Below are 72,089 nucleotides of genomic sequence, written 5' to 3' on the forward strand. Positions count from 1 at the left end.
GGTACTATTCGCCAATGGCTAATATTTGCCAATTGGATATTGTTTATATTTGCCAATTTATGACTTACATGTTGTAACTAATTTTAACCCTAAAGCAAAAAAAATACTTGTATAAAAGGGCTTAGTGTTAGGGATTGTTTCATAAGGTGTGATGCAAAAATTGGTTCTTATGGCAGTATTCAATTGTAAGGGATTATGAATTTTAATAAAATTGTAATCACTAGATCGTAATAATATTGGACTTTCTATTTGGTGGACATAGCCCAAGGATTGGGTGAACCACATTAAATCTTGGTGTCTTGTGTTCTTTTCTGTGTGATCTATTATTTTTTTGATATTGTTTATATTTGCATGTAATAGTTATTTTTGTCTATAGTTAAATCCTAACAAAAGTCTTTGGCACTATTGTCAAAGAGGGAGAGTTTACTACAAGTATGAGAGAGTTAGTACCAAAAAAGAGAATGAGACTAGAAAGAGGAAGCGTTACACTGAATATTTGAAGATGAAGAGAGATTGTAGCCTATATGGAAGAAGGAAAAATACTGATAGAGGGGGAGATTTCAATACAAGGTATTAAGTTTCTTTTTGGTATTTTTTGCCATCAATGCCAAAGAGGGATATTGTTCAATAATATTGTTGAAGTATAGAAATGAGCAAGATTGATGAAACCTATCATGGAACAATCATTACTTTGTCACTGATGTCAAACCTACTACTTGCTAGTGAGACAATTGCTAATTTGGTATGAATGCTATTATTTTATTGATTGATGAAGAGGATTTGAAAAGAAAGGATAACAAGAGTACCTAGAGAAAAGTTGAGTTATATGGTGTATACAAGAAGCACTAAGACTAAGTAAGACTTTGATGATATAGTTTATTATTTATCTACTTAAGGCTATAATAAAAGAATACTTAAGCTAAGATTAGAAGAAGACGAAGAAAAGAAATGTGTCTACCAAGCTTGATCAAGTAAATAGTGGAAGCTGAGAAAGTCAATGCAAGTCTAGCAAAAAGTTAGTTGAAGCTAAGTAAAGAGAAATCTAGTAGATGTCGAGTGAAGAAAGTCTAGTGTGTGTCAAGCACTAGTAAAGACTTAGTGTATTCTAAGAAACCTAGTGTTGACTGAGCATCAGAAGATAGTGATTGTTGAGCAAACAATATATTATTGCCGAGTGCTAGTCAAATGAGTTTGATCAAAGATTTGATGAATTTGAGCTGACAATGTTGATTTCTTGAATTGTGTGAAACATGTGGAAGATAAGTATGGTAAGTTGGTGGTACAGAATTCAAGATAAACTATTTTGAGATGAATTTGGATAGGATTATAGAGGAAGTTTCTATAAGGGAACTAAAATAGAAAAGAGGGTAGATTCAATGAATCTGGCCTAACCCTAAGATGAATAATTGTGGTTAAGTGGAAAAAGATCTAAATTCTCTATTTAAAGAGATAGTAGACCAGAAGCAAAGTGTCATAGTGTAAACCAAAGAGAGGCAAGGTGTCTTATGGTGTTGCTTCATTTGGTGGCCGAAGGGATAAATTTGCAGATGGCATACTAAGAAAGAAGGCTTAAGGAGGTGAATGCTTCAAGGGTAAACAATATATCAGAGACAAAGGAGATTGAATGACAAGAAGAATGGAGGATTGAATAAGTGATCTGTAATCTGCAAGTGAGTTGTTTTTTTATCAGATCAAGTCCTACTGTTACTTTCTAACAACTATACTAGTCTGGGTAAATCCTTTGGACTAAGTTTGACCTAACAGTCATGAGTAAATCCTTTAATAGGGTGACATTCTAATGGAATGTTCTAAAATCCTCTAACAAGGCTCACTCTTAATAGGTTGATTGAAATCCTTTAATCAAGGTCACATTTAATAGTGTGCATTGTAACCTTTAATAGGGTTGCCTCCTCACAAAGCTCACTTTAGAAGTGTGAAAATTGGTAGCATGTTACTGGTGGTTTTTCCCAAATTGGGTTTCCAAGTAAAATCCTTGTGTCAAATTGAGTGAACTATTTTGTGGTATTTCATGTTTACATTTCTACAAAGTTCATTTGACCTAGGATAGTAATATACTATGGTTTGAGATATTTAATGATCAATGCATGCACAAGTATTTGTTAAGCACTAAAATGTTTTTTTTGTACATTTGGACCTTGGATAACTAATTCAATCCCTCTTAGTTATTCTAAAGCATTCCAACACTTAGCACATATTTTTCTAAGTTGGATTCCTCTTTTCACCCCCTTAGCTTGACTTGTCATTCTTACTTCTATGATCACACCTATGAAGAGGAGTCACACTTATGTGCTCATAATGCTTAATTGATCATGACTCCATATTGGTCAATGTTCTATTTACACCTTGAAATCAATGACAACTTAGTCATAACTAGTCACACCAGTACCACCATCGGTCTATTCCCTTTAACTTTTGATAGTTATACCAATAGATACTAAATTAAATTATATCTACAAAGGTAATTATATTTCTCATTTTTAGATTTAGTTCTCCTACTTGCTAGAATTTCCTTTATCTTTATTTGCATTTGAATTTGAATTTGAATTCCTAATCTAGGGCTTGACTAGGGAAATTCGTCCCCTAAAATACAAATACAATTTTTTTTATGTGCAAGAACATGCTATCAGAACTATGAATTCTGTCCCATGAACTTACTATTAGATGTCATCCAAATTGACATGTACCTAGATATCTAATACATTTAGGGTTTTCTATTTTGACTACAGATCCATAGTCAGATTTCATATAGAAGTTATATAAATCCATAATTTTTTGAGTAGAAAAGAACTTTTTCTTTCACATTTTGAGGTCATATTTCTCTCTTATTTTCATCTCATAATATATATATATTTTCATACTTCAATTTTATTGATTGCATATGTATAGCCTATAGATATATTTCATCTTTATCATTTAATCAATTAGATTAATTTATATTCACATTGCACATCTACGGTTAATGAATATTGCATGACAATTTGGGTCTACTATTGTCACCCCTTCATACTATTTGGGTTTTCTAATATAACTTGAGATATATTGAGAGTTGTGTTTGGAACCCCCTCTTTGTCTTGTATTGAATGGATTAGGGTGAATATGTTTAACTAATGAATTCATCTAATCTAGTTTACATTGTTAAATTTATTGATGCCATTTTCCCCATAAATAATATTAATGATATAATAGATAGAATAATTAATAGGAGAAGGAAGGTTATAAATATTATTGTTTTGTGAAATGGAAGGAAATATAGAAGAATCTTGAATAATGTTAATAGGATTGGATGAACGAAGATTGGAATAGGAAAGAGGAACATTTTTGTAAGAAGATATAGTTGAAGGAAATGACGCATAAGGACCACTTGTGGGAAGAGATGGAATAATAGGGTCACATGTTTGGGGTGGGAAGAATGAATGTAATTAGTGTTGATGAAAGGTGTAGCATCGATGGAAATGATAGGAATAGAAGTAGAAAAAGGTAAGGAAGTCTCAACACTTATAGAAGGAGGAAATTACCTATCCCTATGGAACATTATATTATAGGCTTAACATTAGAATAGATAAGATGATAAATTCTTTGACGTACCTTTTTCATCATTATGAATTAGTTTTTTTAAGCCTTCTATAGTGGAAAGAGTAGTAGGATTATGATGTTCTTGAGCTAACCATATTTCAAACATTTCAAATTCATGAGTGCAATTTTACATTTGAGAAGGAGAAAATCTTAATATTTTGTCTTTGTATAGGAATCTAAATGAAAAGAGTTATTCTCCATGATGGGAATAAGATCATGAGGAAGGATTTTAGTCTCATCAATATTCCCAGGAAATAAGGAGGGTTAGCGATTAGAAGAATCCATGAGTCTATGATTTCCTATAACTGGAATATTATAGTTTAGAATCAGAGTAATAAAGATCATACACAAGAAGGAAATATAAAGAAGATGCAATATTATTATTGGAAAGAAGGTATCTAAATCCAAATAATGTAACCAAAATAAAGTGGGTAGAATACAGATCTAGATATCAAGATGTGAACACTAATACATTAGGGGTCAATTTGTGACGGCAAGAAAAGATAATGTGGTTTTGGCTTTTTTTTTTTCAATTTTAGCCCGATGGCATCGCAATTGCGACGCCAGCGGGATATAAGAGAAAAAAAAAGCCAAAAACCCTCATTTGAATGAAATTGCGCGACACAGGGTTCTTTTGAAAGGCACGCGCGGGAGAATATCAGAACTCATTTGCATCAGGCTTCCTTAAAACTAGTTCCATGGAGTTCATTTTTTGAATGCAATGACCCATTCTATTCTCTATGTTTGGGTGGCAACTTGAATGAGTAGATTGTTTACATATTTCCAATGCGTGAGATCTCCATTCACAGGTGAGTCCTGTAGACACCTAAAAACCTTTAGAAAATAAAGTATTTTTATTTTTTGAAAAATTCCTGATGACATCATCATTAATTAATTAATTATTTAATTAATTAATTTATTTTTATGCCATTAAATCCCTTTATCTTAATTAAAAATATTTAATTAAGGAATCCCTCCCAAAAATGTTTAAATCTTATTTAAACATTATTTCCTTATTTATTAATTATTTAATTAATAAATTGACCAAAAAACCCAAAATAAATAAAAAATTTATTTTTTGCCCAAAACTTGGCCAATTTCCTTAAGACCACTAACCTCTTCCAAAATCTTCTAATCCTTCTTTAATTTTAATTAAAGGCTAATCCTATCATTTGCTACCCCTAATCCCAACTCAAAATATTTAATTAAGATTAAATATTAATCCTCATGTTTATTAAAATTTTTTTAATAAATATCTCCTCAACCCAAACCCTTGAAATAAATAAAACTTTATTTATTTCCTAAAAACCTAATTTATCCTCATCCTAAGAAGTTCTAGACTCTTCTAGAAAGTCTTCATCCTCATCCTAAGAAATTCTAGACTATTCTAGAAAGTCTTTATCCTCATCCAAAGTCTAGACTCTTCTAGAAGATGTCTTTAAACCTAATCCTAATCCCCTCCCAACCTTGTCACATTCCCTAAACATGGGTTAAAACTTACTAACCCAAGCCAAAGTTAACAAATATCTCCTCCTTCACCCACCCTCATTAAATGCCATCCACTTGCCTATCCCTAAGCTAATCCTAATCCATCCTCTAATCATTTGCACAATCCTAAGCAAGCTTAAAACCTTCCTAATCAATTCCAAGTCGAAATTGCTCTCATCACCCTCAAAATATCTCAACCATAAAACTTTATGAAGTCCACTAGGCCATAAATGACTCTTCCAAGCCCTTTTATTGCTCTTACAAGCCATTATGAGGGTCTTTATGAAGATTTTATCCCTTGAGCCTCCTTTTTTGACTCATCCTTCCCCTTTCCTCCATCCTCTCACCATGTGACATGTGTCACTCCTTGATTGGCTGTAAGGAAGCACAACCCATGTGCTCTCCTCTCATGCAATCTAAGCCCTCCATAAGCTTTTTCCCATCCTTGCATCTTAGCCCTCAATCCCTCAAGCCTCTTGCTTATAAATTGGATCCTTTCCCTTTGCAAAAGAACACAATCCATGAAGTAAAGTCATAATGCCATTTTAAGAAGCCATTTTACATCAAAACCATACACTCACACCCAAATTCCAACTCCATTTGAAGCCATTTTTGAAGCATAAGCTTGAGCATACATCCTATCTATTTAGACAAAGCCACTCAAAAAGAGAGCTTCTTATTGAGAGAGCCCATTAATGGCTCATATTCTCAATTAAGAGCTCATCTTAGTCTATCTTGAAGTTTATGAATTTTTTTTAGTTTGTAGAAGCTTTATTTAAATTTGGTTTCTATTAGCATACTAACATTCCTCATATACATTTTGGTACACCCGGTGGGACCCCGCATGGGTCATCTTCATTAGCTTTTTTAGTCAAGTTTTGTATGTCATTTGCTAATTTTGGCTAATTTTTCTTGTTTTTGTGATTGGTAGGATTTTATAAATTGGTTTTGTAGGTCCACATGAGCATGAAAAAGACAAAGAAACTCATAATCTATCTCGTAGTGTTTGCAAATTTTTCAAGCTTATAGGTGGACAAAGAACTTGGAATTCTTCTTCCTCTTCTTGTCTATATTCTTCTTATTCCATCTACTTCTTCTTCTTCTTCTTGTGGGAGATCTTGGCCATTTTTTTTTTAAGGAAGCAAAATCATACACACTTCTTTTTAGTGCTTAAAATGAACCCCCAAATCATACTTAAATTCATTAAAAAATTAAAAATTTGCAAAAAAGAAAAAATCTTTTAACATGTGAAACTAAACCAATCCAATCATTTGCATCCTTGCAACATCAAGGTTTTAGATGCATTCATGCAAAGTTAGGAACACTTCATTTTTGGGAATTTAAAAAGAACTTCAAGTTTCCATTTCAAAAGGTTCAAAATCAACACTAAGTGCACACTAAAATCTAAATCAAACTCAAAGCATCAATCAAGGATAAAATGAACCTCATTTGCAAATATTTTAAAGTTCTTTTAAAAATCTCATGAAAACTAAGAGTCCTAAATGGTTGCCAAAAATTGTCCTAAAAGCTTTGTTATTTGTTCCAAACAAATGTCTTGTTGCAAAATCTTGAATGTTTCTTAGGTTTTTCATGCATCAAAACAATCTAGGAATATCATTTTTGGGCTTAAAATATGCAAACTAGAACACAAAATCTTGAATGAAAACCAAAGTCCAAAGAGTCATTTTCACTTTTGAGTCCAAAACAATCTTGAATGATCTAAGGTTAAAAAAAAACACTTCAAAGTTATTAAAACAACACACAAAATCTCAATCTTGAATGCTCAAAGGAAAAAAACTTGAATGTTTAATCACTTGTCTTTGAATGCATGTTGCTAAAATCACTCTTGAGTGCCATGGATTAAAATCAAGTTTGTTTTTTTTATGAATGCATGATTAAAACAAAAAATCCAATCTTGAATGCCATAGATCAAATAATCATCTTTTGGGGCATAAAAAAGAATCCACATTTTTGAAATCTTCTAAGTTATAAAAACTAATAAAGACACTTTAAGTGAGTTTGTAGTTGGACTCACCCTCTTTAATCACCCATCAATTTAACCATTGGTTGCAATCTCAATGCCATCTATGGGGATGGGTCTACCTAAGAGGGTGTTAAGTGCTCCACAAAGATCAAACTCCACTCACTTGGGTCTTTAGTGGTTTTTCTAAGTTAGAAATTTTTTTGAATGTGCATTAATCTCGCTCACACTTAATTTGGGCATAAAAATTGGACAAATCTTGACGTGGAGGGCCTCCGAGCGCGCACTTGGCAATCAAATTTCACACATCTTTGTTTTGGGCTTAAAACACTCTAACACAATCTTGAATGCCTAACAATCAATGAACATTGCATGGTTTTGATGCATTTCAATAACGCTCACATTTCTTACGTTGACAAATTCTCGATTTCTATTATGTTGACGATGCTGTCAAGTTGGAATGAACATTGTATGCCCTAATCACAAGTGTCTTCAATCATAGCTTACAAAATCTAAATCATCAATTGGAAAAGAACTCTGCTTTTTAGCCCAAGGTCATCTGAATCTTCTCTCCCCTTGTTGCCTTTGCAGGCCATCTTGGGTGCATAAGACTAGGGTCCAAAACCTTGTTTTTTAATTTTAGGAAGCCTGCTTGGGGATTTCATCACCCCTTGGACGACCTCAACTCCAACATTTCGGCGGAGTATAAAGATTGGGAGGTGAATCCAAAGACACCTCTCTTGGAATCAAGATTTTGTCACTCGAGCTAAGCCTTAAGGAACTTTATACCCTTGAGAAGTGAAAGAGGAGAAGTGGGTTACCGCTCCTCTCGGTTGTGTGACATCTTTTTGGTTTCATCTACGGATATGGGCCTCATGTACCTTGTGTATATCGAGGACTCCCTAGCTAAACCAAATTTCATCCTTGTAAAAAGCTTCCTAGGATGTTGGTGTGTTTGACGTGCTTGCTCCAAAATTTTGTCTTCTTGTTTGTTCATAACTTTTGAATGAATGTTTGCCAACTTTGGTCAAAATCCCAAAAAAGCAGAAATCTCCCAGCTCAAGGCATACTTAGCGTAGTCACTGCCTCATCAAAAAATCATCCAAGCTCCTCCGCTGCAACCAAATCTATCTAGAACAATCCCAAATCCAAAGTCTCTCCAAATCATCCCCCCAGCCAGCTAGCAACCCAATCCAAAATCACACCCAAGCCTTTAGAGAGTTGTTGTCATTCTGCTAGAATTTGCTATCCAATCAATCTGACCAATCCACCAGCCTCACCAAGGTTATCCCTTTGACAGAGCTTTGTCTAGGGTAATCTAGCTTTGTCACTTGTTATCCCTCATCACCTTGAGCTAAAGGTTGGGATCCACAAGTGGTCAATCTCGTGTCATGCCCATAGGATCATTAGTCTATCCTTAAGTTGACACAATCTCCACCAATCCAGCGCATAGGAAAGAAAAACTCTCACTTTTTAACATCATGCCCTTGAAGTCTTCCATCCACAGGAAAGCCAAAAATCTCTAGCCAATCCTCCTTAGGTCTATCATACAACTTTGACTCTCCCTAGGAAATCCTTCATCAGCCAATCCAAAATCTGCACTTAATCCAAATCCTACCATGAGCTTCCGTGTTCATCCATATGCAAGACCCCATCCCCATCCGACTCATCATCAAAACATGAAATCCCAAACCTATCATGATGTGTTCGGTCATATTGTCCTTGCTCCTACCACCTCCTATTCCAATGATGATGAAAATCTTGTTGACTATGATGGGTATATTGAAAGCCTTAGAAACATTCCCCCAAGTATCCCCCAAAATCCAAGAGTTATTCCAAACTATCTAGTCATACCATCTGATATCCCAGCTTCTCCTCCATCACCCAATCAACCAAGCTTCCAATCTTCCACCCTCATCACACCAGCTATTCCTATCAATCCACCACCTCCACCTTCGACACATGAGTCTCCAAGGAATCTCCTAGAGGAAATACAAGAAAAGCCGCCTCCAACAGTCGATAAGCCATGTCATCTAATCCAACCATGTGAAGTAGTCAGTGATGAAGCTTCCCCATCTATAATATCACTCCCATCTCCCATAGCTATCATCCCCATACCATCCATCAAATTGCTTAAAATCCTTCCACTTCCTGCAAGCATCAAACTCCCACCACCCATCAAATCGCTCCAAATCCCATCCACATCTCCTCCTCCAAGCATTATCCAAATCCCATATAATGAACCTCATGTATCCACTCCCATCCATTCTTGTCAAGATCTTTTCCAAAAGCATGTTGGAATATCCTCCGACAGAACAGCAGATCCTGCCATCCCACTTATTCCCCTACATGATCCACTTTTACCATCCCCTCCATATCTAAATCCTACCATCTTACTTACTCCATCTCAAGATCCCTTTCCCTCAGCCCACCCAACTCAAGATCCTATCCTCCCATCTCCTCTGCTTCATGATCATACATCTCCCATAATCCATGATGATAGATCCATCAAAAAAGAATTAATTATCATATCTGAAGCTCCAACGCCTTCAGCTAGTAATGGACTCACATCTTGTGTTCCAAATAATGAACATCATATTGAAAAAAGAAATGAAAATGTATTTCTAGATGTTGGTATCCCCTCTATTCCTGCATGGTCCCAAGTCCTTCCATCTCCACACTAAAGTTCCCAGCCATCTTATTCTGCATCTATTTTGGGCCCTCATCCTACTCCTTATCTCCAACCCTCCATTTTGGGTCCATATATCCCTTATCTAAATCCCACACCCTTTCCATCCATTTTGGGTCCTTACATACCTAATATGAATCCTTTATCCCCTCCATCTATTTTGGGACCTACACCTTCCCCATTTCCATCTATTTTGGGCCCATATCCTTCCTTCCCTCCATCCATTTTGGGCAATTATATCCATCCATATCCTATGTCCCAATCTATCCTTCCATCCCCTCAAATCCACCAGCTAGATCATCAAAGGCACTCACCCTTGAATCCATTCCAACCTTTAAACCCTATCACTCCATCAATTATCCCTCCATCTCCTCCATGCTCTTGTTCCCATCCCATGGCTAATAGAAGCATATTGGATGCCAAAATACAAAAGCATAAATCCAAAAATCCACAAAAATCCAAGTCTCAACATGTCCCTTCTTAAATACATGTTCCAAACAAGAAACATTTAATCCCAATCAAAGAAAAAGTCAAGAGGCCACAAAAGCCCCAGCTAAAAAAGTCAAAAATCATGTGGATACCCAAGATGCTCATAAAAGAAATGCATCTCAAAGAAAAATCTCAATTGGCATCCATTCATGCTACTCAAAAAGCCTCATCCATCCATCCTTCATCCAAATCCCCATATAAGCATCCTTCATCCCCCCAATCCACTTTTAGTCCATATGCTTCTTATCCTAAATTTCCCATCCTCCATCTTCCAACTCTACTTTTAGTCCTTATCTTTCCCTTCCTCCATTTTCTCCTCAACCTCGCTCAAAACCATCTTTCCCACTACTTTATCACCTCTCAAGGTGTGTGCCAATGATGATCTTTCCATTTTCCTCATCCATTTACCCACAAGCCTTATGTCTTTGCATCCATTATCTGTCAAACTCCCACCCACCATTCCACTTGTTCAATCCAATCCTTTTTCATCCATCCTACCAACATCTATGAGCCAAAAATAGCTGAAGAAAGCCAAAATCATTCTAGCTAAGTCCAAAGTCAAAAAGTCAAAAAAAAGTAAAAAAAAAAAATAAAGTGTCCACTGGTGAAAACTTGGCAATTCAAGCACCTTGGACAAGTACCATGATGAAAACTTGGCAAACAAGTGTCATGCATAGTCCCGCCATCCCTAGCTTAGCCTATCACCCTCATGCTTTTGGTCATCTCTTGACATCCAACTCCACCTTCCAATCTATCCACCTATCCTCCACCCTCCATCTTCCATCTCACACCATCCACTTATCTCCTGCAGCTTCAACCAACCATCCCAGCTATCATCCATCTCCCTAGCCCCTTTAGCTTTTTCCATCCTAGCTTCAATCCTATCACATCCATCATAAGACCTCCTTCCGCATGTTATCTTCTGATTGGGGGCACTATATTCCTTGGAGATCTTGTCTTGTCCATCCTCCCTTGTCATTGGTATCTAGCTCTAGGCTATCCTCATGCAAACCCAATGTCATCTCTTTATATCCATCATAATCCTAGCTATCTACCATCCTATCCAGCCATCTCATCCTGCTCCTCTAGCTATCCTTGGTCACAAAATCTCTCATCATCATTGGATGCATCCTGCCAAATCCATATCTTTCGCTATCACCCCACCCTTAGCTTTCACATCTTGCACAACATCAAACCATCCCGCTATCCTCTCATCCTGAGCTTTTGCTTGCTTGTAACTATCTTGGTCAGCTTCAGCTTGTAAATATCTTGGTCAGTTAGCTTGTACATCCTCTTTAGCTTAGTACCATTGTATCTATCCAGCTTTTGTGTCAGTTCCTCCTTCATTAGCATCTTGCACACATCGCACACCTTGGTTAGTTATTCCAATGCATCCTTTAGCTAGATTTCCTATCACCAAAGTGTTATCTTTCTTAGTTCAGCTTGCCAGACGCATCACTCATCCAAATCCACTAGCTTGGGTGCTCTCTGATAGGTCCTTGCAGGATATAGCTTTCCTCATGTCTAATCTTGGTCCGTTAGTACCTCGTCCTACCCATCTCGTTGGCAAACGGTTCTCTTTTGGATTTTCACTTTCTTTTGATTTGGACTCTTCCCTGTTGGGTCTTGAAATATCTTTTCCAAGCAACCTCCTTGTTCCCTCCTCAAGGTTTCCACGATCTTCCATATCATGGTATATTGCGAATGGGGTAATCTGGGTGTAAGGTCTTGATCAAGTCTTTTGTTTATTTTTCTTTTCTACTTGTGGGTTACCTAGTGCCGGTTCCACTCTGATTCTTTCGAGATTCATGTGTGATGCTGGGAAAATCCTTGCATGTTTGCTTTGAGTCAGTTCGTTAGTCCTTTGGACAGTTGGTGAAAAGGCCTTGATGTTCTTGGTAACCTTGGCAATTAACCAACAGTCCTATAGCAAATCTAGTGCTCAACTACCTGATGGTACTTCTCTTTGAAGTATCCCCTTTCTCAAAAAAAAGCTTCAATGGTTTCCCTTCATCTCCATTATCCCCCATCCATATCCAACATCTGTCTCTCCTACCCCAGCTTATGCATCAGTATCTCTTTGAATCACTCCTCACCTTTAGCTTTAGGGATCCACAATCCTAGTCTTAGGGATCCACCAATCCAAATCAATCCACCAAGCCTCATCTTTCGAGATCCACAATCCTAGTCCTAGGGATCTCCAAAACCCATCTTTTGCCAATCTGACTCTTTGAAATCCTGTTGCATCAGCTTTATAATCCCCTCATCCATCTCCCTATCCTGGATTCCTTTTTATAGCACTCTGCTCCTTCATCCTCCACCTTCCCTAAAGTCTTAAGCTTGCTTCCTCTTGTGCATCTGATTCTCCTTTATCATTCTCCCATAGTGAGAGTTTGAGCTAACTAAACATCTTCTCTTAAGCCAATCTGAGTCTTCTTGCTCATCTCAGATTCTTGTACTTTTCAAGAAGTCGTCGAGCCTCACTTTCTCTCCTTGCCGCCTTCTTGAGGGGGCATCTTGCAGTCCATTCTCTCCTCTTGTGCTCTAGCCTTGGGCATCTTATTTTCTTATCTTTGATGCCATGCCACTTGCGGCATCACATCAAAGAGGGGCAAAATGTAGACACCTAAAAACCTTTAGAAAATAAAGTATTTTTATTTTCTGAAAAATTCCTGATGACATCATCATTTATTAATTAATTAATTATTTAATTAATTAATTTATTTTTATGCCATTAAATCCCTTTATCTTAATTAAAAATATTTAATTAAGGAATCCCTCCCAAAAATGTTTAAATCTTATTTAAACATTATTTCCTTATTTATTAATTATTTAATTAATAAATTGACCAAAAAACCCAAAATAAATAAAAAATTTATTTTTTGCCCAAAACTTGGCCAATTTCCTTAAGACCACTAACCTCTTCCAAAATCTTCTAATCCTTCTTTAATTTTAATTAAAGGCTAATCCCATCATTTGCTACCCCTAATCCCAACTCAAAATATTTAATTAAGATTAAATATTAATCCTCATGTTTATTAAAAAAGTTTTAATAAATATCTCCTCAACCCAAACCCTTGAAATAAATAAAACTTTATTTATTTCCTAAAAAACTAATTTATCCTCATCCTAAGAAGTTCTAGACTCTTCTAGAAAGTCTTCATCCTCATCCTAAGAAATTCTAGACTATTCTAGAAAGTCTTTATCCTATCCAAAGTCTAGACTCTTCTAGAAGATGTCTTTAAACCTAATCCTAATCCCCTCCTAACCTTGTCACATTCCCTAAACATGGGTTAAAACTTACTAACCCAAGCCAAAGTTAACAAATATCTCCTCCTTCACCCACCCTCATTAAATGCCATCCACTTGCCTATCCCTAAGCTAATCCTAAACCATCCTAATCCATCCTCTAATCATTTGCACAATCCTAAGCAAGCTTAAAACCTTCCTAATCAAGTCCAAGTCGAAATTGCTCTCATCACCCTCAAAATATCTCAACCATAAAACTTTATGAAGTCCACTAGGCCATAAATGATTCTTCCAAGCCCTTTTATTGCTCTTACAAGCCATTATGAGGGTCTTTATGAAGATTTTATCCCTTGAGCCTCCTTTGTTGACTCATCCTTCCCCTTTCCTCCATCCTCTCACCATGTGACATGTGTCACTCCTTGATTGGCTATAAGGAAGCACAATCCATGTGCTCTCCTCTAATGCAATCTAAGCCCTCCATAAGCTTTTTCCCATCCTTGCATCTTAGCCCTCAATCCCTCAAGCCTCTTGCCTATAAATTGGATCCTTTCCCTTTGCAAAAGAACACAATCCATGAAGTAAATTCATAATGCCATTTTAAGAAGCCATTTTACATCAAAACCATACACTCACACCCAAATTCCAACTCCATTTGAAGCCATTTTTGAAGCATAACCTTGAGCATACATCCTATCTATTTAGACAAAGCCACTCAATAAGAGAGCTTCTTATTGAGAGAGCCCATTAATGGCTCATATTCTCAATTAAGAGCTCATCTTAGTCTATCTTGAAGTTTATGAATTTTATTTAGTTTGTAGAAGCTTTATTTAAATTTGGTTTCTATTAACATACTAACATTGCTCATATACAAGTCCCAATGACTCAAAAAGATTTTAAGGCACCGGCATTTTGCGCACTTTGAGGCTGCATTTTTTTAAGGCAGGGCACCGTTTGCAACCTACGTGGATGTTTTATCAAATGGGAGCAGCTGGTTGAAGGAAGGGTGATTAGCAGGAAGAAGGATCTCACTGCCAATGTCTAGTATGTACATGTAAATGTGATAAATTTGTTTATTATTTCTGTGTTTTTTGGATTACTGATTATACATACCTCTATTGATGAACACATTTATTCCACCAAATAGGAGTCGACATCTTAGGGTAAAGCTGATGTGCATATTTTATTACACAATTGAATTGTTCTTTATTAATTCTCAGCTACCAAAAAGTAGAAAATATTTTTCTTTACAAATATAAATTATTTTAAACAACGTCCCCCTACTAACTATTGACAATTAAGTGCAAAATCACATATCAACATAATCAAAATTTCACACAAGCAAAGTTCAGTGAAATGAATGCCAGGATAAGCATCATTTAGGGCATCCAAAGCTCAACAATTAGAATAGTTAAAATGCATAAAGAACAGAATAATAATGTCATATATTTTTTAGGCAGGAAGGCCTTTTTATTTATAAATATAAACTTAAGATGACATAACCTACATACCTTGAGAAATTACCTAGAGCTATACAACAAAATTAGCCACTTAAGTGAACCTTATAAGTTAGTTTTTGTTACTTGGAATAATACACCAAAACACACCTTGGGTGACCTTATAGAACGTAGCATTGACTCTCCATCTCCCCTATTAATGATAACTTCAGCAAGTCCAACAAGATCTCTAAAATCGAGAATTTTAACCTTAAACAACAAGCTGCCCAAAGCTGTTATCTGGTAATGGCTTCTACAATATCAACTTCAACCATCCTATCCAGCTTGTACCATCAAATACTCTACTGATGAATCTCAATATGTCTGTTCATGGTGTTTAAAACCCAATCGCCCTTGCTATCAGAAAATAGTACCACTAATTACTTGGAGATTCATAACCCAATACTCACAATAATCTCGAATAAATGCAATTGTGGGTTTGTTCAAATTTGTGACAGGAAATATTGCAATATTTAGAAGAAATTGTTCTTTCACTAAAGAGAAGGCACAGGAAATGAAAGTTACTCTGATACCATGATAATAATATGAATAAATTGATAATAACAAATTATTAATCTGAAGGCCGATACTTATATTTCTATTGCTGCCTGTTATATATTTTCTAAGTCAGCCCTCATACTAATATATATACGGACAGCCACTTAAAAGTCATAATTTATTAGTAATGACCATTCATACAAATGGTGATCATTCATAATGAAAATTAATTATAATTATTTTTATAACTTTATATATATGCATGTATGTATGTATGTATGTGATGCAGAGGAAGGGTGGTGAACTTCAAATGGACAAGAAGATTTATAAACTTGAGAGGTTTAGGCACTCTCGCCTACCCAATCCCTTAAGTGACTTGCAGGTTTCACTTCTTAAACTTATCTCCTAGATTTCCCTGTGATGTTTTGGACTCAATATATTCCAATCCTCTTGGATTTCAAGACTTTTAGAGGTCTAAGTTAATACCAAACTCCCACACTTCACAATCTCCTTTAATCTATCCTAGAGACCTGACTGGCAGCCTAGTAGCCCAAAAACCTTTGTATGACTATTTTGGGCTAACACCAACATATTTCTATGGCAGATGCTCTATTTTAATTGCATAAATTCACCAGATTAACAAAGGAACTATATGTAAGACACTTCCTAACACCTTCAACTCTTGGAAAATGCCTACTTATACTATCAAATGGTCAATTCCAAAAGGAATTAGCCCCAAGAATTCTGCAACACCCAAATCCCCAAATCTGGACTCCAAACCCCTATTTTATGGCCTCCTTGATCTCTTGTCTGCACATACTCTTGTAACCAATTAAAGATGGATTCACCATCTACTGGACATCACATAATATTCCCAATCACCACCTATCTCCTTTGCTTGGCAGATTAGCCGCTGCTACACTTTGTCACACCTTTACAACACATGGTCGGACTGTTCTCAACAATGATCACCTCTGTCCCAATGAATTCTGTATACGCATGGTCAATATTATATAATACATGTTAAATTGATTCATTCCATGAATATCAGGCCTACATATTCATGGAATGATCACAATTTCTCTTAAAACCCAACTGTGGTAAAAAAAATGGTTAAAGAAAATTACTGTTACTTCAATAGGCGCCACAGCAGTGAATTAAAAACAATATGGAATTCATCAACTAGTAACTGCAATAGTTAAAGAAACTCTTGTCAAATCCTATGAACTCCAATGAATCAATAAAGACTTCCAAAAACCAAAGAATAGTAGAAATCTCAGAGTTTTTTTATTCACCAATGTTACAAACCCGCACACCAGTCTCATTCACTGTCGCATAACAGAGACTCCACAAGATTAAATAAGTTAAGAAACTATCTCAACCAACTTGTCATTGAATTGAGAATAATTCATTAAACAAAGCACAACTAAACTCTAACTTCACTCCAATCCCAAACTAGCCATTTATGTTTAAATATTTGAATATTTGACTAACAAAAGATTTTATTTGAATATTCACCCTTAATTTTAATGTCTTGGGATTACCTCCTGCCCAACCTAGACTTATCAAACATTATTAAAAGCATTATTAAACATTACATCCCAATACTTAGTCCTTTGTGGACATGAACAACATTACACAATGAAGAGTAGTCCTTTAAGGACCTTGTAAATATGCCAATGTAGTGTACTACTTGAAGGTCATGATCGATGCTAGGTTCTTCCAACTTATCCTTGGACTCTGCTTATACATTCCACACCTCTGATTTTCTTGGAGAGTTTTGAAGGTCTTCATGATCCTTAAGCCTGACTTGAGTATTTGAGGTGCTCTTGCACCAGTATATTTATTATTTCCACATATATATTAAATATACAAATATATATTCAAACTCATATCCATTCCAAATAATAACCAATATAGTTCATATAGAATTCAAGATTAATTCTATATTAATCCATTACTGATCTGACTGAAACTATAACACTGACAGCAATATCATAGATTCATGAATTCAAATAGAATTGGCCACAAACAATACAGGCTTATAGAACATATAGGTATATACCTATGCTCCACGGTATAATGGCCCGCCTAGGGCAAGACATGAAAAATAACAAACTGCATTTTTTCAACCCAAAAAAGATATAATACACTATACATTGAATGCCCTCAAAAGGCTGTGAAACATTGTGGGAGTTCAAGAAAATGGCATGTTTATTCAAGAAACCCTAGTTCTGGTAGTGAACAGGCTAGTGGGTTTGGAATTTTATTACACTGTGCCAAACTATTCACAAAGATCTACCAAAACATATGGAGCAAGGAATCAAAGCAAACTAACTAAGAATAACAAGAAATTGTGAATTTCATTCATATTAAGCTAGTTTCTCGAGTTGCAAGCCAAATTGTGACAAAATTGCAGTGTAAATGTTATTGCTTGCTATTAAGGTTTGAGAAAAACCTCAACCAATACATACACCAGGCCTTGAATGACCTTATATATCTCCATATGCCATGTTCCAACTATTGGAACTAACCCATAACCACCTTTGGAGATTTTGTAAAATCTTTCCCAAATGTTGAAGTTAAAATGACAACTTCACAACTTTTCAGCATCTTGACTCCTATCAACCTACCATCACCTCAAATCGATGTAGAATTCCTTCCTCAGCTACATGAACCATGTCTCCATCCTTTTCAAAAAATTATGCTAAAAGTGTTAGATGATACTCATCAATGGCAAGTTAAAGCTATGTAAAGTTCTTCTTTGCCTGCAACACATATAACATCAATGTAAACTTATCTTGAAACTTCTTCTTTTCCTGCAAGACATATAACAACAATTATAAGTGCTTGCAAGGTATATACTTATGAATAAATATTACATCCTGATTTAAATGTATGAAAATAATTTTCATTCCTTTTAAGCTTCATTCATCTCGAGGTGCAATTCACAAACTCAAGAATAGTGGCTTTTGTTCTTTAGGATACCTTTAGGGGAAGAGTATGTGAATGTCCCCTCGTGTCTGGAGTCTAGTTTAGAGGAGATGGCTATTTACACTGCTAAGGTTTGTTGAATCTAATTCTGAATAACATTGCTTGCTATTGTATCATGACAGGAATGAAAGCAAATGATTTAAGAGTTAAAAGAACAAAATGGATTTTTTGAAAAGGCTTTAGAAACTTTCAAGTAAATACTATTGCTAATGATTTATTGCTGCTCTATTTTGGTATTTGATGATTGTCCATGCTTAAACATTTAATGTCATTATGGTTATATGAATGGATTCTTTGCCTTAGAACACTATCATCTTCAAAATCCCATATGAAATCTATATGACCATATCATTTCTTCAATATGCCCTATGGATGTCCCTATCTAACTTTATATCTTTTAATTGCATATAATAACTAATTTATGTGCTTTTTCATGACTATGTTTGACTCATATAATTGTGATCTCTCTAGCACTATGTTGTCATTTAATATTTCTTGCTAAAGCTTGTAAATTTTGTTCCTTTTGCCATGTCATGTAATATGTCTTGCCTTGTAGCTTATATGTTTTGAAATTTTTGTTAGGCCTTGTAGCTTGTATGATTTGATTGCTGGAGAGCTTCTACAACTAAGCAAGAAGGTCGTTGCACGAGTTATAGCCGCGCGTTCGAGTATGAAAATTGTATATTTTTAAATCTAATGTATATTTTAACTAGACTTGTAGCTTATATGTTTTGAAATTGTTGTTAGGCCTTGTAGCTTGTATAATTTGATTGTTGGAGAGCTTCTATAGCTAAGCAAGAAGGCTATTGCACGAGTTATAGCCGCACGCTCGGGTATGAAAATTGTTTTTTTTTAATTCTAATGTATATTTTAACTAGACTTTTAGCTTATATGTTTTGAAATTGCTTTTAGTGGCTTAATGTTGTAAGGTCTCTTGAAATAAGACCTTCAGGCGGTTGGTCAAAGTTTTACAAATAATCTTAGGAATAAAGTCAAAGAAAGTATTTTTAAAATATTAAAGTATTTACCTAGGTCTAAGAAGATTTGTGTACTTTCGATAGTTTTGCTTAGTTTTTGAAATTTGTAGTAGACCGAAGTTTTCATAGCCCAATTTTTGCTTCCTGCAAAGAACGATCATGTCAGATAATATAAGTGAAGAACAAAACAAGGAGACGATCGCTAGATTGTGGTCTAACTTGAAAAGAAAAGGTGATGGAAAATGTTATTGTCCTTGCAATATTTGTAAGGGATTAAACCGTGGAAGACTGATAATCAAAACAGTTAAGAGACATTGTAGGGAGAATGGTCACATTGAAGGGGGGCATGACTATCATCCACTGGTAAGTCATTCATTATATCATTTTAACAATTTATATACATATGAAATCACTTGATGATGAGTTGATGATCATGGTTTATTTATGTTAATAAATTTTATATAGGTTGATCTTCCCAGGGAAGTACATGATATGAACCAAAACAATCCGAAGAATATGGTTTTCGAAGTGGAGGAACATGGAGGTGCAAATATCCAAGGTGAAGATAATGATCCCATGGAAGATGACGATCATGCACCAAAAAACATAATTGAAGAGGATGGTATAAATACATTGATCCATGAAACATCTAGTCCAAGCGTATCTGATCATGATGATGATGATAGCCTCGATGTACCTCTACTTCAGAAGGCATACGAGCCCCTATACAAAGACTCCCAAACAACTCTTCTCTCTGTTGTATTGTTGTTGTTGAACTTGAAGGTTATGAATGGTTTATCCAACATAACAATGTCACGTATGTTAAGGTATGTCATATATGTCTTTATAGTTAACAAAGGGTGAATAATGTACCACTAATATTGTTTATATTAACAACTTATATTTTTTGTTGTAGATTGATAGGCGAGTTTCTGTTACCATCATCAAATATTCTACCTCGCTCATATTGAGAATTAACTGCTGTTATGAAAGATATTGGAATGGAATATGAAGCAATACATGCTTGTCCCAATGATCATATTATATATTATAAAGAACATGAATTTGCAACACAATTCCCTGTATGTCATACGAGTAGATATCGAACAGATCGACTAAACAAAAAAGGTGCCTCAAAAGGTTCTTTGTTACATCCCCATTATTCCATGGATGTGACAATTATTCAGGTGTAGTAGCTTGGCTCAATTTATGGATTATCGTGCACACAGTAGAAGTTGAGATGACATTATTCGAATCCCTGCGGATGGTTTGGCATTTATGCACATAGAGGAAAAGTGGCAACACTTCAAAGAAGAACCTCATAATCTCAGGCTTTCATTGGCAGTGGACAGTGTCAATCCATTTGGAGAGATGAGATCTATTTACTCGGTGTGGCCTGTTTTTGTTATCAACAATAACATTCCTCCGTGGATGTCAATAAAGAGGGAGCACATTATGTTGGCAATGATTGTTTTAGGTATCTTATCATTTGATAGTTATTAATTTACACGTACTTACAAATCTTGCAGTAAAACGGTCACAATAACTATGTAATGTTACTGTTCATTCAAGTAGGTAAATATCAAGTAAAAGATATGAATGTATATATTGAGCCTCTTATTGACGAGTTGGTGGAGTTATGGAATGGTGTCACTATGTATGACGTGTCTAGACCAATATGACAAAGACAATTTCAATTCCATGCAATACTTGCATGGACAATACATGATGCCCCAGGGCTAACACATTTTTGTGGTATGTTATAGTGAATTCAAGTTGCGCACAATAATTCTAATTATAAAAATCAACATATTTAATAATCCAATTACATCATTATCTTGTAGGTCTTCAAACAAAGGAAAAATTTGCATGTCCAGTTTGTGGTCTAAAGATGAAATCTCGTCATTCAAAAAGTTTAGGAAAGCAGGTGTTTGACGAGTGTAGACACTTCCTCCACAAGAATCATAAGTATCAAAGTATGGAAAAACATCTTTTCAATGGGAAAGAAGAGACTACATCAAAGCCACAAAGAATGACACCTCGCCTATGGAAGTTGGAATATAATAGAATTAATCGTCGAGGTAATGCCGTTCCACCTAATGGTTTATGTTTGTAATTTATATATTTCTATTGTGATTTTTGTTGACTAATTGTGTAATTGATGATTGTGAAGGTCGTCAAGGTAATACTGACAACCTTCCAAAGGGACTAAAAAGCTATCCTAGACAATTTAGTAGGTTGCCCTACTACGAGCACTTACAAATTGTGCATTTGTTTGATACTATGCATATTGGAAAGAATATAATAGAGACATTGTGGAAAATATTGGATGGAAGGCGTGACAAAGAAAAAATTATCAAAATTTGTAATGACATACATGAATCCAATCATATTGCATTAAAAAATTTCATTCACTCAAATAGCAACAGAGATCAGATTAATATAAGTGCCCTTCCATGGTTATTAACTGAGTAGCAAAGTGATGCCATAAAAGAAGTCATACAAAAAAATTGATTTCCCACAGGATTTGCTGCAAACATAAACAATCTCATATCAAAAAAAAGTGAATTTGGGCCAGGGCTCAAAACGCATGATTGGCACACTTTCATCAAGGTAAGTTATGTTCTTCTGTATTTACAATATATTCATAAACTACGTGAATTTTTTGTTATGTTATGTTAGAAAACAATGAAATGATTGGTTTATAATTACTACAGTACGTGCTTCCTCTATCTCTCCCAGAGCACTTCAACAATAACATCAAACAAGTGATATACGATCTTGGAAAATATATGAGGTAAAGAGTAATATGTGTTCAATTTGTTGTATATATTTATTATATTCGTGATTTGTTTTTCTTGCTATGTAATCTATTGTATATTATTTTGTAAAGTCTCATATCTATATATTTTTTGTGACTTGAATCTCTTAATGTAGGTGGTTGTCATCTAAAGAAATCCATAAAGAAGATATAAACTATTGGAAGAGAAGAATTACTCATTTACTGTGTGAAATGCAAAAGTGTCTACCTCCAACTTTTTTCAATGCACAGGAACACTACCTCATACACCTAGTTGAGGAGATTGAATTGTGTGGACCTGTACACACTAGGTCAATGTGGATGGTTGAGAAGCATTAGAAATATTGGAAGGCTTTGGTTCGACAAAGAGCACATCCTGAGGGTTCTATGGTAGAGGGATATATGGTATACCAGACTATGGTGTACATTACTGAATATCTTCCTAAGTTTGCATCAAATATCCATGTAGATCACATTTGGGATCTCGAGCCTTTTAAAAAATTAGAAGGGGAGTACTTGATGGGGAAAGGTACATTGAGGAAAGTGAGAGGTAATAAATTATAAGATGTTATTGTAATAAATTATTTCTTAATCTTCAAAATAAATCGGTTGTAAGTTGTCTATTTTTTTTTTGTACAGGTGCTCCAGAGTGGGATGCACTACATTTGTATATTGCAAACAATCTTGATTGGATGACGGTATGGATTGAACGATGTCAACATTCTAGTCACACATTAACATGGGAAGGTGTATCTTCATTGGTTAAAGAAGCTCATCATAATGGAGATTCCAATGTTACACAAAGGGAAATAGATTTAGCATGTGGTTCAAGAGATTTCCAGGTACGTACAAATTTATTAATCACCTGTATGTTTATCAACTCACGATACAATAATTTTGATATGTTTCACATATTATTGTAGGTTAAACACCACAAGGCTATGTTTTGTAATGGTCAAAAATTTTGCATCAAAGTGTTGGATGACACGAAGAAAACTTGTGATTCAGGAATAACTGCAGTCTTTCAAGTGACTAATATTTCATCTAGAAATGACTTACATCCTCAAGAGTCTAAAAATTGATACTATGGCATTTTGGATGAGATAATCGAGTGTGACTTTAGTTCCTTCAAATTAGTAATCTTCGTTGTCAAATGGTATAGGCTATGACTTAATCCAAATGATCCTGATAGAATTGTTATTGAACATGATAATGGATTTACAATGGTTAATACAAGGTCGTTTGAGCCAGTTGGGGATGAGCCTTATGTTCTTCCAAGCCAATGTGAGCAGGTATTTTACTCAGAGGTTCCACATAAACCGAGTTGGTCATTTGTTGTTAGACATGAACCGAGAGGAAGGCCAATAAAGTATAATGCGATGGAAGAAGAAGATACCGAAGAAGTAGAAGATGATGTAGATGGTGATCATGATCGACAGTTATTGGATGATGTTCCTGTAACAAATTTTCATGAAGAAGAAGAAGAAGAAGATGATGATGATGATGCTACTGATGATGATGATGATGATGATGTTGATGTTGATGATGATGTTGATGATGACAATGACGACGATGATGATGGTGAGGAGGATGATGACGACGACGACGATGATGATGATGAGGATGATGATGATGATGATGATGATGATGATGATGATGATGATGACGACGATGAGGATGATGATGATGGAATTTAGAGGTATGCCATCAATCCTTAATCTATTTAATATTCATTTCTTGCTAGAAATATATTTGTCTTATATATATGGTTACATAGTTTATTCATTATCTATTTAAAAGCTACAAGTTTCAACTACAAATAGAATACTGCTAATCCATTTTAAAATTATTATAATGGGTTTTGGAAGAAATTATAGTTATCTTAATTAATATAAAATATCTAACTGAATTTCAAAATGTTATGCAAGTGGCTTTAGTCTAGGTGTTTCCTCCACCTCCACACACATCAAAAAACTTCAAATAGCATGTCCCCAAGGTGACTAAGCCCTCAACTCATCAGCTGATACAAAAACCCAGTTTTAGCCCTTCACTAGGTCTACTTCCCTAGTAGGCTTATAATGTGAGCCTGATTTAAGTGTTTTATTGTGTACCTTTTAATGTTTTTAATTTTTATGTGATGCTAATGATGGATGTGATTATGATTATGATGTGATTATGCTCATGATAATTGAATTACATTTACAGGAAATTGAACCCCTTTCAGGAGCATCCCGCACAATCTCATGGATCGACAGGTATAAGTCAATACTCCTTATAGATAGTCTATTTAATACACTTATCAATAGTAAGATTGATTTCTTCTAAGATCTCTCCCATTTGCAGGTACCAACGAATAGGTATTTTTTAGAAGTGTCTTCCTTGAGTGAGGGAAATATAGGAATAGAAGAGGAAAGTGAGACATGCAGTTTATCTAGAACAGGGAGATTAACTAGAGGTCAAAGGACTAGAAGGAATTTCAATAAACGCATGAAATTTTTCCTTGCTCAAGGGGGGTTATGTTCTTATGATGATGAGACGGAAGGGGACATTGAGGTGTCCTTGAGGTACCAACATCTACAGAAATATTGGGTACCCAAGGAACTTCCTCCAATAAACACTGACTTTTGTGTTAACGAGAGGATATATCGCATAGCACCATCATCACTACATGGTTTGGGCCTATTTTCTATGGACGGCATAAAGGTGTCTTACAACAAAGTTTTTGAATTGATGGAGTATGTTGGACCATGCTACGATTACAAAAGTTGGATGCATATTGTTAAATATAAAAAAAAGTATGCGTAGGTATGCCCTCTCGGAAAATTATATACAATAGCAAGACAATAATCAAAGTAAAAGTGTGGCTATATACATTGATGGAAGGCCAAAAGAAATAGGGAATATTGCGGGTTTTATAAATAGTACATGACCTGGGTCAACTATAAAGCAACCCAATTGCATATTTGAGGCGTGCGAGGGAAATCATGTATTCATCTGTGCGATAAAATCAATACGTGTAGGGGAAGAGCTTCTTATTGATTACAATTTGAACCGCATAGATACAAATGAGGCTACTATCATGGGGGTGGTACATACTATTAAACCAACTTCTAATCAATGACTCCAACATACCATTTAGTCAATAAATTTTTGGCTAACATTTTTATACTTCATCTTTGACACAGGGGCACAATATGGAGCAACCACTCGGAGGGGATGCTGACGATGCTCCCGACTCATCTACACATGAGCAGGTAAAACTCATTTGTAATTATGCAAACTAGATAGAAGCAAAATGTTATTTTTTTAATGTTGTTTTCTTTATTGTTTTGGAGTAATTTTAATAATACTAATACTATTGTTGTCACAGAGGGCTAGTGATCGGAGGGAGGGAAAGGAACTTGCAGTCCCTCAGCAGGCCCCCCTGAGGAGGACCCTTTCTATATCGATTTAGCAGAGACCGATGACCCGATCGGTTTGATTAAAATTAATTTAAAGAAAATTAGCAAAGAAATTCTACATTTGGCAACCATAAAGCCTATGACTCAACAAATAAAAGATAGGGCATCTGAATTGTTGCACACCTCTGAGTCCTTAAAAGTAAGTATTAATGAAATTTTTAATTATAACAAGAGTTCAATAATGGTTTTTATGTTATGCTCTTTTATGGCATTAATTAAAATATGGATGCGTTGTCTTTACAGAGTTTTTTGCTTGATTTCGAGCCCCATTCCCATGATGAGGGTGCTGCAAGTGGTTCAGGTAGATTGCATGTTCCATTCGCCACTTCTATTTTCCACTAAATATATATAGGAATGATCATAATTATTGACAATACATGCTCGAACAATCATTTTTTTTAATGCTCTAACAATCTTGTGCATGCTATCCATGCATTCTATATTTATGCATGCTCTAACAATTTTATTCTTCAGCTTCACATCAATTGAATCCTACAATGACGCCGCCTCCATCCAGGACAACCACAAATCTCTTTCCGACTGCTGAGTCAGCAACACGCAGCTTACATGCATCGACTGTTGCACCATCTACTGGTACACAAATCCCTCTTTTTCTCTCTTATGACAGCAACAAACAGTTTCTTTTTTACAACTTTATAACATCAATTATCATTTGTTCTTTTATACTTCGATTGTGACAAAGACTTATGGAACTTATGAAACTTTTTGCAATAGGACCTGCAACATCATTTCCTGGATGTTCCTATGTTCCTAGTACGGGAACGGTGAAGGATGTCACATTGATCATCAGCGACGATGAAGGCATTCCATTAAAAGTAGCCAAAGTTCCAGGTACTTTAAAGTTATTATTATTCTATAGTGATATGATAGTAATTTATTTTTTGATCACTCTTCATCGACTAATGATCCCATGATTATTTTGTAGGGAATGATCTTTTTTGGAGAAAACTTGGTGATGAGTGTTTGCGAATATTTGGGCCCACCATGCATACCTGGTGTAACATCATATCCTAACTAAAACCCCAAACCACTATTTTGATTTCATATCATTGCTATAATAGTTTTCCTTTTCATCCATTTCTTGAACTATATTAAAGGTAGCTTCACTTCATTTATGAGTCTAACATGTTTTTTTTTACTTAAAAGGTGGAATCAGCAATGCAAACCGTTGAAGGATTATCTTATAGAGAGCATGACCCAACTCTTTGGACCTCGTGCATTCGAGAGAAACAAGCTCCTTGAAAAAGCCAGTTTATGTTTGAAATATATTAGGGACCAGTATAGAAAAAATTTACGGGATAACCCCAGGTACGAGCGTCCGCACTATGTTCCTGAGGCTGAGTGGCAGGCTCTGATTTTGGATGGAAAGTATAAAGCTGACAAGAAAAATAATATTACACCAGTGGAGAGTACAACAAGGTATGTGATACTGTTGAGAATCTAATTATGTACTAATTAACCTCCATATTTATACTATCTAACATATTTCAAACTTTTCATAGATTGCCTGACACATCAAAGGCAACAAAGGCAAGACTAGAAAAGCACGGGACACACAAGCTCGGCTTTGGTGGTTTTTCGAAACTTCAAGCAAGAGTTGTAAGTATTAGTAAATGAAAAATTGTATCAAATTTTTTATATAATGTGAAGGGAAATGCTAGGACTCCCTTATTTAGCTCATCAATTATAAATAGGTCAATAGAATATAATAACAGTAGTGGATTTTCATATTCAATATAAACAATTCAACAATTGAAGTCAAGACTCTGCAATCTAGATTGGTGAAGAAAACTTGTGATTCACTAATATGACATTATTTAAAATCTCACCCTTGACTGAATTTTCCTCCAATAGTTGAGAATAAAGGCAGTGATTGAAAGAATGAGGGAATGCAGCAGCACTTGCAGCCATTTTTATTTCCAAAGAGCTGAACTAGCTCTTACCCAACTTAATAATTTGGAGAAAATATGTTGGTACAAGAAAAGCATACAAACACGCAACATTTATATAGTAGATTGCTCCATCAAAACTGCTCGATTTTTGTCCTATTATATTGTGATGGATAGAGATAATTTGCTGTTGATATTTTAACTACCCTCCATTGGTTGATGAAACAATGCAAGTAAAATTCACCATACCACGCAAAAATGCAGGGCTCAGAGTTCAAGAGATGCCTCACAGAAGACGATAAGAGAATTGGCTTCCAACAAGGCTATAGAGCCATGGCTGAACAGCTACGAGCTGAAATTAGTGTGGAAGGTTCTAATACTGATGCATCTCAGCCATAGGTAAATAAGCTAAATGAAATTTATTTCAAATTGAATACTTTACCAATTAGTCTATTTGATGTTAAGTTCCAATATAAAGTGAGTATATCTGTTTTAAGCAAGCAATGATAACAATGCGTAGGATGTTGGAATGTAACCTAACAATCCTTCTACACCATCTGTGGATGTCGAAGGTTCACATGATGTGCATCCCAGTGGTGGAGGTATACATCTGCTATTAAATTTTTTATATGTAATTGCAATTGGTGTTTGGATTAACGTAACATTTTGTATAGCAGCTGTAGAGGATTGAGGGGTCGATGTTCATGACCGTGTTGACATTGAGTCCAGACAAAATGATGTGGTCAGATCAGGTAAAGAGACACAGTTATGTTATTTAAAATAATTAAATACTTGTAACAATTATAATAAATTATTTTGAATTTAACTCTTTTATTTGTTATTGCAGAGGACCCCCCTTTGCAACAGCATAGGAATTTGAGATCATCAAGAACAGAGACCAGAACAACTGATGAGGGGGGAATTGATGATGACACTGATGCTCCTCTTAGAGCTTACATAGAAAAAAGAAATAGAAAGAAAAAAAAGAAATGATTGTCACTACATACCTTAATTGATAATGACTGTATTTTATGTCTCAATGAATTTAATTATGTGCTAATGAATGTTCATGAATTATGTGTTAATGCAGAATATTGATGAATGTTGCATGTTAACGAATCTAATGTGTTAATGAATGTTATCATGTGATATTGATTGACTGTTACATTTTATTAATGGTTGAAAGAATGAACGAATGTTAGATGTTAACGGGGAATGTAGAGTGATGTTAGGGGGAGGGGGGTGGGGGCCAAATGAGCTTCCACCTTCACGTGGTTGGCCCTGTTTAGTAGAGAATATTAAACTATTCTCGAAACAAAGTGAAGCTCAATAAGATGTAAGTGAAGCTCAAATTGGCACAAATAGGGAGTCTATATGATGTAAGGGGTCATTTGAAGTCCTAGGGTGTCCTAGGAAGAGTTATGGGTGGATGGTAGTGTTTACATGATGTAATAGGCTATTAAAGCCCCTAAATGATGTAAAATGCACTCAAAGTGCAAGATCCGTTATTTCCTTCTCCTTCCCCAATATCAAATGCTTTAATTTTGATCTCCCTGAAGTCATCTCGGAGGCTCCCAATTACACCGATACATGGATGCAAGAACACTGGCAACAACCTCATGTGTTAATAGGATATGGCATAAAGCTGCACAAGATAGATATTTTTGTTCTCAATAAGATATCACAGATAGACTTGAGACTTGATACATATTCCAAATTGAAATAAGTCACCATCTTTTCCTGAAGTAACCAAATTGCGTAAATATGTTACCTTGGATATTTTAGTCTTACAATTTATGTACAGATTATTTTATAGTATGATTAAGTATTGTTAACTGCGTATATTTACTATTTAGTTGTATAGGATACTTAATGAAATAAATTAATGTAACTTTTTTGTTTTTTTTTTTTTGTATGGAGTTACCCAACCCCAAAAAACATTGTTGTATTGGTATGTTGTATGCAACTACCCATTCCCAATTATGATTCCAATTTGGCAACTTAGGAGTTGTGAGAGCAGTTCAAATCACTCACTGGGGAAGATGGTTCATAATCATTTCCCCACTTGCTTCCTTGTATTGTCATAATTGGAACATAGGCATCTCTCTCTAATTAATGCTTACCTCTGATTTATTAACCATATTGTTACTATGGATATAACACAATTAAATTTAAATCTCTTGATATCTAGATCATCAATCCAAGCATGGCTGTAGAGAATCGTAGCTGTGTAGACACCAAATTTGAACAGTCCACTTACAATTGAGAAATAGATTATTGGTAGTGTCCTCATCTACTTGATAGATTGAGCATGCAGAAGCTTGGTAGGTGCCTCAAACCTAGGCCTAGTTTCATTGCCAACCATAAATTTGGTGTATACACGAAAGCTGTTTTGATCTTGTGAGCATTGAATATTAGGATCTCCATTTGACTTCTCATTATTAATGCCTTGACTCACTATTGCTGGATAAAACACCTAGTTGAAGTCTAGTGCAAAGAGGTTGCTGGCTACCAAAGATTTGATAAGTGTTACAAAAATATTCACTGTAACAATCTCCTTCTAAATTGAACTCCCGATGAATATTAATCTGGAATTCTTTTGGCACCATCTTTTTTATTTGTTTTTTAATATTCTAAATTCCTACTCTAGCCTCATTGCTCTATGTTTGTTTTTATTCTATTTAATTATATATGTAATATTATAATGTGAAATTCAATGTTCAGATGTTTGTGGATGAAGTAATGGAACTTGTGGAGCTCACTTCTTTGAGAGGTGCCTTGGTTGGGCTTCCTGGACTGAATGGCCTATCTACTGAATAGCGTAAGTGGTTAACAATAGCAATAGAGCTTGTGGCTAATCCTTCAATTATATTCATGGATGAGCTAACTTTAGGCTTGGATGCTCGGGCAGCAGCTATAATTATGAGAATAGTAAGAAATATAGTTGACACGGGGAGAACTATTGTTTGCACAATCCATCAGCCTAGTATTGATATCTTCGAGGTATTTGACGAGGTAAAGATTTGGTTTTCTTAAAATAGCTTTGTGAAGCATTTGAAATTGGCATCTTCTTAAACCTAAATGAAATATGATGTAGCTATTCTTAATGAAGCGAGGAGGTTAGCTTATCTATGCAGGTCCACTTGGTCACAATTCTAACAAACTTATAGAATATCTTTCGATAAGATGTCATCCACTACGGTTATATTCTGTTGAGAGATTTAGATCTGAATCTGGTACCTTTTGATGAGTAGTTTGAATTTTGGAGTTGTAAGTAGTCATAGTTTATTGTACTAGAACCAATAGGAAGTTGATTTTATATACAAGGAATTGGTCATGCCGGATAGTGTTGACCACTAAGCTTTTAGCAAACATTCTCAATACGTTGAGCTTAAGAGTCAAGCACTAGCTGCAATCATCATATATATTTCAGCTAATTGAAAATAATTCATGTAGGCCATTGAGGGGGTTCCACAGATCAAGGAAGGTTATAATCCAGCTACGTGGATGTTGGAAGTGACTTCTATGTCATAAGAGCACCGTCTAGGTGTCAACTTTAGTGAAATCTATAAATCATCAGACCAGCTTAAATCACGAAATTTTTTTTTTGTTTTACTCCTTCCACCGTCGCAATTGCGATGGTGTTGCCGTCACACCTATAGTAACCCCAATGCAATTGGAGGGGTTGGCGTCGCAATTGCGACGAAAAACATGAGAATTGTGACATAGTTGCCGTCACACCTACCCTCCAATTGCGACGGGGTTGCTGTAGGTGTGACGGAAACCCCGTCACAATTGTGACGAAAAACACAAGAATTGTGACGAGGATGACGAGACAACAAGGTGGATGCATAGCGATGGATAGGCGTCACAATTGCAACGGCAAGGGTAGACGTCGTAAATTGCGACTAAATAACTACGACGTCTATGTCTATTGCAGTGGCGACACATTGCTGTCGTAATTGCGACACATAGCCGTCACAAATCGATGCCAAATCTATTAGTGGAAGGTCAATGTAGCAAAATGATCAATCTATCAAATGAAGTAGCCTATGAAAGAAATATCACATAAAGAAGATATAACTACATGCATAAAATGAATGCAAAGAATATCTAACCATCCAATTAAGAAGAAGTGTAATAAGTCAATTTTACCAGAAGTGTATAGGGAAAAATAGTAATCAATGGTAGATCACCACTTTCATTCTATGTACTAAAAAAAAGCAAGAAGATCCCAAAATGCAGAGTCCCTCTTAGTGAGAGCCATATAAGCATTGTACAAATAAATGTAGAGGTGATAATTCATTATTTAAACTTAACTTGTAAACAAAGTATAATAAACACTTATGAAATGGTAAACAATAAAATATATGATAGATAGTGTATAAAAATAATTTATAAAGAGGAGGGAGAGAAATAAAATAATTTACGTCTAGGGATAGTAGAGTTTTCACTTTTATATCTAAATAACTTTGTCCAATTGTATCAAAAATTGCAATAGACTAAGATCTAGAACCTAGACATATGTAACTCCCAAATGAAAAATTATTGGTGCTCTAGGAACACGCCACTTTTAGGTGGCCTAAAACTAAAAGGGACATAAATAGAGGTCTTGAATATGTGACGGAAACTCTACTTTCATAATTACTTTTATAGATCTATAGCTTTTTCAACCTTAACTTGCACACAAAAATAGGTGTATTACCTTGGTCAAGTCCCAATTTATGAATTAACCTTGAAATGAATAAACTAAAGCATGAAAAAAAGATAAATGTTAATGTTCTCCATGTTTCTTAAACCTTCATGATGGATTTGAATCTATTGTCACCAAAGATATCTACTTTCCTGCATGTGTGTTAAGAACTAATAGTAGAATGTAGGATTTATTAACTTATGCAACAGATCAATTTGTGTCAAGAGTCATAAATTACATATCATATAAGAAGGAAGATTAAATTAGAGATGTAGATCCCCTCCCTTTATGGCCAATTCCTTTTCTTACTATAGAGAAAGGAACTAGATCTATAGAGGAAATTCTTAAATGTTTTACAGATGAAAAATTATTTAATGCTTGAACTCCTTGAATGTACAATTTGTCTTTCTTATAGTTGGATTTATTAAGATATTTGGGTTGTATAATAGAGTTTGGATGTGAAAGTGAGGAGAGAATACTCTCTTTTATAGTGATTTTGGGTTTTAATTTTGAGAAGTTGAATTTACAAGGTCGAAAGAAATTTATAAATGATGCATCAAGATTGAAACCCCTAAATGGGGCCCTCCAGAGTATAGATCATCCTTAGGAAACCCATACTAAGTATGGGTTTACCATAGTTGACCCATTCTATGTGGGCACCAATTTCAAGGCATCAATGTGGGGAGAAATAGTCTAAAGGGGATCGGGGAAATTTGAAAAGATACATGATCAAAATAAAAACACGTACAAGTATTGAGTTAATCAAGATAGGGCCCATGGGATGCGTGGATTTTTTTATTAGAGGAAAAAATTGAGGAAGATTTATAGAGATAATATTCTACCTCTATTTTTATATAAGTTGGAGATGAGAAAGTAATGAGGATGTATTAATCTTAATCCTACCTAAACATTTATAACAATGAGAAAGGGGAATTAAATTAGGTAAATAGATGAATTAATGTTATATTGTGCATAAGAAATACATAAAATATGGACTTTTGAGAAAGATCAAAATGGGAAGAACGAAAATAAGGATGGCTAAATGGTCTTAAAAAGAACAAAACATAACTGCTTACATTTTAAGAAGATGCACTAGATACATAAATTCCTCATGTGTCTCCCAAATTTATAACATCATGAAATGTGTCCAAAAAGCCTCAGTTCTAAATAATCAAAGGGTCATGCAAAATAACCCTCCAACTTGTGCCAAAAAGGATCTATGACACATGAAAGGAGGGTATTTTGTATAGTAATATACAATAACCATTTTACACTGTACATTTTGATGAGCTCAATGCTTTCATACTTTCCACTTTCTAATTTGGCAATTAGATCTTCTTATTACATTGATATTTACAATTACACATTTAGATATACTTTTTTATATTTTATGCATCTAGTTCTATCTCTTTTGCATAGCAATCACATATATAGATCTTCTTTGTATGCATTTAATTTATATATTTTCTAAATTGTACATATTTAGACCTACTATAATATATTCATTTCATTCCTTCATTTCATGTTTTAAAAATAGAAAATTATTTCATTACAACACTCATTTACTCATAAAGATCATGTGATTTCTTATTTATGTATTTGCATAGAAACAATATGCATATAATTTCGTTTTACATATCCCATCATGAATATTTTCTATAATTTTATCTCATTTTTTATCCTAAGGACATTCCTCCTCCTAGGGACATATTAATGTAGGACGGTAATCCAAATATTCATGATCTCCCTGTTAGGGTAGAGCTATTACAATACAATGTTGATTATTTTCTTAATATGCATCTCCTCCATGAGGATACCAATCAAATTCTTAAGGAACTTTACCTTCTATCCATCTCAATCATTTCACTTCTACCAAATCTGGCTCAGTAAGTAAATTTCCTTCTCCTTTGACATGCCCCCTTTATGAGGATGTGTAAGGATAGTGGAGGACTTCATAAATACTTTTATTATTATCATTTGTCCTTCATTTGAAACTCCTAGTAGAGATGAATCCTTAAAGGAAGTCCATAAACTCTATTGTAAGGGCATATTGGAAGAAGAGGATCATATCATTACTAATTCCATGATACTCTCCCTTCTAGTGATGAACCCATGAAGAATCAAGATCTTAATCAAATTAATATTGTAAATATCGATGCTTAACCTAAAATAGTCAACAAGCCTGTGATATCCATCAAAGGATTCCCTCAATCAAATTATTCTCAAATTTCTAGTAGACCTATCATCACTATTAAGGGCTATTCTTAAATATCCAGCCCTCCAATTTTCACAACACATATAATTATGGTTAAAGGATAGAATCAACAAGATTTATTTTCAAAATTTGAATAATCCTATTATAACCATAAAAGGAAAACCTAGAAGTTATTTAAGGATTATCAAGTGGTGTCTCAAGCTTATTGAACAAGAAATAATCATAAACCTACTATCCTAGTTGTTCATATTTCTCTCCCACCTTCCCAACTTAGGCTTCCTCCTCCACCCATCTTCCTCAATATCTTAGAAAGAAGTATGATTTTGTAGAGAAGTTACATATACCCTGTCAATATTTCCCTTTGGCAACTTCTTCAAACTTCTCCTACCTATCATGAAGCCTTATGAAAATATTTAACCACTATTCCAACTCTACTTCATAATAAACATAAGATAAATTCATTTTTGTAATGCATTCATTCTACTTATGTCCCATCCCAAATAGTGTTTACTCATGATGATTTACCTGATATAGAATCTCAAGATTGATATGGTTCCTTTATGGTAGGTGTTCTTATATGATAATCTCATCTATAGGACCTTAATTGATAACAGGTTTTTGATTAATGTTTATATCATAGATATGCTCAAAGAAATCAAAGATTATGTTTCAATTATTAAACCTGATCATAATCTATTTGTGTCTTTGATAACATTTCTAAGAAGATATTAGACGTTGTCATTTTACCTATTACATTAGGTCTGATTAGTCTAGATACTCTTATTTTTGTGATGCTTGGATCTCTTAATGATAACTTCTTTTGGGTAGACCTTGGTTACATAATATGCATGATGTTCCTTTAAATCTTCATCAAAAAGTAAAATTCCTCTATAACAATGTGATGTCTACTCTTAGGGAGGACAATAGATTGAATAGTTGTTTGAATATTGAATCAAAAAAATACTTCTATGTATATCAAAGAAAAATAAGACCTTAATTTTAAAACTAACTCTCAACCTAAGGATGATCTCTCTTCCTCCAGCATCCTTTCAAATGATTTTGAGGGTATTTATATTTCACACTAACTTATATTGGAGAGTACAATGTTTCAGACCTTAACTTTATGCACTCTAAATCTAAAACTACTCCCCTTTCTAATGAACTTAATAAAAAAACAATTTCACTTCTTTCACTCATCATAAATCTTGAGAAACTATCAGACATGATTGTGATGACATTAACTCTCTTTCTAATATGGCCTCTCATTATGCTCTTGGTTATCATTTATAATCAAATAATGAATTCAATATGAATATATGTGGTAAAAGTAAATGAGGAATTCAATGACCTTAAGGAAATGGGGGCATGAACATTCTATGGACTAGGATTTAATCCTTATAAGGATCCACACATAGTTAAGGTTAATACCATCATAAATCACAATTCTAAACATGGTTCAAGAAGTTCAAAGAAAAGTGCTAAGGATGGTGAGAAACCTATTGAAGTACACAATTTTGGGTCTCCCTCTTTGTCCACATCTCCTTTTTCATCTTATGAGTAAGGTGATTATTAGACCTAAACACAAAAAGAAATATAGTCAACATCTTATGACTCTCTTTCTTGCATATATCATTGTTTTCGTGATCACTCTACTAATGAATGTAGGGCTTTGCATTAAAAAATAAATAAAAAATTCATTGATAATGGTATTATTTGTATATGATCTTGTAATCAATTATTTTCAATACTATTTTTTCTAAATAACGTCTTAGTCCCTATTACATTGCCCCACACTATGTAACATTATTGGCCTATTCCTTGGGGGCCCATTTTCATGCACAGTGTAACATTATTTGCAAGTAGTATAATAGGTCCCTTTATCCTTATCTCCACACTTTGGGAACAAGGGTATTCTATCAATATCTCTCTCATTATCTCAAGGATTCACTTTTCCCTTGGTTGCATCAAATCTTACATAGAAATGTTGGTTTACTTTAAGTATAGGAATCCTGGATTATAATATTTTTCATTCTTTTCTATTTGATTTCCATGGTAGATGAATACTTTACCTTGGATATTATAAAATGTTTCCTCCTCCAAAAGAACATCTTTTATGTTTCTTACATGGTGTCTATTTTCATTCATCCCTTCCATGAGCTCATATAAGTTGTGACCTCTTTGGTTTGCACTGGGTGTTTCTTGTGGATACTATATTGGTATTGAAAGTTCTTGATCCTCATTCTTCTTTTCCTTATGATGAAAAAATAGCAATTATATTTCCATCCTAAGGGAGCATACTTATAGTTTCCCTTGCATAGTTTTACACAATGCACAAACTTATCCCCATGGTTATAACTAACCTATATCCTTCTATGGGTACATATATTGAGACCAATACCCATGGTTATAAGTGATCTATATTTATCCATGGGTTGCACATATACTAACCAATCTTTATGGTTTTTAGTGATCTATATCCATCCATGAGTTAACATATATAAACAAATATTCATTAATACAATGGACTGGTGAGGTGCATATACACATGCAGAAAGCCTCTAGTAGGTGCAAATATATCAAGGAGGGGTCAAATAAAATTACATAATTTTGTAGGCCATCAAACATCCTTCCTCTCTTTTCTCTCCCTCATGGATCACCTAATGCACTATATTATTAAGATCATTAGTTTAGGGTCTTATGTCCTTAAACATAGACATGAAGAATGGAAAAATCCCTAATGGATGTGTCCAACCAAGAAGAAAGATTATACACAATATAAAAACAACAACATGATATATAGAAATAATACATTCAAATAACTATATGAAAACCTAATGATAATTTCCCTATAAACATGCAAGGAAAAAAACCTACTCAATTCCAGTCATTAATTAAAAACTTAATCCAATGTGTGCTCATAAATGCACATGAGTTTAGCCTCTAGATCTTCCTAGTATGTCATGTTACTTGAATGCATCATGAATAATACATACGTACATACATACATATATATATATATACATATATATATATACATATATATACATATATATATATATACATATATATATACATATATATATATATATACATATACATATACATATATATATATATACATATACATATACATATACATATATATATATACATATATATATATATATACATATATATATATACATATACATATATATATACATATATATATATACATATACATATATATATATATACATATACATATATATACATATACATATATATATATACATATATATATATGTATACATATACATATATATATACATATATGTATACATATACATATATATATACATACAATATATATGTATATATATATATGTATATGTATACATATATATATATGTAAACATCTATATATATATATATATGTGTGTGTGTGTGTGTGTGTCTACATATATATAGACACACACACACATACCCCCCACCCACACACACATTTATAAGTATATATATGTATCTATATATGTATGTATATGTATATCTACATATATAAATACATGTATATGTACATATATGTAGTATGTATATGTGTGTATGTGTATCCATCTTGACACATAGGTCGGCTCAGAAAAATCATAATTTCTAATAATCAGGATGTTGAAAATAATTGTTCGATTGTATATTATCTTTGATGTTACACAAAATGAAGACAATTTCTAGTGTCTATTAAGCATTCCAGAGTAAACCAAGTTTAGATATAGTATGTGTCAAGCTTTACTCAGGCACCAAAGAAAGTTTGTAAGAAGATAGTGTCTACCAAGTTCACTCAGGCACCAAAGAGAAGTTGACATGGAACCAATGTTAACAGAGCTCACTCAATTACCAAAGGAATTTAGTTCGAGATACAATTTTAACCAAGTTCATGCAATTATCAAAATAATTCTAAAGTAATTCTATTTTGAGTTAGTGTTAACTGAGATGGGTTGGCTAAAAAAGGATTTTCTTGAATCAACATATTTAGTTTGATGAATTTATTTGTTAAATCTAGCAAACTTAAGGGATGAATATTGAATATTTGTATGTGTATTCAAGCTGACTTGACTAGCCAAAAGATATAAGTATAAAGTCAAGTTGTAGGATTCAAAGAGAGAATCATGGGATTGAAAAGATAAACAAAGGAAGAGAATTAGAGTATGTTGAGTTGACTGAGCTACAAAGTTTTATCTGATCAAGGAGGATCAATTATTCAAGCTAGAATAGAGATCTAAAATCAGCAATACAATTGCATCAACAATCAAGTCATATCATTGTCACTCTCTAATAATTGTAGCAGTGTATTAAATCTCTTAATAGAGTTAGCTTAACAACTATTTACCAAATGAAGCAACATTCATCGCCTTGTATAGCTGGCGAGCAGGAGCGGGGAGAGTTCAGGTGAGAATCAAAATTTGAATTCCTCTATACCTGGTGAGTAGTTTAGGGATTCCCCTATCAATTCTGGGGATGTTGAATATGGGGATGATGATGACGGTAGGTTCTTGGCAAATTCGGGAGGGGGGCCCAAGTAGAATAAAAAATGGTCAAGTTTGTTTGGGATTCGAGCTACTGGAAAGTTTTCTTTCCCACCGATCAAGAAAATCTTTGCAAAGGAAAAAGGTGAGTTCTATATCAAAATTCCTGATCAAATCATTGATAGTAATATCTCTTGTATGGACTCTACCTTGGTGGGGTGCTTCATTGGAGTGAGACCCAATATTGAAGATGTGCAAGCTTTTGTGTAGAGAAAATGGTGTTTGAAGGGTCAAGTGGACATCTCTACAATGGCCAAAGGTTGTCTCTCCTTTTTTTTTTTTCTTGTGATCAGTATAAGCGAGATATCCTTTGTAGTAGCCTATGGGTTATGGGGAAGCATACCCTGCTATTACATAAATGGGCCCCCAATCTTTACTCTCTAGAAGATTCAGCTATTCAAGCCCCTATCTGGGTGAAACTACATGGTCTCCCTCTTGAGTTCTAGGTGGAAGATGTATTCAAGGGCATTGCCAATACTTTTGGGGAACTCCTCTCTTTAGATCTAGTGACTATTTCTAGGAGGAGACTAAACTATGCTAGATTTTGTGTTGGGGTATCCCATGGTGTGGATCTTCTTGAATCTATTTCTCTAAAATCTAAACTTGTTGTTTGGGATCAAAGGATTGAGTATGAATATATCCCTTTTGCTTTGTTCTATTGCAAGAAAGCGGGTCACTGGGCTAAGAAATGTCCCTCTCTGAAAGGAAAAGCTAAGAAGAGTGCTAAAAAGAGTAAGAAATTTTGGGTAAAGAAAGATCTATCAAAAGGGGTGGAGATGACAATTGAGGTGTCTGCTCCTCCAAAGGATCAATCTAAGTGTCTTGATGAAAGCAATATTTCTGTGGAAGGAGCGATTGCTACCCCCCACCAAGATCTTAACTTAGTGAAGATAAATCCATCAAAGAGTGTTGGGTTAGATGCAAGCTTGTCTACTCCCCTAAAGGATCTTTCTATATGCTCTGCTGTGGTGAGTAGTGATCCTGTGGTGGCAAAGGTGAATAATTTGACTATCTCTACCAAGGAACCTCTAGAGAATCCTAAGAATGTTTGCATGCAAAGGAATCAGGAAGCCTTGGGGATTCTTTCAAAGGAAGATTAGGCTTCTGTTGAAGATGGATCTCAAAAGGAGATAGATCTACTAGCCCAAGATCTTGGGTTGAAGAATGGTATCTTTGCCAGTGGAGTTCTCAAGGACATCCTTATTGTTTCTCATATTAAGGAAGTAGTTTGGGAAGATGATAGTTCTAAGGCTAATTGGATAGTAGTAGGGAAACATTCTAGGGGTAGGAAGAAAAATAATAAAAAAGATGAGGACTCTACCCCAGTGAAAAAAAACAAGAAGGGATCCAAAGTTGATTCAAAACTGGCTAAGGGTAAGTTTGGTTCTTCATCTAAGAATGGTGGAGCTACTCTCAAGAATGGTGATGTTGGGTTTTCTCCATCTTCCCTCAAATTTGCACAAAAGAATAGCTGGGGCTAATAGGAGCATTGTTGATGGCAGTCAGAGCACTATCCTTGAATCTAAACATTTTGTTAAATTATGAAGATCATTTCATGGAATATTCAAGGGTTAAATTACCCTCACAAACATGACATTTTAAAAAATATGACTAAGGATAATAGGCTTGATTTTTTTTGTTATTCAAGAAACTAAGATGCTCAAGGACAACGTGGAATGCCTCTCTATTTTTAAGGGAGGAAATATTTTTGGAAGTGATTCTGGTGGAGCTTTAGGTGGTTTGGTAGTTTTTTGGATTAATAAATGGATTAAGGGGAAACTCATTTATCAGAGCGAAAATTTGACGAATGTGCATTTTGTTAATTCAAAATACAATTTTAGTTGGGTCATTACTAATTATGTTTATGCCCCCAACACCAAATGGGGGAGGAAGGCTCTGTGGGAAGAAATTTCTAATCAGAGAAAGCTTTTGGCTGAGGATAAGTGGTTGTGATAGGGGACTTTAATACCCCCTTGAAGGAATCTAAAAAATGGGGAGGCAATCAGACCAATCTGGATAACAGATTAGATCTTATGAGCTTTATTGACCTTCATCTGCTCCATGATCTTGATTTACATGGGATTAAATACACATGGACAAATAGAAGAGCTACTAAGGATTTAATTCAGGTCAGGTTGGATCGTGCTCTTATCAATAATGAGTGGATTTTGAATTATAAATGCTCACTCAATGCTTCAGGTTCGGGTGGGTTCGAATCACTACCCTATCTTCTTTTCTGCTGAAAAAATTAACTTTCATAAGAATTTTCCCTTCATATTCAAAAAAATGTGGACTCTTCATCCTAATTTGGAAAGCCTTATTAAGGAGTGGTGGAACATCAACGTTGAGGGTAAAACTATGTTTAGAGTGGCTGCTAAATTGAAAAATGTCAAGAAGAATATTAAAATCTAGAATAAAACTACCTTTGGTAACATTTTTTAGAATAAAAAGAAGATTGTGGAGGAGCTTAAAGACATTCAAGATAGGATTCATGTTGATGGATATGAGATGGTTTCTAGGGAAGAGGAGAGTAATAAACTAGTTGAACTTCATGATCTTATTTCTAAGGAAGAATTGTTTTGGAGACAATGCTCTTGAAAGGTCTTTCTTAAAGAAGGAGACAGGAACACAAAGTTCTTACATATGACTACCTTGAAGCATAGGATGGTTAATAGAATTTCTAAACTTAAAAAAGGATGAAGGTTTGACTGATAATAAAGAGATCATTAAAAGGGAGGCTGTGGAGTTCTTTGGTAGCTTGCTACAATGTGACCCGGATTTTAATTTAGACAAGCAACAAATGTTCCTGGAGAATATTCCTTCTTACATCTCTAAGGCACATAACTCATCCCTTATTTCCATTCCTTCTTTGGATGAGATTTCTAAGGCTATTTTTTCTTTCAAGGGTGATAAGGCCCCTGGTCCTGATGGGTTTCCTCTTCTATTCTTTCATAAATATTGGCATATCATTGGGGCTGATGTTAGTAATGGTGTCAAGGAATTTTTTTGATTCTAGAAACCTGCTTAGAGAGTTAAATGGGACCTTTATTGCCCTTATCCCTACGAAGACAGGTGCTGATAGTATGGATCAATTTAGGCCTATCAATTTGTGCAATTCTTTCTATAAGATTATTTCTAAGGTTCTTACTCTTAGAATTCTCTCCATTCTTTCGGCGATCATTTCTAGATAGCCAAATGGTTTTATTCCAGGCAAACAAATCTTGGACTCCATCATCTCTATTCATGAAAACATTCATTCTCTAGTGGTGTCTAAGAAGGAAGGGTTTCTTCTCAAGCTTGATCTCTCTAAAGCTTATGATAGAGTCGACTGGAACTTCCTTCTTAGGGGGTTGGAAGCTTTTGGCTTTAATAAGAGATTCAAGGATCTTATCTTTATGTTAATCTATTCAGCTTCTTTTTCAGTGCTTGTTAATGGTTCCCCTTCCTCCTTCTTTAAGGCTTTAAGGGGCCTTAGATAGGGAGACTCAATTTCTCCTATTCTTTTTATTATCTTGGCTGAATGCTTGGCAAGATTTGTGAATAATATGGTGGTGAAATTAGATTTTGTGGGCCTCAGCCCTTCTTCCTCAGCTCTTGTGTGTTCGCATCAACAATTTGTGGATGACTCTATCATCATGGGGAAGGCCTCAGTGAGAAATGCTAGAACATTAAGAAGGCTTTTACTAATTATGGGGATGCCACTAGTCAAACCATTAAGTGGGGTAAAAGTATGATTTATTTTATCAATGTTAGTGAGGCTAGACAATTAAAGATTAAAAGGATTATTGGTTGTGAGAGTGGCTCCTTGCTAGGAACTTATTCGGGGTTACCTTTGGGATTATCCCGTCCTGACAGCTTTTGGAATTTTTTGATTGATAAAATACAATTGAAACTTGCTGGTTGGAAGGGATCTCTCCTAAGTCAAGCTAGGAAGGTTATTATTTTGAAATTTATCCTTCAAAGTGTCCTGCTTTATGCTTTGAATATCTTTAAAATCTGGAGAAAGTATGCACTTGCTATTGAGAAAATACAGAAGACTTTCTTGTGGATTGGTATGGAGACTAAAGAGACTTCCTCTTATTGCATGGGAGAATGTTTGTATTCCTAGGGGGAAGGGTGGGCTTGGGCTACGAAGGATTTCTACTATGAATGAACTCTTACTGGCTAAACTTCTTAGGAGATGGCACAAGGAAGAGGGGAAATGGAGGAATATCTAGGCTGATAAATATAATAAGGATCACTTTGACTTTAAACATTTCATTTTCTCTGATGTTGATCAAGGGGGTTCTCAGATTTGGAAGAATGCTCAGAAATTTAAATATATTTTAAGGAGAGGAGTAAAATGGAAGGTAGGAAATGGACTAAAAGTCCTTTTCTTGGAAGATATATGGATTTTTGATCACCCCCTTTGTGAAGACCCAAGGTGGAATGGGTATATGGAGTAGTGCAAGAATTAGTTTGGTACTCTGGTTAGTGATTACTGGAAGGATGATTTGTGGGTGAATCTTTTTAGGGTGGATCTGAATTTGGCAGAGCTTGCTAAATGCTTGAATGCTTGTTGTCTGAACCATGAAGAGGATGTTCTAATTTGGAAAGCTGATCCTAGTGGTATATACTCTATTGCTCTAGCCTTTGCTAATTCTTTTGAGGATCATAATGTACCTTGCTGGGCTACGACATGGGTGAAAGGTATGACTCCTAAAGTTAATATCTTCTTTTGGATTCTTTTGCAAAATAAAATATTAACTCTTGACAATATTAAGAAGAGAGGGTTCTTCATTGTTAATCGATGTGTTCTTTGCAAGAATGACGGGGAATTAGTGGATCATATTATGCTTCATTGGTCCTTTACTAAGAAGGTTTGGGATGAAATTTGGAGTTTAATGAACATGGACTGAGTCCCTCATGCTACCATCCAGCTGTTCTTTTCTTGTTGGAAAGCTCCCTCCTAGAATTCTTTGATTATTGAATTGTGGGATTTTATTCTTCCTTATCTGTGTTGGGGCATTTGGAAGGAATGTAATCATAAGATCTTTTGAGGGGTGAAATCCAATCCAATTTAGGTTTTGCATAAAATCAAGGTCATTTTGAAAGAAAATATCAAAATTTGTGGTATTGGACAACACCCTTGTAATGAGTGGGATGTTGGGGTGATTAATAATTAGAATATCAAGAGTTTTAATTTGAGCACAAAGGATCCTAACCCAAGGGATAATACAAGATGGGATTTTGCTCTGAAAAATTGGTTCAAGATTAACTTTGATGGGGCCTCGAAAGGGAACCTAGGTACTACTAGATGTGGAGTGGTGATTTGAAATTTTAAGTGCAACTTTCTTGGTGGTATGGCCATACCATTAGGGTGTCAAACCAATCACATTGCTAAAGCCTCTACTACTCTTCATGGTCTTATTTATGCCAAAAGTTTGAATTTGAAGAATATTTGGGTTGAAGGTGATTCCCTCAATATCATTAATTGCCTAAATAAAATCAACCCACCTTCCTGGACTATCAACAATATTATTTCTAAAGCTGTTAATATTATTTATTTGTTCCAAAATTGTGTAATATCCCATAACTATAGGGAAGCCAATGGTTTAGCCGATTGGGCTTTGAATGTGGATTATTGTAATGATCAAAAGATCATATGGGATTCATTTAATACTTTACCTCCTGAGGGCCACGATCATGTTAAGTATGACAAATGGAAATCTCAGAAAAAAATCCTTTAATAATGATGCTATCAATGAACAATGATTTTAACTCCTTTGGAGTGAGGTGGGCTATAATTTTTAAGAATGTGGGTAGTTCACACAGATTCTAGGTTGTTTCTTCTTCTTCTCATTTTGGAAGTGGTTTTCACAGAGTGATCAGGGTTTTCAAATCGAGCAAACTAGTGTATCAGACACAAAGATTATGGGGGGTAAGAGGAAATGGGTGAAACTGCCTAGTTGTGTGGAGTGGAAGAACAAATCAGAGGTGTAGGACATTCTCAAGTACGACAATTTCACTGGTTATATGGAGAGACTCAAAGGAAATAACCTTACAATGACAAACCAATTTGTTAGATCATGGAAGGATGGCTTGGTGTTGGTTGAGAACCAAAGGATGGATGTCATGAAAGAGATCATTGCGGAGGCTACTGGATTGGATTTGGATGGGATCAATTTTTATAGGGAGAGGAAGATTTTAGATAATGTGATTGATGGCTTTGTTGAGATAGATCAGGAGAGAAATTGTCTGGTTAAGATAGGTAACTCGTATTTTAACTTGGCCTCTATTTCTCATCATTGGCATTTTGTGTTCTTTGTGATTATTGAACACTTGACTTTGCATGGAAGATATATAAAATTGTATGGCTACCACTTTGTGCTAGCAAACCATTTTCAACATGATATTAGGGTTAATTTTCCTTCCTATCTTTTGCAGTCTCTTACCATTTCAACCCAGGCCATCCAGCGAGACCTGACTGGTGAACATGTTTTCCATGAAGGTCTCATGGTCTTGATTATGAATGTGCTGAAATCAAAAAAAAATTTGAAACCCAGAACCTTGAAAGGGGCTGATCAAGATACTAAAGGGAGTATTCAAGATAAGGGCTATGACTTTTAGATGCAAAATGAGGCCGAAGGGGGTCTGGTTAGCTTGAAAAAAGGTTTGGGTGACAATACTAAAAAGAAGAAAAAGAATGTTGAGAAGGAAGATTCTAATCAAGACAAGAAAAGTGATTTTGTTGAGGAAATTGTCAGAGAGCATATCAAAAAAAAGGTTGGTAGAAAAGGAAAGGGTAAGGGTTGTCAAGATGAGCAGGTCTGTTCTCATTCTAATAATGAGCCCTTGGCTCAACATTTGGAGAGGAAAAGAAATTCCTTGCGGCGATAGAAGAATAAATATGGTACTAAGAAGAGTGAGGATTCTGATTATGGAGATGACGGTGAATAGGGGAATAAGTCTAATTTGGGTGATGATGTTGAAGGAGGGCTAGGGTCTTCTAAGGGACTTTTTCGCAACCCTGGCTCTATTCAGAAGGAGATTGGTATCCTCAAGCATAAAATGTTGCTACTGAACAAGGAAATGGATCAATTGAGCAAAATGGCCAGAGGGGAAAGAATGTTAGGACAACACATTGATAGGCTTTTGGAGGTCATAGGGAATGCTGAAGAAGTGAAAAACCTAATGCATAAGATCCCTGTGATGGAAGCTAAGCAAAGGGTCATGGATAAGGATATTAGTAGCATTTAGGGGAAGGTGTCCAACTTGAAACCAAGATGGTTAACATGGATAAACAACTTAAAAAATTGGTGGATAATGTAACTATTTTCTTGAAGAAGAATGAGGTAGATAAGGGCCAGGATTCCCCTTTGGGGGTTGATTCTCAAGGACCAAGCAAATGTACTCGGGCCCATTCGAAGAAGATTGAGGAAACCAGTAAGAAAGATGAGGTGAAGGCTACTACTGAAACCATGCATAATCTGGTGGACCAAGCCGTGAACCTAATAAATACTCCTTAGTTGGTTGGTTGTTGTTCCTTTGCTAGACTTTTGCTGTCTTTTCCAACTCTGTCTTGTGTGACCTCTTGTTTGTTTTTTGAGGTATGATTTATGTTGTTTTTGGTTTCTTTTCTTTGTAGTTCTTCTCTCATGCTTTTTTCTAGAACTCTACTGATGTAAATGTTTCAAGTCCTTTAAAACCTATTTCTACTTAATCAAAACAACTATTTTCCAAATCCTCTAACAAGGTGAAATTTGTAGATTGAAGTGTCTAAAGACCTCTAACAAGGGCACTCCTAATAGGGTGATTAAATCCTTTAATAGTATCACACCTAATAGTGTGTTTTTTGACCTTTAACAAGGTTGGCTCCTAATAGGGCTCACTTCATAAGAGTGAGAAACAATAACTAGTTGCAATTGGTGGTTTTTCCCAAATTGGGTTTCCATGTTAAATCCTTGTGTCATATGTATTCATGTTAATTACTTTCTATTGTTGTAACTAAGTTAATTAAGGATAAAAATGTTAAACATCTAAAGAAGTAATATTTTAGTGCTTACCAAGTTACAATAATTCTTAGTTCTTGTCGAGTGATTCAGTGCTAACCGAGTTACAACAATATTTTTCAGTTTTAGTAGAGTTTGGTTTTGATTTGTACTGACATCTAAGGGATCTAGGATTTATTTTTGTGGTAAATAATTCACCCCTCCCCTCTCAGTTACTCCTCTTATATTTCCAAAAATTGGTATAAGATATTTTGGTGGTTACAGAAAAGGTTTCAAGGACCTAAGCTAAGGATCAAGGATGTCTTACAGAAGACAAATCACTAAGATGAACATAGACAACTTCAAGGCATGGAAGGAACTCATGAGATTGAATTTGGAAACCATTGGAGACTCAGGCCTAATGTACCTAGATGCCAAGTATGTGGCACCCTCTAGAACTATGACTCTTGAAGAAATAATATAAAAGAGGAATCATAACATTTTGATGATTGATATTGCTTCAACTCTCAACTATGCTAAATTTGATGAAATCAAAGACTATGATATTGCTCATGAGATGTGGATCAATCTAAAATCCATCTATGGAGGAGATGATAATGTGAGGAGAGTCAAGGCAGAAAGAATTAGAGGTCAATTTGATCAAATAAGGATGGTAGAAAATGAGAAGATTGCAAAATACAGTGAAAGAATAAAAGCCAATGTGTGTGCAATCAGAGCCTCAGGAGGAAAGATAGAAGATGAAAGAGTGGTAAGAAAGGTTCTCAGATTACTTCTTCTTGTATATGAAATTAGAGTTTCAAAAATTCAAGAGATGAGATGCAATCCCAAGAATGATATAACATTGGATGCAGTAGTGGGAAGGTTGATAACATTTGAGTTAGATAATTATGACAATTATGTTCGTAACACTAGCAACCTTGAGTCTAAATTTCAAGTCAAGTTATCACTCAAGGAGAGAGAAACAAAATCTAAAAGGAAATCTGATAGTGAGGATGAAGATGGCTCTAATGAAGATCTTGAAGTAATTGAAGCATTACTTGCAAGAAGATTTCCCAAGGGCAAAGGGAAGTACAAAGGAAAAATCCATTTGATCTTCTTTTCTTGTGAAGAAGTTGGTCACATTTCTACAAGATGTTAAAAAAAAAGAGACAAAGAAGAAAAAAAGAATGACAAGTACAAGGAAAAATGGACTTCAAAAGCTACAAGGACTACAAAGACAAAGGTAAGAAATCTTGTTACATTACTAAAGATTCTGAAAGTAGTGAAGAAGAAGATGAAATGGTCTACAATTCTATTAAGGATGAATCAGATGATGAGAATGATAACATGACACTTATCTCACATATTATTAAGAATGATGTAGGGATTATTGATACTGGTTGTTCTCACCATGACTGGTGAAAAATCTAAATTTGAGAACTTAGTACACTATGATGGTGGAAGTGTTACATTTGGCAATGATGAACCATGTTATGTGAAAGGTAAAGGTTGATAAACCTTAGCAAAATGGCATTATTGAAAGAAGGAATAGATCAATCATGGATTATGCAAGGACCCTTATTATAGAAAATAATGTTGCTATCAAATACTAGAAGGAAGCAATTGACACTACAGTTCATACCTTAAATTGATTTCAGTTGATGAAGGATTCAAATCAAACATTTTTTAGATTATGGTATGAATATAAACCTAATGTGTATTTGTTCAAATTATTTGGCAGTAAATGTTATATTTTGAAGGAGTCAAGAAAAGGAAAATTTTATGTCAAAAGTGATGAAGGCATATTTCTAAGATATTCCAATAAGAGCAAAGCATATAAACGTATGAATCTATCTACTCATAAAGTTATATAAAGTGCACATGTGAAGATTGATGAGTTTGTAGAAAAGAACAAAGAACAAAGTAGTAAGGAACTTGAAGACTACAAAAAATTTGTTTACTATGAGCATGATACTATTCCTAATGTTCAAGAAAGTGGTAATCAATGGCCTTCACCACTCGAGTCTCCAAAATCTCCAATTCAACCTGAGTTATAGAAAGTGCGACCCCAGTCATCAGAAGGACCCAAATTTTAACAAGAGGAAACTGAGTCACAGTCTAATGGTCCCAAGTCATAGATAGTGGGGCCCGAGCATGAAACAAAAGATCATGGTGAACCTAGTGATTTTAGAAGAAGAAGACCAAAATTGTTGGATATGTTAGAAGGCATCATGCACTCCAGAAAATCATTGGAGATCAGTTAGTTGGTACAATGATAAGGAACAAGTTGAAAGGTACATGTTTGCTTACTGAATTTGAACCTAGATCTATAAAATATGCATAAGAGAATGAAAATTTGATTGAAGCTATGAATGAAGAAATTGATCAGATTGAAAGGAATAAGACTTGGACTCTTATTCCTAGACCCAAGGATAAGAATGTAATTAGCACAAAATGGGTATTAAGAAATAATTTGAATGAGAGTGGAGAATTTTCAAGAAACAAGGCAAGGCTAGTTTGCAAGGGCTATGCTCAAGGAGAAGTTATTGACTATGTAGAAACTTTTTCTCTTGTTGCTAGACTTGAAGGTGTTAGAACACTCCTTGCATATGCAGCACACAAAGGATTCAAAGTGTATCAGATGAATGTGAAATCAATATTCCTGAATGTAATCTTAGAAGAGGAAGTCTACATTGAGCAACCTGAAGGTTTAGTTGATTCTAACAAAAGGTACATGGTTTACAGACTACACAAATATTTGTATGGTCTCAAAAAAGCCCCCATAGCATGGTATAAGAGATTGCACAAGTATCTCATAAAGATTGGTTTTAAAAGAACTAATGATTACAATAGCCTATACATCAAAGAAGGACCAGATAAGAAGATTATGTTGGCAAATACCTTTGTGGATGATACCTTATTTACTAGAAATGACATGATTTTTGTAAATATTTTTCTAAGGAAATAAGCAAGGAAATTGAGATGTGAATGTTTGGAGATATCAAATTCTTCATTGGCTTATAGATTCAATAGAAGAAGGATGGTATCTATATTACTCAATCAAAATACATCAAGGAGATATTGAAGAAGTTTGGAATGGAGGATTCTATACTAGTTGGAACACCTATGTCTACTAGACATAAGTTTTCCAAAGATGTTGATTCAAAAGACATAGATCAGATTACATACAAATCAATAATTGAAAAACTTTAGTATGTGGTGCAAACAAGACTTGATATAGCATTAGCAGTTGGAATGGTGGCAAGATTCTTTGCTAAACCAAAAGAAAATCATATGATGGAAATCAAAAAAATCATGAGGTATTTAAAGGGTACTGAAGATTATGGTTTGTGGTATAAGAAAGGAGGCAAATTTGAATTGAAAACATTCATTGATGCTGATTGGACAGGAAACATTGATGATAGGAAGAGCACTAGTGGTAAAGCATTCTTTCTTGGAAAGAGGCCAGTATCTTGGACAAACAAGAAGCAAAATTGTATCTCTCAGTCAACAATAGAAGTAGAATATGTTGATGTAGCATTCAATTGTTCACACATATGAAGGAAGAGATCAAGGATACAATTATTATTTTCTATGATAACACTAGTGCAACTAATAATTCCAAGAATCCTGTGATGCATACCAAAACCAAGCACATTGCTAAGTATCATTTATTAAGAGAATTGGTGCAAGATAAGGAGGTAAGATTGGAATATGTGAATACAAAAGCACATATTGCAAACATATTCACCAAGCCATTACCTAAGGATTCATTTTTGTATCTAAGAGGTAAACTAGGGGTCATTCCCCTATCTAAAGCTCACTAATCAAATTTTAGTGATGCATCAACTGAGAATGTTTAAGATTAGTCAAGTTGATGCAGTATTGTAAAGGGAAGATTCAATATGAATTAGTACATTAGGTACATTGAAGTTCACTGAATTCTATCTTTGGCATGAGATGTCAAAGAGGGAGAGTTTTGTCATACATCCAAGAAATTTTATGTCTGATAGAGAGAGTTTGTTGTCATATACCAAAGATATTTTTATATGTCAAAGATGTTAAAGAGAGAGAATGAACTTGAGTTGATATCAAAGAGGGAGAGTTTGATATTGCAGTCACAACAATCAAAGATTGATGTTAGAGGGATTTCACGCAGATAGAGTGATTTCTCATGGATGAGAATCAAAATGAAACTAAGGATATTATCCTTACTTTTATTTTTCTCTAAAATTTCATTATATTATGACATGTTGTGTTGTCATTAATGCCAAAGAGGGAGATTGATGAAAATAATTGTTCAATTGTATATTGTCTTTCATGTTACACAAAATGTCAAGTCTTTACTAGTCAGTGTATGCCGAGCTCACTTGCATGATGAAGATAGTATCCAGTGTCTACTGAGCAATCCAAAGTAAACCAAGTTCAGAGACAATATGTACTGAGCTTCACTCGGACACCAAAGAAAGTTTGCTGGAAGATAGTGTCTACTGAGCTCACTCAGGCACCAAAGAGAAGTTGGCATAGAACTAGTGTTAACTGAGCTCACTCGGTACCAAAGAAATTTAGTTTAGGATGTAGTGTTAATTGATTTCACATGGTTAACAAAGGAAATTTGAAGAAATTCTTTTATGAATTAGTGTTGACCGAGATGGGTTGGCTAATGAAGGATTTTCTTAAATCATTATATTTAGTTTAATGAATTTATTTGTGAAGTCTAGCCGAATTAAGGGATGAATATTGAATATTTGTAAGTGTATTCAAGCCAACTTAACTAGGAAAAAGGATATAAGTATAAACTCAAGTTGTGGGATTGAAAGAGAGAAGCATGGGATTGAAAAGATAAACCGAAGAAGTGAACTAGAAGGATAGAAGAGTATCTTGAGTTGACCGAGCTACAAAGTTTTATCTGATCAAGGAGGATCAAGTATTCAAGCTAGAACATAGATGTGAAATCAGCAATACAATTGCATCAAAAATCAAGTCGTATAATTGTTACTCTCTAATAATTGTAGTAGTGTATCAAATCTCTTAACAGAGCTATCTTAACAACTATTTGCCAAATCCTCTAACAATGTGGCATTTCTAGATTGAGGTTTCTAAAGACCTCTAACAAGGCCACTCCTAAAAGGGTGATTAAATGCTTTAACAGGGTCACACCTAATAGTGTGTTTTGTAACCTTTAACAGGGTTGGCTCCTAATAGGGCTCACTTCAGAAGAGTGAAAAACAATAACTAGTTGCAATTGGTAGTTTTTCCCAAATTGGGTTTCCACATTAAATCCTAGTATCATATGTATTCACGGTATTTACTTTCTATTGTTGCAACTAAGTTAATTAAGGCTAAACACATTAAACATCTAAAGAAGTAATGTTTTAGTGCTTACAGAGTTATACTAATTCCTAGTGTTTGCCAAGTGATTCAATGCTAACCGAGTCACAATAGTATTTTTTAGTTTCAATAGAGTTTGGTTTTGATTTGTATTGACATGTAAGGGATCTGGGATTTATTTTTTTGATAACTGATTCACCCCTCCCCTCTCAGTTACTCCTCTTATATTTCTAACATAGGAAACATGTTATGTTATACAATTAGGTCTATTCCTCAGAGGTAAGATGAGTGAGAAAACAAATAAGAATATAAGGATGTGCAAGATAAGGTCCAAGACCACACATGATCCAATAATTGTCATGAAAAGACATAAAGAATCACACAAGAATGATCATAGAACAATTAAAATTCCACACATCGCTCAAAATGCCAATGAAGAACACACTACTTTAGGATAAATGATATGGAACTCGAAGGATATGAAACCATATGATAAAAAATCTTAGAACAATGATCCATGATAGGTCCTTTTTGAGATTCCGATATTGCATACACTAAAATTCACAATCAAAGAACTTTACACACAAACAAGTAGACTAGAAATAAGAACAAAAATAAAACAGAATAGAATGATGCAAGATTGGCTAGAACCCAAAATGCTCCCACATCACACACGTGGAATTATTAGAATACTAATATCCAGATTAGAATCCTTGTACAACCTAAGTGATTCCACAATGATTTAACTCAGACTGAGAAATGTAGGAACTTTCTTAAGCTAGTTTATGTTTTCCAAATAATCCTTTCCTCTGGCACTCTTTCCAATTCTTCTATCCAAAATACTCTTAATCTCATTCATATTCTTTTTAGCATAATCTTTCTTTACAACTGAATCATCATCAGGTTCATGATACTCATACAAGTAATAAATGTTGAATATTGGGAAAATATTGATATCATTGGGCAACTCAACTTCAAAAGGTTACCACTATCAAATTTCCTTAAGATTCTGCAAGGTCCAAATTTCTTCATCTTCAACTTGTTATAATATCCAACATGGAATCTTTTCTTCTTCAAATGAATCATAAACTCATCCCCGACTATAAAATCTGTCTCCTATTTCTATCACCTATACCCTCATAGTTCTAATTACTATACTCCAAATTGTGCCTCTCTTCATCATGCAAAGTCTTCATGAAATCTGAATAATCCTCTTCTTCAACACTTCTATTCTCCTTGTGACCAAGATTCCTTAACCTAGTAATCCCTGTAGGATGTGTGTTAGTAACAATCTTAAAAGTTGTCATCCTCGTACTCTTGCTTATAGAATTGTTAAATACAAATTCTACTTTTGCCAACACTAGATCCCAATTACTTGGTTTGTCTCTAACTAAGAATCTCAATAAGTTACACAAACTTATGTTCATAACCTCTATTTTTCCACTAGTTTGTGGATGAAAGCTATAAATAAATTTCAAGCTAGTATCCATTCTATTCCAAAGTGTCTTCAGAAAATAAACAAATTTTTTTTTTGTCTCTGTTTGAAACAATACTCTTTGGTAACCATTGCAACCTTATAATTTCTTTGAGAAATATGTCATCTGCATGCACTACATCTAATGTCTTTCTATAGGGTAAGAAATCATCCATCTTGGAAAATATATCAGCAACAAAAAAATAGAATCAATACCCCTTTGTATCTTAGGTAACCTAATAAAAGTCCATGTTGATGTCTTCCCAAGGTCTATAAGGAATGGGTAATGGTTTATACAATCCTACATTCTAACTACCCTTTAGCAACTTGACATACTATGTAACTTCTTACTAATTTCTGAAAATCCTTATGTATCTGAGACCAAAAGTACTTTTCATTTTTCAAGCTTACCAGTTCATCAACACCAAAGTGTCCTTCAAGTCATCCATTATTCTTCTTCTTGATTATATTATCCCTCAATGAGTCTCTTAGCATGCACAACTGTATACCTTAAACAACATGTCATCTTGAATGAGACAATCAACCTAGTTACCTAGACTATCTATTACTAGTGTCCTTCAAAATTTTCAAGATTCTAAAATCTAAGGATCCATCTCATAAAAGATCTTTAAATTATCAAACCCATGTACTTTAACTCTCATTTAAGTTAACAAATCCCTTCATCTACTCAAGGCATAAACAACCTTATTAGATTGACCATTTCTATGCTTCAATACAAATACGAGATTTTGCAAGTATTCAACCCACTTCATATGTCTTTGATTCAACTTACTTGACAACCCAAATACTGCAAAGCTTTATGATTAGTATACAATAAATATTCCTTAGGCATTAAGTAATATCTCCGCTTCTTTAAACTTTGAACAATAACATAAAACTCTTGATTATAAACTGAGTACCTCTTCTTAGCACCATTCAACTTCTCACTATAGAAATTAATGGGTTTATCTTCTTGACTCAATGCAACTTCAATTGTAATCCCACTTGCATCACTATTAACTTGAAATACCTTTGTGAAATTAGGAAAAAGGAAATACAAGTAATTTGGCTACCTTTTGTTTCAATGCCTCAAAGTTTTTGTTAGTTCTATGTGTCTACTTGAATTGCTTCTTATCACCTCACATAGTCTCTACCATAATATAACAAACTAAGCTAAAATTTCAGATGAACTTCCTATAGAAACTAGCTAATCCATGAAAAGATATAACTTCACCAACACTTTTAGGTGTAGGCCACTCCAAGATGACCTTAAATTTATCAAGATACATCTTCAAACCATCAATTTAAATGATAAAAGCCAAATATATTATTTCCTCTTTCATGAAGGAATAATTGTAATTTTATTCAACTACTTTTCCTCTTTTAATCATTGCAATACTTTCATTAGATAAAACAAATAATCTTTATTACTCTTACTAGATATTAAAATATCATCGAAATGGACAATGACAAACTTACCCAAGAATTTCTTCAAAAGTTTATTCATCAACCTCATTAAAACACTACGTGTTTGGTTAAACCAAAAGGCATAACCAACCATTCATATAAACCTTCAATTTTCTTGACAGTAGTCTTCCACTCATCTCCTTATCTAATTATGATATGATGATATCCACTCTTCAAATCAATCTTTATAAAATACCTTGCTCGACATAAGTAACCCATGATATCATTCATTCTCGATAAAGGAAACTTGTACTTTAGCGTAATCCTATTTATAGTTCTAAAATTATTACACACACACACACACCATTCACCATTCCTTTTAGGTGCTAAAATGACTGGTACTACACAAGGAATCAAAATTTCTCTTATCAAAACTTTTCCCAATAATTCTTGAACTTGTCTATTCAATTCCTTATTTTTTGCAAATGTCGATGTAGTGCTTTATTAGAAAAACTAGCTTTTGGTATCAAATCCATGCAATGAATGATACTTATAACTAGATAAATCCCATAAGGTACATTATCTAAAATGATATCTTAAAAACATGACAATGATTTCCTAATTTTCCATAGCTGTTCATCCTTAATTCCCTTCTCACCCTTTCTAGGAATCAAAGAAAAACATATTCTCTCCTTCTTCAAATCCTTTATTAACTATTCTCCTTCAACCAAACAAACTTTAATAGTAGTGAAATTCTCACCCTTAGACTCTTCTATTAAAAGCAACAAAACATGTCTTTTTCTATTAGCCACAATAGTCTACTGGTTCAGTCTACCATCATGTAAAGCTTGTCTATCATATTACCAAGGTCTACCTAATAAAATTTAAGAACAATACATAGGCATAATATTACACAATAATTTATCATAGTATGACCCAAATTTGAATTTCACAAGGCATCATTCACTTACCAATACTGTATGCTCATCCTTTATCCACACAATTTGATAAGGCTTAGGGTGCTTTATCCTTGTTAACTACAAATTTGTAACTAATTCCTCAGATGCCAAGTTATCAGAACTATCGCTATCAATTATCACTTTACAAAAATTACTTACAACCTTACATCTAGTTTTGAATAATCTTTTCCTCAACATAGTTTCCCCAACAAATTCTTCATTATACAAGGTTCTTTTAACCACTGGGTTTTCTCCTTCTTCTAGTGCATTCAATGAATTGAGTGAATCTTCCCGTAATAATGCATTTGTTCTACTGCTACCAACCTTCTTATTCAAATTATGAAATTTAATTTTTTTGTGACATTCTTCTCCACACTCGAAACAAGTTCTCTTAAACCAAGTCATATGTTCTCTTTGATGATTTTTATCCCTGGAATTAACTCCAAAGCTTCCTCTTGAATAACTTCCTCTATCTCTATAGGAACTATCTTCTTTCCATTATAATTTTCTCTTATCCTGATTAGCTGTATCTCAATCCAAATAAGATCTTCTATGCTCGCCTTACAATCTACCTCTCCCTCCAGGAGACCTCATTACACCTTCCCATGCCCATTATTCAACATTTCTTCTATCTTCAGTGAAAATTGATATGATTTCTTAATACTATCCATCTTTACCAAAATGTTTTCATCATGTATAGAAGTCATCGACACATTTAGGTACCTAGAAACCCTTTGTTATTCTTTGTCAATGTGTCTAGATGTGATACCCAACTTGTAAGATTCCTAGGTGTGATCATTTTACATTCATATCCTTTTCCTTTAATTTTTGCAATTTCTTTATCGAACTAACTTGATTATCTCTAGAAGGGAATTTACCTTTCAACTTATCAACCATCTTAACCCTTCTCTTAATCTTTTCTTTCCCTTTTCTTTGTCTACTAGTCTACAAATGTTCTCACCATAGAGATGCATGACCTTTCAACTTTGTGTTTTTAATCTTCACCTCTTCTCAACATGTGTGTTCTCATACTAAAAGTACTTTTCTATTTTAGAAATCAAATCTAATTCATCAACATTAATCTTACCATCTCAATCAGAGGGATTATAATGTGGTTTAATTCACTCTTGTCAAGGTTCTCAAGAATGTTCCATCACCTTTCTCAAGATCAGGAGCCTACTCTTCCACTTCCCTAGCATCATCTTCACTAACATCCACAATATTTCTTCCTCTTTTTTTGTTTCAAAAAATTTAATCCAATCTATAATTTGTCTCAACATGTCAATGATAGAAAAATATCCATTTCCTCTTCCATGAACCATATTTACTACCCTCTACAAGCTATAGGTCAAACATAAGTTTACAATACTATAACTAATATAATTAGGGATCTGCAAGATTACTACCATCTACAAGTTATAGGTTAGATATGAGATCTTCCACCATATAACCAAATTACTAGGGCTTACAACACGATACAAACTCAATGAACTTCCATAAGGAATCAAAACATATTTCTCTAATACCACCTGTCGCAAACAAGAATGGAAAAATCCCAACGAAGATGTCCAACCAAGTAGAAAATGTATGAAAAGGGAAGCAACAAAAACAACAATGATAGAACAATATATTCAATTAATCTTATGCAAATCCAATGGTAATTTTCTTACAAACATACCAGGAAATAGGCCTACTTGGTTGCAACATATGATTACATATATAATCCAATGTGTGACAAAAAATTCACAAGAACTTAACCTCTAGATCTTCAGGTATTATGTCACATTGCTTTGATGCATCATGAATATTACATATATAGTCATCGTGATATGCAGGTTGACTCAAAAGAATCACAATTTTCAATAATTAGGAAATATGTTATACAACTAGGTCTAACCATCAAATACAAGTAATCAAACAACTAAGAATATAAGGATGCACAAGCCAAGATATAGGCCCACACATGATCCAATAATTTCTATGAAAAGCAATGAATCATCATGCACAAGAACTATCATCACACTAACTAAATTTTGCACAACTCTTAAGGTGCCAATGAAGAACATTCTACTCAAGGATAGATGAATTGGAGCTCAAAGGATATGAAAGCATAAGATGTGCAATCATAGAAAGATTATTCACTATAGGTCCTTTTTAAGATGCAAAGATTCTACATGCTAAAATGCGTGATCAAAAAATTGCACACATGAACAACTAGATAGGAAAATAAGAATAAGAAAAAAGAATGATGCAGGATTTCCAAGAACTCAAAATATTCCTGCATCAAGATCGTTCATGTATGAGATGGTGATCACTTTGTTTTTGTTGCAAATACATTAATGGAGCACACAGTGTACTTTGGATCATGTTGGTGTATATACTAGGAGGGGTTGTTCATTCATGTGGCTACTTATGCAATGTAAACCACAAGTGAGATAATATTGGGAAATGGTGTGTTGTACACATTGTATAATGATATTTACTATTATATTAATTTATTTTATTAATCGCATGTTACACCTAGGAGTCCATGAATAGACTTGCAATATATAGAGATTTCATTCCATAGTATTCTTGGACCACTTGAGGAGTTATATTTTAACATTGCAATATTATTCGATGTTATTATGTAATATTTGGTAAATTAAATTAAGTACCCAATAATGGATGTGGATCAATGTGTTTATGTAGCACATGTTTTAGGTAATGCCACTTAATGGTTTTGAGAGAACTTATTTCTATAAAAGAAGTCACAAGGGTAGTTGTTGAGGTTAGTTAGATTATCATTTGTGGAGGTTAGAGGCATGACATGAGATGTGTAGATTCATGCTTGTTCACATTGAGTGCTTGGTTATGGCTAGGACTTTGAAGGCTTTCATGGTTGTATTTTAATGGTGATTTTTTGAATAATACATGAATGGCCAATGCTTTTGGAGGCTATTTTTTCTCACATGAGATTTTTTTAAGGATATATCTTGTGTCACATTTTTTGGGGTATGTCAAGTTTATTCTCTTGCATGTGGATTCTAAGTGTTTATTTTCCTAAGATTTATTATGGGTTATGTGGAGATTGTCATATAATTGTCTATAAGTTTCCTTACATAGAGGACATACTAATTCCATCTTATTTTGGGCCCATTTATTTTTTCTCTAATTGGTTATAATCTCTTTTGATTGGAGCTTTAAACTAGTGAGCTCACAATAGAGGACCCCATCCTTGGAAACACACTAAGGCATTAACACCTCTTTGATTATAAACTCTCATCATGCCACTTGTCTCCTTATCACTCCTCTCCTCCTCCTCCTCCTTCACATGCACCAACAACATATCCACCAAGAGAGCCCATTCATGAAATGGATACTATATGAGCCTTGCGAGGATTTGAACCTTGGTTGCACCATTAACAATGCAACCACATAACCATAACACCATGTGATGAACCCCTATTTTGAAAAAATGTCTCCCATCACATATCAACAAGTGATACATTGTTGTTCTATGCTTCTCTTACAACAAGCCCCATATCCCACAAATATTATTTATTCATAGTATATTCCATATACTCATTCTTTTCCTTGACCTAAACATTTTTGACACTTGGCTCATTTTTGTGTGATGTAAGACTACATTTCAATCCCAAGACATATGGAATTGAGCTTGAAATTCCAAATTTCGTACATTTTTGTAACTTATTACCATTTCTTACTATTTAAAAATATTCATTCATATAATTAGTTCATATGTCAATATATAGGAAGTAACAAAGATAATTTCTTAGAGTACACAGAGATTTTATAAAAGATCACATACACATAATCTAATTATTAATCATACAGGTCATTCGAAAGATGGTGCATACTATCTCTATATAGTCATAGCTCAAATTTGTAAATATGACGTATATAGGAGATTTCCCATAGATAACTTTATTCAAATGATTTAAAAATCTCTCTAACTATGTTTATAAACATCTTCTTAACACATTTAAACAAAAGTTAGGTGAAGACAAATATAATCTATACATACATATTTTGTAGTTCATTATGGAGATATGCATAATGATTCTCATGCATTTGACGAAGGTTGTCAAACTCTAGGAAATTCAAGCATGTACCGAACTTAGAATATCCTTTAAACTAGGAGTATCATTTTCTATAAATAAATTATAGTCTGTCATTATATCGTTCCCAATATCATTTCTAAATTCGGATACATTTATCTCCCTATTTTATGTACGTACTTACTCTTTTAACATGGAGAGGATGTGGAAAGGATATTAGGTGAATAATTTGTCGACCAGGGGACAAGCATACGTTTGTTGTGTGGTCAAAGCAACGGAACACATTTTTCCAATTCAGTTCGTGTACCTTGTCCATGCGGCTTTCAAGCAAGTATTCAAGATGCGAACACGTGTTTTAATTTTCTTTGTTCAAAGGGAAATAAATTATTTTTTAATATTTTATTTGGTTTGAATTTTTAGGTATGGATTTCATTCATGAAATTTTACATTGAAATTTTAATTATGAGACTAAGTTGACTCTCTTTCAATTACTCATTATTTATGAAATAAGTCTAAATTGCTTATTTTATATGGTAAGTTATTTGTAGAAATTGACAAATCTTACTTTATTTTCAGGCTATATTCTATTTCTCTTGTTTTATAATTATATATTAGTTTGGGAAGAATTGTACTATGAAAAATAGATAGCATTAACACCTATATTTAGTGATTAAAATTTTATCAACATCATGAGGCATAAACTATATGATATTATTAGCTAATTTTTTCAATCAAATTGATTTGTGAATTATTTTTAACAAATCAACGACGTCGTGTTATATTTTGTAAGAAAAATAGGAATAGCATTATGTGCCTCTTTTAGATCTCTTAATCTCCACCATTCAAACAAAGTTATTACTAAACACAAATTAAGTTTTGTGTGTAATATGAATCTTGTTCTTATCACATCTTAAAAATTGAGGGCGGTTATTTTGATTTCCTCATCCAAGATCAAGGTTTACAAATTTCAAGAATAAGTCGACACATTTGGTCCCTTTTTTAATTCCCCGATGTCATGTGCATGCCTACTAAGGAAATTAAAGTTTAGGGTTCAAAATGTCATCAATTTCTTTATTGTCAATATCTCACCCCTATGTATAAATATTAATATATAATTGAACAAAAACCTTTGTGAAAGCATAAAAAATAATGAACAACTAAGTGAACTAGCAAGTGATGACTAAACACTTATAACATTTGGCAATCATTTTATATTTAAGGATTTTATTTTCATTTGAGAGAGTTATTATTTTGTTTCTATTTGTAAATGTAGTTTGAGTTTATCAAATTGTAATCAATGAAGTTGGCACTAGGAGGGCCAACAAAAGGTATTTAATATTTATTGCACATTTTAGATTATTTATATTGTAGGGAGACCTAGCTCCAATGAGTAGTTTTTTGTGTGTACCAAGAAGTCTCCATGTATAAATATTAATATATAATTGAACAAGAACCTTTGTGAAAGCATAAAAATAATGAACAACTAAGCGAATTAGTAAGTGATGACTAAATAATTATAACATTCGACAATCATTTTATATTTAAGGATTTTATTTTCATTTAAGAGAGTTATTATTTTGTTTCTATTTGTAACTGTATTTTGAGTCTATCAAATTGTAATCAGTGAAGTTGGCACTAGGAGGGCCATCAAAAGGTATTCAATATTTATTGCACATTTTAGATTATTTATTTCGTAGGAAGACCTAGTTCCAATGAGTTGTTTTTTGTGCGTACCAAGAGGTCTCCATGATAGTACTTTCCATGCATACAATAAGATTACCTTATTCTTAATAATGTTTTTGATTCTTTAGATCATGTATTTGATACTTTTTCTTAGAATCTTTATGAGGATGTTTTTGATATTAAAAGCAACACAAAGCTAAGGTGTTATCCCTCAATACAATTCCCAAAGGGAGACAATAAGAAGAATCACATTGTTAGCACTTTAGTAGCACAAAGAGAAAACTAAACATGCACCAATTTCCACATTAAAAAAAAACATACAAGACTTGTTAGTTACAAGTAGACACTTCATAAGTAACATAAACAAACTATCTAAGCACACCATACATAATATAAGCTTACTATATACAACACCATGGTTATCATAACCATAGAAAAATAATCATAAGAAGTCTTACTTGAAGGCTTTGCAGGGCCATACTATTGAAGTTTTTAAGGAAACATTAAAGCTGTCAACACTAAAAATTAGAAATAAGCTAGTGCTTTCAAATCTGTTAACAATAGTATCACCAAAAAGAAAAAGGAGCCAAAGAGTTATGTTGTCTTCAACACACATGTATTAAAAACATCATCTAGGCCTTGTCCAATGGAAATAACCATTTGAAGGTTATTAAAGTTTTAAGTTTCTAAAAACCTGCTAAAAATCTTCAAAGTCAAGTTTGTGGCAATAAATAGTCATGTAGGGCCTCAAAAATCCAAAAATAAGAAAATTTAGTAGACACCCAATTCAAAAGTTATGTTGAGCTTAGAAGTTGGAACATTTTTGGGAGCTATCCTATTTCAAGCCTCATACAAATTCTCTACTTTGGCACCCAACCACAAATTCTCAAAATTCAAAATTCAAAATGTGTCTCTAAAGAAAAACATAGCCTATTTTGGGCTGATCTTCATGGTTGGAAGGCCAATTTGGAAATAATATAGTGGGCATATAAAAAGGATAGATTGTAGAACTTTGTGTAAACTGTCATAGCTGATGGGCATGTACTTTGTTCTTATTTTGGTAATATGAGTGTAATAAAATTGATGTTATGTAATGCCTCTCCCAATGGATTTCTGTAATCCATCCTGACGATGCAACCCTAATGATCTTTTTTTGTGATGTGATTGTGCTATGCGTATTTACATCATTGCAATAATATTTTACTATTGTGCAAATGAATGATTTAAATAGATTATTTTAATGAAATTAATTAGAAGCTTTAATTAAGCAATTTCATATAATTGTTCTATTGCAAATTGTGCATCTACACTTGATTGTGTTTGTTTATTGTGTAGTACTTATATCCTTGGCAGTAGCATATGGACTTAGTGATCTTACCTTTCATGTTGAGCCAATATCGTCCCTATATGAACAATGAATCTTTTATTGATATTTTAATTCTCTGGTACTTGGTAAATCCATATTCATAATGCAATATGTAATTAGAACGATGAGTGTGTCTGTGCATTTAGGAATCCATAGTGGTCATGGAAGTTATCTAGTTATTGTGATTTTTTGGTTTAAGGGAATTTTGGGCTTTATTTTTTATTTAATTTAATTACTTCTAGCTTTATCATACTTGAATTCCAATTTTATTCCTCACTTCTCACTTTTTGAAATAGAAATTTGAGAGCAAATTCCAAATCCTCTTCAAGAGGATTATGTTTGTTGTGGGAGCTACGGGCATGAGATCATCATGAGGTTGGGCTAGTTGGACCCAACTCAGAGAGACCTTGGATTGCCGTGGTTTTTGGTAGTTTCTACAAGGTTTTTATTTTATTGTTTAGGTTCTCATATTTGCCATTTTGGTTGTCAAGTAGGACTCTCATGTTTTACTACTTTAGCTTCTATTTTTGGTAGCAATTGTGAGGAGGTTGAGAACTAGTGCTCCCCTCTGTTTATGAGTATTAGCTCTGCCCAATTGGGTGAGTATGAGCATTTCCCTATTTTTGAGATGGGGCTTTGGGGTTTTGCACCTTTATGCTATTTGTTTTTGAATACAGGGTTCAAGCCTAATTTTTATTGGATTTATGTGGTTAATTTGCCTGAGGGTATAAGGGGTTTTATTTTTGTTGATTTTTGTCAACGTTGGGTTTTTTAGGTTTTTGCCTTGATTTGTGTGCCATCCAGTTTTCTCAGGTTTTCTTGGCATGGTGTTGGTCATGGATTTAGATTATCCATGGGATTTCTATCCAATCACTGTTACATCTTTACATTTGAATTGGGATGTGTGCCACATCCATACTCCTTACTTGTGTTTGGTTGAGTGATTATGTACCTTTTGTTATTATTTCTAATCAAACCCTTGTTGTTATTTGTAGGAACACTAGGATTCATATAGAATCCATAACCCTAGATTTAGGCCAGTTGAGTGAGTTCATGATATTTTGTGTTGTTGCCTCATTGGGATTCATGTAGAATCTGTTCTCCTAGATATAGGCCAGTTGAGTGAGATTAATGTACTTATTTGATTGTTGCATTTCTCATATCCAACCCTTGCATTAGTATTACATGATTATTTTGTGAAGTTGGTTATACCACACATGAGCACATGCATGTTTATTTGATTAGATCTTGTGAGACCCGAACTCCCAAATATAGGCTAGTTAAGGGATTGTTCGTTAGGGATTGGGTTGAGAACTTACTTTTCCTTTGGGCATTCGTTGTGAGATGAGCATGGGTATGTAGGGTAGACATATGGAGTGGCTTCTCTTGTATACCCTGGTTGTATTCTGACAAGGTAGCATGAAGAAGTTCTAACAAGTGATAACTAAATTAATAAATGGGTACTAAAACTTAATGAAATATAAGATTATGGAACACCTAGCCTCTTGAGGGAGTTGATCAAAGGTGTGCATGTGTGTCTAGCCTCTTGAGAGAGTTGATCAAAGGCACAATGTCTGGCCTCCTAAGGTAGTTGATCGAAGGCATAGTATCTAGCCTCCTACAGGAGTTGATCGAAGATACATTCCAAGGTTGGCCTCTTTAGGGAGTTGATCAAAGGCTTGAAGTACTTGTGCTACTTGATGGCAAGTAAGGACACTCTACTAGAAATACAATAGGGAAAGTAAACTCTAAGAGGGGGGGTGAATCAGTCCTTCAAAAATTTAACCCTTAAAACATTCACCACACATCCATCCCACAATTTGCATTTAAACTAAAATAGCTAGCTAAACATATTAATCCATAACATGAAAGAAAATAACATTCAACATATGTATGACACAAGATATTTGGTTACCCAAAAACTATCCAGTGAGAAGGTAAAACTGGGGTGGAGATGACACCCACAAATCTCCACTGCTGCAGTAATAAAGTATATCCAATGAAGGCTACAATTTTTGATCATAAACTATGATCTAACCTATGAAAGGTCTACCCTGTTAAAGACTTATAAGATTATCAGATCTTACCCTATTAAAGGATGTTAACACCCTATTAGAAGTGTGCCTAATTAAAGGACTTAAAAATCGTAATGAAGTAAGCACCTTGTTAAAGGATTTACAATAGAATGTTAGGACTACTCTGTTAAGAGATTTAACTGGTTCACATGCTAGAATGTCTCAACAATGATCCTATGGTTAGCACTTTGATGCTAGATAACAAATCACCTCTTTCCTAATGTATACTTGATCCTCTCTGATCAGGTGTATCACTTTTGTCCTCTAACTCCTTTCCTCTATTCTCCTCTAACTAATTTTGTAATGTATCTCAATTCACAACTCCTTAGACACCATGAATTCTCTATTTGTACATACAAACTTCTCTCTTCACCCCTTCCACTCTTACTTTCTTTTAGGGTTTGCCTTATGAATACTTAGGTGACTTAGGGTTACGAATGAATCAACGATTTTGATTCACCAATTTTGCTACTTAATCCATCTTTTTAATTGATTGGTTGCACGTACTCCATAGGGATCCTCAATAGAGATTTTTCCTTATCATCTAGAATCACAAAACAATCCATAAGTCAGCTCAAAAATGGTTTACATAGAAGCTTGTTCCATTATGAACAACTATGTCCAAAGCTATTTACTTGACACCTAAAGTGTCTAATGCTCGAAATCCACTATATCTTCAATGTTGTAACTCAAACTCTAAATGACTCAACATCCATTGATCACTCGACATCTGAATGACTTGGCCTCTACTATCTTCTCGATACTTGAGTGACTTAACACTTACTAGTTACTTGACACATCATGTATAAATTTTCTTAGTATATACTATCTAACATCTTATGCTTAGCATAGATTACATGTTCAACATGGACTAAGCAAATGACTTAAGTATATTGTCACTCATATGTCAAAACCAATCTGAGATTAACAATTTCCCCCTTTGACATGAGTGGCAAAAACATTTCGTGATGCATGAATAACTTTAGCTCTTGAACATAACTAAGATAATCTCCATTTAGTACTTAGCTTATTTACAAAATCTCAAAAACTTCAAAATTTTGCAAAACTTATATACATCAAAATTATATAACTCCCCCTGAGTTGACTGTTCTATTTTGAATCTGAAACTAAATACCCCTACTAAGTAGATTTTTTGTGCTAACCTTGTTTATATAGCCTCTGTTTCTGTTTGTTTTCCCCCAAAATTTAATCTCTCCTTTCATTCATTATCTCCCCCTTTTGAAACTTTTTTCATGGTTGGTACATGAATTGTATGTTTGTCCAAGAATGATTTATAAATTTTCAGTGTTGCATCCCAGTTGTCAACCTTCATGAGTAGAAAGATGGGGACCTTTCTTCATCAATATATTTGCATAGGCTAGTTCCTTCTGTAACACCTTCATGTGAGGGGTTAACATGAACTAGATTCTGATCAATGTAGCCCAAATGTTTGCATCTTGAGCTTGCAATGCTACTAATTGACTCTGTGCTGATAGTAAATTTCAGAAATGAGACTAACCTTGACCAAGAGATTTTTGTATAATGTTACCTATTTTCTTCAAATCTCCCACCAGATGGTCAATGTGTCTCTGCACTTCTTGTGTGAATAGGAAAACATCACACAAGTTGATGTAAAGAGAGAAAATGTTCTCCAATAGCTTCTTCACACCCTCAATTTCAGTTGCTAACTCAACCTGGTGTAGTGTAATGGCACTTGATATCTTTTCATCCACCTTTTTTTGAAATTTCTTCTTAGACCATTCCAGTAATTTGACATTAGAATCTAGGTCTTCATCATTGATCTTTTCCACAATATTTTCCAACTACTCAATGATTGGCTTGGCTTCATCAAGTGCAAGTAGGCTAAATGCTTCAAGGAATATATCCTTGATGTCATGAAGTTCTTGTTTCTTCCTATGCTACCTTTTGAGCAATTCTTGATGTTTCTTACTTGCTAGAGAATCTTGTAATATGCTCATTTTTTCTATTGTGATTGATGTAAGATCAAACTTTGGAAATTAAATCACCTCATCTAAGTTGATATCACCATAGGATGTCACCTCATCAACCCTAGATGTGCTAGGACTAGGCCTTGATGCTTGCAATTGTGTGGCTTTTGTACTTGGCCTATGAAGTGCTTAACTAGGAATATGAGTAGTTGTGTCTGGTAAGGTAACCATTGTCTAAATTACTATCACTTCCTTTAGTTTTGTAGTCAAGACTAAATCTTCAGTCCTATCCTTCTCCTTTTCTATAGTTTCTTCTCCACCTTGGGCTTTTGGTACAGGTGTAGGATTGGCTTCTTGACTTATTTGGACTGGTGTCCCTTTTTGCTCAATTATTGTAATTATTGGCACTGAGACATTTTGTACCATAGTGCTGACATGTGAAGGCATTGTGTCCTTCCTTTTTTATACTATCATATGCATGGTAGGTTGCACCTTTGTAGATTGAGGGCGGACAATGGGTAATGCTTGTGTTTTCTCCCTTGTAGATGCCATTTTTTTTTTCTCACTATTCAACTTGCTGGATTGGAAGAATTTATGTATAGTAACTCTCACTAAAAATTCATTTAGGGGATCAGTAATTGTGTATATGGTCATCCCTTTCATTGTTCCATAATGCCCATGTATTCTTCTCAATTGCCTCTTTTGCATCACTCCTCAATTTCTTAGGTCTGTCTAGGGTTGGATACCCTGTCACTCTGTGAATAATCCTCTTTGTGATTTTATAGGGCCATCCTCCAACCGTATAGAATTTTCATGAATTATACTAAGCACAATCTTAATCCATTCTATCTTGAATATGCTAGAAAAATCTAGGGTACAATTTAACCCTTTTCTCTCTACAACCTTATTTTCCTTTTTCAATACTCTGTTCTCACATAATTTTCTATATAAGTCTCTTATTTTCATGTCTCCAATGCTTCCTACCTTACAAGTATAGCAACACCTTACATCTTGTATCATTAAGACTTGGGGTGATATAGTAGATAATGCAACAAATGAGCCTCCTTTATAAGAAATATCAAGAATAGCTCTAAAAATTTGTTGTTTGATCTCATTGCTTATCAATTAAACATTTAAAAGTTCCTTTCCTTCCTTAACCACAACAATAGAAGAGATAGACACCATAATAACTAACTAGGGTTTGCAAAAATTCAAACATTGTAGCTCAACACACGATAAATACCTTAAAATATATGATATCTGATGTCGAGTAGCAGTTGAATTCATATGAAAATGCTTGAATTGATTTTTACAATTTTCCTTATGTTTTTTATGCTCTCTTCATTCTCGAATAATTGCAAATGATTGAAAATCAGCCATATAGCCCTTGAAACTTAGCAATAAATGCTCAGTGCTTACATTGTTGTAAGCTCAGCTCCAATAGCAAGTTTGACTCACTTGGCTTCCATGTAACTCCTTTTCTACTTGACAACCACATTGAGCTCAACCAACACTATCACCTTTGGTTGCTCAACAACAACTAAATTTTCACTTGATAACCACAATGAAAATTTCTATGCATGCCAGTAACATGAAAACTCATAGATTTCTTCTAAGTTCTAACTAATACTTTGCATCTTACTTCATGCGTGTATGATATTTTTAGAACTAAATCCTTGGAACTGATGTATAATTGAACTTTGAAATATTAGTCCGATACATACCTCTTGATTGCCTAGTTGGGGGTGGTGTAATCACTTGATCCATTGGATGCAATGATCCCATCTGAACTTGATGTGTTGCAATTTTCCTTTTTCTTGCATGTTTTGTTCATTTGTACTTTGACTTCTTCAACATCAACTTTTGCTTTGCCTTTATTGAAATCACTATTAGGTGTTGTTGACCTTGTTGGACAATTTCTACGTATGTGGCCAATCTTCAAACAACTAAAACATGTAGTTTGACTCAACCATCCACTATAGTCACATCTAAAATGTGTTCTAATACAATTTTCAGCAACATGTCCATACTCTTGACAATAGTGATAACTATACCTTGTATTATAATCCCAATTGTACGATTTGTCAGTATGGTTTACCTTGGCTTGCTTGTTTGATGACCAGTTAGGTTTTTATCTGCACTCATATGCTCTATGTCCATACTTCTTACAATTGTAGAAATAACCTTCAAATATTTGTGTGCTTGATGTATTTCTCTTGCATTCATGTACTTGATGTCCTTGTTTGTTGCACTTATGATAGTTACCCATGAATTTCTTCTTAGGGTTCTGATTTGCATTGTTGTTCCTGCAAACATTTGTTGTATGACCCATCTTTCCACAATTATGACAAGTAGGTTTGTAGTTCTTACCTTTGTTACTCCTTTTTTCACCACTTTTGGATGATTCTCCTTCTTTAGTACTGGTGTAACCCAATCCATTAGTATCACGATTAGATCTAGGATATCTCATCATTTTCTCAAAATACTTTATGGCTTCACTAGTTTTGCAGAAACTTTTAGCAAATTATTTTTCTCTTTTCAGATCATTTCTTAGTCGTTCATTCTGTAACTTCAATGTTTTTATCTCAATATCTTTTCCATTTAATTCATGATTGGAAATCATTATTTGATTCAATGTTTCTAGTTGCATATGAGTAATCATATTCGCCTTTGACATCTTCTCTTCTAGTCTATTGGTCAATATCCTTTTGTCATCTTCAATCATGACTTTGTCTTCTTCAACTTTCTTTTTTTGTTTGATCACTTCACATAGAAATACTGATTGGACTTCTTGTTATATCTTTAATTTTCTGACCTCTTTAGTTAGGGATGCATTCCTTTCCATCAGATATGCAACTGCTGCATCAAATTCACTTGAATTTCCATCTGCAAACAATTAAGTATTGTCAATCTCTTGGTAATGTGTGTCATTCTCTTCAATAGCTATCTCTTTCCTTCTCTTCAATGAAAACTTTAACTCATCTATTGCTTCATTTAGCTAATGTAGGGAAATTTGGATTTCAATCTTCTAATTATCAATAACCTTTCCCAACTTATAGACTTCCATCTTCAAGATCTTTCCTCAAAGCTGCAAAGCTTTCCTTTCCAGAGAACCAATGCTCTAATACCAATTGTTGGAAATACAATAGGGAAAGTAAACTTTGATGGGGGGGAGGGGTGAATCGATCCTTCAAAAGTTTAATCCTTAAAATATTCACTACACATCCATCTCAAAATTTTAATGTAAACTAAAATAGGTAGCTAAACATATTCATCCATAACATGAAAGAAAATAACATTCAACATATGTATGACACAAGATATTTGGTTATCTAGAAACCCTCCAATGAGAAGATAAAATTGGGGTGGGGATGACACTCGCAAATCTCTATTATTGCAGTAATAAAGTGTATCCAATCAAGGCTACAATGTTTGATGATAAACTATGATCTACCCTGTGAAAGATCTGCCTTGTTAAAGACTTACAAGATTGTTAGATCTTACCTTGTTAAAGGATTTCAACATATTGTTAGAAGTGCTCCTAATTAAAGGACTTAAAACTCACAATTAAGTAAGAACCCTATTAAAGGATTTACAATAGCCTGTTAGGACTACTCTATTAAGAGATTTAACTGATTCATCTGTAAGAATGTCTCAACAATGATCCTATGGTTAACACTCTACTGCTAGATAATAAATCACCTCTTTCCTAATGTGTACTTGATTCTCTTGGATCAAATGTATCACTTCTATCCTCTAACTCCTTTCCTCTATTCTCCTCTAAGTAATTCTACAATGTATCTCAATTCAAAACTCCTTAGCCACCATGAATGCTCTATTTGTGCATTCAAACTTCTGTCTTCACTCCTTCCACTCTTACTTTATTTTAGGGTTTTCCTTACTTATGTAGTATTAGGTGACTTAGGGTTAGGTATGAATCAATGATTGTGATTCACCCATTTTACCGCTTAATCCATCACTTAATTCATCTAGAATCGCAAAACAATCCTTAACTTGGCTCAAAAATGGTCTACATAGAATTTTCTGCCATTACAAACCACTATGTCCAAAAAATTTTACTCAGAACCTAAAGTGTCTTATCATGCTTGACATCCACTATATCTTCAATGTTGTAACTCAACCTTTGAATAACTCATCATCCATTGATCACTCAACATCTAAATGGCTCAACATCTACTATCTGCTTGATACTTACTAGTTACTCGACACATACTATATAACTTTGCTCAACATATATTACTTGTTCAAAATGAACTAAGAAAATGACTTAAGTATATTGTCACTCATATCTCAAAACCAATCCAAGTTTAACACACTCCACTAGATTCCTTGCATAGTTATCCATAGAGGTTTGGACCAGTGACTTGATGTATTACATTATCTTCCTGAGCATATATATTTTGTGTCATGTTCTTGATTGGCATGTATTTTATCTATGAGTGATTATCTTGTATGTTTGTGGTTGTATCATTATCTCCATTAGCATCATGAGAGTGGGCCTATAGGTTCTACATGGTTGGGAGGTGTAGCTACCTATACCTCTAGTGGAGACCAATGTATAGAGACAGTTTGTTTCTAGTTGAGACTGATTATGGATGTTACACTTGTTATCTTCATATTTTTGGAGTATGTTTCCTTGTGATTTATGCTTTTATTGGAATTCTTGGATATCATGTTTAGATGATGTTGTTTCATTTGATGCA

General features: G+C 34.2%; 1 long non-coding RNA gene across 1 annotated transcript; it reads left to right on the forward strand.

The window, feature by feature from the left end:
- The first annotated feature begins 27,047 nt into the window (after positions 1-27,047).
- On the forward strand, positions 27,048-27,959 carry LOC149556513 (uncharacterized). The gene is made up of 3 exons (XR_016352355.1): positions 27,048-27,153; positions 27,237-27,333; positions 27,888-27,959. It is a non-coding gene; the product is annotated as an uncharacterized LOC149556513 (long non-coding RNA).
- Positions 27,960-72,089: the final 44,130 nt, after the last annotated feature.

This window comes from Cupressus sempervirens, chromosome 5 (genome assembly GCF_028749045.1).
Source record: "Cupressus sempervirens isolate cs-2001-9-10 chromosome 5, ASM2874904v1, whole genome shotgun sequence".
Taxonomy (NCBI): Eukaryota; Viridiplantae; Streptophyta; class Pinopsida; order Cupressales; family Cupressaceae; genus Cupressus; species Cupressus sempervirens.